This window comes from Cololabis saira, chromosome 21, assembly GCF_033807715.1.
Source record: "Cololabis saira isolate AMF1-May2022 chromosome 21, fColSai1.1, whole genome shotgun sequence".
Classification (NCBI taxonomy): Eukaryota; Metazoa; Chordata; class Actinopteri; order Beloniformes; family Belonidae; genus Cololabis; species Cololabis saira.
Genome location: NC_084607.1, coordinates 2241065 through 2313153, shown reverse-complemented (window position 1 = coordinate 2313153; position 72089 = coordinate 2241065). Strand labels below are relative to the sequence as shown.

At 42.1% G+C, this 72089-nt stretch overlaps 2 protein-coding genes and 1 long non-coding RNA gene across 4 annotated transcripts; 2 read left to right on the top strand and 1 right to left on the bottom strand.

Annotated features, from left to right (window-relative positions):
• Positions 1–7546: 7546 nt before the first annotated feature.
• Positions 7547–10690, top strand: LOC133421862 (uncharacterized). Its single transcript, XR_009770703.1, has 3 exons — positions 7547–7670; positions 9463–9601; positions 10287–10690. It is a non-coding gene; the product is annotated as an uncharacterized LOC133421862 (long non-coding RNA).
• Positions 10691–25256: 14566 nt separating this feature from the next.
• LOC133422536 (zinc finger protein 239-like) lies at positions 25257–27082 on the top strand. The gene is made up of 2 exons (XM_061712559.1): positions 25257–25326; positions 25954–27082. The coding sequence occupies exons 1-2, from the start codon at positions 25257–25259 to the stop codon at positions 26874–26876; spliced, it is 993 nt and encodes a 330-aa protein (XP_061568543.1). The 3' UTR covers positions 26877–27082.
• Positions 27083–32959: 5877 nt separating this feature from the next.
• Positions 32960–53439, bottom strand: LOC133421854 (zinc finger protein 239-like). 2 transcript variants are annotated; one of them, XM_061711642.1, is made up of 2 exons: positions 53174–53439; positions 32960–33982 (listed from the first exon to the last, which is right to left on the bottom strand). In XM_061711642.1, the coding sequence occupies exons 1-2, from the start codon at positions 53294–53296 to the stop codon at positions 33200–33202; spliced, it is 906 nt and encodes a 301-aa protein (XP_061567626.1). In that variant the 5' UTR covers positions 53297–53439; the 3' UTR covers positions 32960–33199. The 2 variants fall into 2 exon arrangements, 1 of the variants encoding a protein (XP_061567626.1); XR_009770701.1 differs by lacking the exon at positions 32960–33982 and adding an exon at positions 51278–51425.
• Positions 53440–72089: the final 18650 nt, after the last annotated feature.

Genomic DNA, 72089 nt, shown 5'->3' with positions numbered 1-72089 from the left:
AGGGTGTGATTGTATTCCTGACAGTGAACTTTTTTAATGGTGCATGTTTTTCCACCAGTGGAACCAGTTTTCCACCCAGTATAACAATAAATGTTTTTGAATACGATCACAGACTATTCCTTTAAGAAGACTGTCTGCGAGTAGATCTGTTCTGGGTCTCTGGAAAGCGCTAGAGACAACTTTTGTTGAATTTATTTGAATCTGGAGCAGACATGTCCGAACACGACTACTCTTTAACTGCTCTCCAGGAGGCGTGTGGGGAAAGCGATATCGAGGACATTGAGGTCGACGTAAACTCCTCTAAAAGAGGCAAACTTAATTTGAGTCATAAGTCTAATAAAAGTCCACACGCAGAGAAGATGAAAAATAGGGGGAAACAGGACGGTGAGGAAGAGGAGGCGACCAGCGCTGCTATTCTCCATGCAGTTATGGCTCTGACTGGAAAAGTGGATACGCAGACTGAACTGCTGAAAAGTTTTGAAAAACGCCTTGAAGCAAATAAAACGGCCACAAGAGAAAACAAGGAAGAAACCGCTACGCTCCGGAAGAAGGTTGACGAGCTTCACAAAGAAAAATACGAGCTTAAAAAAGCATGTGAGGAGCAGGCTCGATACAAGAGGACTTTTCATGTTCAGTTATTTTGAGGGTTGTTACAAAAAAAAAAGGTTGAATGTTGAAAAATGTTAAGGGACACATGAGACACTTATTCCTGCGCATCATTTTCTTTGCGCATGCTTGACATTTGTCGAATGTTATCTTTTTTTTTCTTTAAATGCAAGGGGATTAAAAAACAATGTGAATCGCAAGGCAACTTTTCTTTTTTGTAAGGAGCAGAAGATCAATTTTATTTTTTTACAAGAAACTCATTCTTTGGAGACTGATTCTAATTTCTGGAAGCAACAATGGGGGGACAGTCATGGGACATCTCATTCCACTGGAGTAATGATCCTGTTTAATAGGTTTTCTGGGAATGTAACTAATCACACATGTGATATCAATGGACATTTGGTTAATGGTTGCAATTGAATGTAATGGTGTTAACTTAGGGCTGGGCGATATGGCAAAAAAAGTGATCACGATTTTTTTTCCCATATTGAACGATCTCGATCTGCACCGCGACCAAATGGAGAGACAGAGAAGTCTGAACAGTTCGTGACGGATTCACGGGTGCGCCGTGTGCTCTGCGTGTGTGTGACGCAGAACCATACTCAGCCCTTGAGTATGGTTCTGCGTCACACACACGCAGAGCACACGGCGCACCCGTGGTGCCGTCACGAATCGTTCAGAGTTCTCCGTCTCTCCGTTTGGTCGCGGTGCAGTACCCCCCGCGGCCACTAGTTAGCGATCTTTTTCTGAATGGTTTATCCGACTTTTTCCGGTCACAGTAAATCAAAGAAATAAGGACAACTATTGTGCAAAAAACAAAAACAAAAAAAATCACATATAAACGAAGAAAAAAGCCCTGGAAGTTCACTACTGATTCAAACCGGAAACCGGAAATGCTTCGCTTTCAAACGAACCAATCACAGCCCTCTCGGTCTGCGTGTGGACGGCGTCTCCTCGACGCGTAGTTACAATTTTCGGGAGGTGCACGTCACTGACGGCGCATGTGACGGCGTGTCCTCTGCGTGTCCAAAAACCACACGCCGTAGACACGGCGTCGTTTTGACGCAGAAGTATAATTCAGCCTTTAAGGAGTTAAAACTCACTCGCCACTTACAGGACTCAGTAGCCAGCAGAAACGGCAGTTTTGTTACATTTATTAACTGTAGTACCGCTATTATGAGAGGTTATTTCTCACAGTATTAGCCTAAAGGGACTTAAGGCTGATTTATGGTCCCGCGTTACACCAACGCAGAGCTTACGGCGTCATCTAGTGAGCTCTGCTTGTTGCCTCCGCGCTCCGACACATTCACTCCGCTGAGCGCACACACACACCCATGTCGGGGCCGCGGAGTTTCTGAAGTCGGCGGTGATGAGTAATTTGTGGTACAAGCAGAGCGAATCACAACTTTAATGAGTGCGGTTCGAATACACAATACATCCATCACGAAGGGCATTTTGTGAATCCATCACACCCTCCTCCTGTACGCTCGGAAGAAGTTGTCCGGCGAAATAAATAAATAAATAACCGCTAACCGTGAGTCCCGGTCGGCTCGAAGCTAAGCTAACGCTAGCCTGCGGTTGTTTTGTAGTTTTATTCTCTCTGGTCACGCTTGCTCCCACCAGTACAGGGGAGGCAGATGTGACTACTTTACTGCCTATGGTCATGCAACTTGCCGCGGCATGTCATGCATGATCAATTAATGCAGACAGCGCGGTGCCAGGAAAGCGGGTAGTGATTGGTTGTCGTGCACTTTGCTGCAGCATGTTTTGCACGTGATCGAGAAAGTAGACCCACAGCTGATCACCGTGATCGAGCTTAATTTGATCGCGATCACAAATCGAGATCGTATAATCGCCCAGCCCTATGTTAACTATATTCTTTTATGTGTCTATGGTTACAACAACAGGACACAGTTTTATTTTTCATTGAGTGGGCTGCTGGAGAGTTGGAAAGTAACTTATAATACTGTAGGGTAGTGCTGGGCGGTATGACCAAAAATTTATATCACGGTATTTTTCAAAATTATTTCGGTTTCACGTATATCACGGTATTTTTTTTTTTCATGCACAACTGGGTGTTAACCACATTTTCTAATGATTTGGAAAGGAATTGCTGCAGTAAATTGGCTTCGGATGGCCTATTTTACTGTCATGAGGAGGAAATATTGTAGAAAAACATTAATGTCCACACTTAAATACAGGTTTGCATGGGCTCACAAAATTATGCCGTTTACAATGAGGTGGCGGCACTTATAATAAAGCAGATATATATATATATATATATATATATATATATATATATATATATACACATATATATATGTATATATATATGTATATATATATATAAAATCTTTTACACAACAAAATTACAAGGTAGAAAATATTTATTGAACATAAAAAACTGAACATTTTTTTATTTCCCAGCATTATGTTGTTTTGGTTCCACCTCCTCGCGAATGTTAGGTAAAATTCTTATGTGGTTACTTTTTTTTTTCCCGGTACAGGAGCGGAGCGGAGTCTATTTCCTTATATTACAACGCCGTTATTAATTGTTCGTTTTTTTCCCACTTATTACACCGAAGACCAAAAGTGTTTTTTTGCCATTTTCGGCCAAACAATTTCGGTTACCGAACAATCGGTGCATCACTACTGCTAAACAGTCCCCTCACAAACAGTGTCCAGCGGCGCTACGTTCCCAACGTTGTGTGGGCTACTGTACATACTCACCGGTATTACGGTGTATGAAAAATTCATATCATAAGCAAAATAAACACCGGTATTCGGTATGAACCGGTATACCGCCCAGCACTACTGTAGGGCTGCAACGATTCGTCGACGTTGACGACAAAAAACGATAATCAAAATTGTCGACAATAAATTCCATTGTCGGCAATTGTCACCAGGCGTGTTTTTCCAACGGAATGCGGCATCTCACTTCAATACCATCTCTGCGTCTGTGCTGAGCGGATATGGCGAATAAGAAGATGACTTGCAAGGTTTGCCAAGTAGACCTTGCTTATCACGGGAGCACGTCGGTAATGCATGAGCATTTGAAGAGAAATCCCGTCGGACAGTTGAACGAAACGGACTCGCCTTGGTAAGATATTAAGCGTATTTTGGCTTTAAAAGAGAGCTTTAATGTTATGCCTGACTGTGCCTGACAAAAGTATTTTAAATTAAATGCATGCAGTCCGAAGAAGAGCCACCATGGACCCAGACGTGTAGCGACTTCCCTCACTGAGTCAATACTGATCTGTGATATGAGGCTCTCCATGGTTGATGGTGACGGTTTCAACAAATGATACACCAGTTCAACCCAGAGAACGTCCTGCCATCCAGAACCCATTTTATCATCTTGATGGAGAAAAAATATGAGACGTTTTCTTTATTTTATAATTTTTTTTTTTTATATAACACAATTGCCTGTGCTTAAAGGAGCATGAGGCAGGATTGAGGCAGGATTTATGAAAAAAAAAAATCGTATACGTTTTAAGTTTTCTAGTAATAATGTCAGATGAAGCGTTCCAAACCAAAAAGAATGTTTCCTCTAGTGTATCTCTCCGTTGCCTTGAACAGGCTGTGTGCTGCAAAATGTGCTGCAATGCTGGGGCCAAATTTCCTGCACTGTCCTGCGGATGTGACGTCACATGACGCTGCATGCGCGTTCTCCCCGTTCTCCCGTGCCGGCTTCGCTGTTGGCTGTTGGCAGTACCCCCGGCGGCCGTCGTGGCGAAGGGTGGCGCTATTGAGTCTCATTTCTTAAAAGGAGCCTCATGCTCCTTTAAAAAATGAAAAATAATTGGAAAGAGGTTTATTTATTCATGGATTTATGTCTATACTGACTGATCACTGTGCCTGTCCAGGGTTTTAGATTTAGGACATTTTATTTACTTTTTGTATGAACAGCAGCAAAATTGAATAAAATATCTATGTTTCATTGAAGTACCCATCTTTCTCAGGTTTATTATCATTTGCCACATAATTAAAGCAACCTCATACTAAATTTAAGAAGAAATTACTAATTATCCGATTAGTCGACTAATCGTTCCAATAGTCGGTGACTAGTTGACTATTAAAATAGTCGTTGGTTGCAGCCCTATAATACTGATAGAGTCATAGTGGGAGGAGACTTTAATCTGGTTCCAGATCGCTGGTTGGATAAGCTTCCTCCAAGTGGACAATGTTACAATAATGAGGAAATCCTAGTTGACTTTACTTCTAAGGGGAGTCTAATTGATTGCTGGAGAATGAGAAACACTCATACTAAACAGTATACTTGGTTTAATTGACCTAACAATGGGCAATGCTCAAGATTAGATTATTGGTTAATTTCTACCAACATATTTAATGAGGTCCATAAATGTGAAATATCAGCATCACCTGTCACTGACGACTGTGCAATATCAATGTCTCTTCGGTTGGGTGGGCTTGAGTCTTTTTCTACAGCGTAGCTGTGGCAACAGAGCCTGCAGCGCACCGCCAGCCGCTCTCCGCTCTCTGCTCTCTGCTCTCCACTCTCGCCGGGATGGAGACGCCGGTGGGCAGGATGCACGTTTGGGTGGGCACCACCCACCCCTGCCCCCCCCTAAAACCGGCCTCGCTTACAGGTGAATGAGACATGGGGTAGTTTTGTTGAAAATGTGCTGTCCAAAATGTCCTGGAAAACTCGACTCCTGCAAATGTGCGTTCCCCAAAGTTTGTGGGGGCGTGGCTTTGGACGGAGCGCTGACAGGAGGGGGAGGACGGGGCGGGGCTTAGAGGAGGTGCCACTTTCAAATCTGGCTAGCTCTCCAAAATCATGGATAATACCTTTAAAAGCAGCACTGTGGCAGGGTGGAGGAGCTGCAGCCACTCAGGCTGACGGGTCACAGGTGTGGCCCGTCAGCCTCTCCACCCTGCCAGCCTTATAAGGGAGAGACAGAGAAGGTCTTGGGGGCTGTGAAGGAGCTGGAAGCACGTAAAAGGTAAGTAGAATTATGAATAAGATCTATCCTGTGACAGAATTTCTTAAAAAAGATTTAAATTTGAGGTAGATCAATGTTCCTTCTGCAAAAAGGATGAAGAAACACTGGATCATTTGTTTTATGAATGTCCTTTGTCTCATTGTTTCTGGACAGACACACAATTGGATTTCTCTTAAAATTAATAATGTTCCACCTTTTGAATTAAGCCAAATTATTTTCTTCATGGATGATTTGGAATTTTCTATTTCTGATATTATTAATATAATTTTGTTACTGGGTAAGTACCATATTCATTGTGCCAAATGGAGAAATTGTAAACCCTCCTTTCGGGGTTTTATTGATGATTTTAAGATTTTTTTCTCATGTCTCAAAAGAGTAGAAAACAAAAATGCAAGTAAGATAAGTCTAAACATTGCTCATTATTTGTTATTCTAATTTAATATTCCATCTCCTTTTCTATGCTCCATTATGTGAATTTAAATTCTTAATTTATTTTGTTATTCATATTCACCTTTTAATTCTTAGAGCGCCTAGAGGCAGCTCCACAAATCACTTTCAGCCCAGGGTAAACTCCAAGAAAGGTTCAAATTCGTTTGCATCCTATTCTACCAACATGTGGAATTCCTGACCGACAGCAATAAAAGAGAGAAAATCCCTAATCTCCTTCAAGTCTGCCCTAAAAAGCCCCTACAGGAGGCTGCTACTCATAACTGGGAATAATCAAAGCCTCTATTGCACATCCCGCTGTTTCCTTCTGATTATTGTTTCTTGTTTTTGTTTTTTTGTTTTTTTTTGTTTTGTTTTCTGCTTTTGTTTTGTATTACCTAGCTTATTCTATTTGTCTCATCACCTTTTTAGTCTCTCTCGGGGCAAAATAACAGTAAATTTAATTACCCCCTTTTCTTTTTTTTTAACAATCATCCCTACCAAGTACTGCTTCTTAGCTGTATGTCATTCAATGTTATGAGTTAAAAAGGTCTCCAATGTAAACAAGTGTAATGCTTTCTTGGAATAATGCCTTTTAGTTGACTTTGTATCAGCAAATCTATACTGTCATGAAACTGTACCTGATCCTATGCAATTCTCCTAATAAATTCTTCAATCAATCAATCAATCAAAGCCTTTTTATTTTTTGTATTCCTTACAAGAATACCCATTTTTTATTTTTATTTTCCTTTCTTTTCATATTGCATTTAAATTGATATTTGTCCATTATTCTCTTTGAGAGTTTGTATATTTTCAATAAAGTTTTGTTCCAAAAAGAAAAGAAAGAAAAAGCTACTGACAATGAACTAAAGTGTTTGGATGATCAGCAGCAACAGAAAGAGCGAGGAGGAGCGGGAACGTGGACCTGAACACTGACCTGCAGACCAGCGGAGGAAGAGTCCGCTTTGGTCCTGCTGCTGGACTCCTGGTCCTGGTTCTGACCCCGGTCCTGGATCTGGTCCTGGATCTGGTCCTGGTCCTGGTCCTGGTTCTGGATCTGGTCCTGGTCCTGGTCCTGGATCTGACCCCGGTCCTGGATCTGGTCCTGGTCCTGGTCCTGGTTCTGGATCTGGTCCTGGTCCTGGATCTGACCCCGGTCCTGGATCTGGTCCTGGTCCTGGATCTGACCCCGGTCCTGGATCTGGTCCTGGATCTGGTCCCGGTTCTGGTCCTGGTTCTGTTTCCGGTCCATCTCCTCCAAACTCGTGTCCACCACTCGAGTGTTTCCTGCTGGTAAATGTAGATTGTCGTCCCGGAGACTAGAATGTTGTATTTAGAGGGAAATGTTCTCCCCCCGACAGCGCTGGATTCACTCTAGTGTCTAATAGAGTCCAACACAAACTCACCTCTTGGTAGCGACATTCATTTGTCAGAGAACCTCCCGCGGGGCTACTGCGCATGCTCCTGACTACTGTGGCATGCTGGGAAATGTGGTTTCCATGTCACATTCGTCTAGCAACGCGCATCCTATTGGAGCAGCGGGATCACGTGACGACCGCGCCTCGACCCGCCGACCAAAATCTTCCTCCGCTCAGAAGAAACTAGTCCCGTTTTGCGGCCCCTATCACGGGACTCTTGGGGGGTTTTGAGCTCTGGACTTTTACTGATAAGGTGAGCAGGAATCAATCTTTTTGATCATACAGACTGTGTCGTCTCCAAAGGTGGGAGCGGGATGAAACGATAACGGGGTTCTAGGCTAACGGCTAACGGCTAGGCTAACGGCTAGGCTAACGCTAGGCTGGATCAAGCTGAGAGAGTTTGGTTTCTGTTCATTCCACGTGAGCAGATCGTGCTAAACTCAAGTTTGACTCCACAGTGTGACTTTTGAGGTGGTTCATCCGTTGTTTTGTCCTGGAGGACACAAAGAGGAGACCAGTATAGAGCTGCATCAGTCAGAGCTGCACTGATGCAGCTCTAGAACAATAGAAATAGAAGAGAAATAGAAAGCCTTTATTATCATTAGACTGCTACAATGAGATTAGGCAGCAGCTCCGTAAAAGTGCACACATGCAAAGACTCTGGAAACAAAGACTGGAAACAACAACATGACAAACAGGAAACATAAATATAGAAACACTATGAAAATGAGAGAATAATGATGCACATGAATGGATGAAGAATATTGCACATGAATGAGTGAAGAATATTGCACATGAATGAGTGAAGATTATTGCACATGAATGAGTGAAGAATATTGCACATGAATGGGTGAAGATTATTGCACATGAATGAGTGAAGAATATTGCACATGAATGAGTGAAGATTATTGCACATGAATGAGTGAAGAATATTGCACATGAATGAGTGAAGAATATTGCACATGAATGAGTGAAGAATATTGCACATGAATGAGTGAAGATTATCGCACATGAATGAGTGAAGAATATTGCACATGAATGAGTGAAGATTATTGCACATGAATGAGTAAAGAATATTGCACATGAATGAGTGAAGAATATTGCACATGAATGAGTAAAGAATATTGCACATGAATGGATGAAGAATATTGCACATAATGGATGAAGAATATTGCACATGAATGAGTGAAGAATATTGCACATGAATGAGTGAAGAATATTGCACATGAATGAGTGAAGAATATTGCACATGAATGAGTGAAGAATATTGCACATGAATGAGTGAAGAATATTGCACATAATGAGTAAAGAATATTGCACATGAATGGGTGAAGAATATTGCACATGAATGAGTAAAGAATATTGCACATGAATGGATGAAGAATATTGCACATGAATGAGTAAAGAATATTGCACATGAATGAGTGAAGAATATTGCACATGAATGAGTGAAGAATATTGCACATGAATGGGTGAAGAATATTGCACATGAATGAGTAAAGAATATTGCACATGAATGAGTGAAGAATATTGCACATAATGGATGAAGAATATTGCGCATGAATGGGTGAAGAATATTGCACATGAATGAGTGAAGAATATTGCACATGAATGAGTGAAGAATATTGCACATGAATGAGTGAAGAATATTGCACATGAATGAGTGAAGAATATTGCACATGAATGAGTGAAGAATATTGCACATGAATGAGTGAAGAATATTGCACATGAATGAGTGAAGAATATTGCACATGAATGAGTGAAGAATATTGCTCAGTGTGAGGAGCTTATGAGTGTAGAAAGTTCCAGCTTGGGGAAAGAATGTGTCCCTGAGTGTTTGTTGGTCCGTAAGGACCTGAAATCCTCCCAGAGGAAACAGGTCAACGTGGGACGAGAGGACAGAGAGAGACTTTCAGGATTTTTATTCCTACCTCTGTTTTGAGTCGCCGTCTTGTTTATTTAAAAGAAAGAAAGAAAATTGTTGACACGATTCTAAGTTGTTGTTTTGAATAATTGAAGTTTGCACTTTAATATTTTCCCACCAGGAAACACTCGTGTTTGGAGGAGATGGACCGGGATCAGAACCAGGACCAGATCCAGGACCAGATCCAGGACCGGGGTCAGAACCAGGACCAGGAGTCCAGCAGCAGGACCAAAGCGGACTCTTCCTCCGCTGGTCTGCAGGTCAGTGTTCAGGTCCACGTTCCCGCTCCTCCTCGCTCTTTCTGTTGCTGCTGATCATCCAAACACTTTAGTTCATTGTCAGTAGCTTTTTCTTTCTTTTCTTTTTGGAACAAAACTTTATTGAAAATATACAAACTCTCAAAGAGGATAATGGACAAATATCAATTTAAATGCATTATGAAAAGAGAGGCAAAAATTAAATTAAGCATTTAAATTCACATAATGGAGCATAGAAAAGGAGATGGATTATTAGATTAGAATAACAAATAATGAGCAATGTGTAGACTTATTGTACTTGCATTTTTGTTTTCTACTCTTTTAGACATGTGAAAAAAATCTTAAAATCGTTAATAAAACCTAGAAAGGAGGATTTACAATTTCTCCATTTGGCACAATGAATATGGTACTTACCCAGTAACAAAATTATATTAATAATATCAGAAACAGAAAATTCCAAATCATCCGTGAAGAAAATGATATGGCTTAATTCAAAAGGTGGAACATTATTAATTTTAAGAGATATCCGATTGTGTACAGTATGTGTAACCGAGTTGGAAAACCCACTTTAATCATTTTTGTTTTCAAATTGCGTTTAAAACTGCGTTTAAAAGTATTAAACCCATCCATATTTACTTTCGCTGCTGTTATCAATCAGCGTTGTTTTTTTTGTTTTTTTTTCCCACAGAAACAGTTAACACAGAAAACAAAGTCACAAATGCAAAAAAATAAATAAATAAATATGATCATGGGACTACGCCAAAATCTACAGTCCATCAAAACCTGACCATCCAATAATCCTGAAACACAGATCAGGACAGCAGCACAGCATCCGCGGCGATGAGCATCAAGCTGATCTGAAGATCCAAAGGGTCACGGCACCAGTGGGACCGGTTTGGATCCGTTGCGACAAATGACGAGTCATAGGTTTGTTTTGCTACATTTATTTCTGCAGAAGACGGGAAAGCGTTGACTATAAAGGATGGTGTATTTATCATTGTGTGTGTGTGTAAGCGGTAAGTCGGTGAACTTCGCTCAGCGCTGCTCCTCAGCCAATGTCCTTGATGTTATCAGGCGGCTCGGTCAGTTCTGAAACAGGTCCACAGATGTTCCTAGGAGAGGGGAGGGCTAGTGGGGGCAGGGCCACTTGTTTACATTCCACCAGGGAGATTGTGACTGGAGCGGTCGGCCAAACCGCTCGGTCAAGGCCAGATTATAGAATCAACAATTAAATTGCAAAGAACAGACAGACTCAGTAATTTTCCGTTTGCCTTAAAGGAGCATGAGGCTCCTTTTAAGAAATGAGAGTCATTAGCGCCACCCTTCGCCACGACGGCCGTCGGGGGTACTGCAGCCAACAGCGAAGCCGGCACGGGAGAACGGGGAGAACGCGCATGCAGCGTCATGTGACGTCACATCCGCAGAACTGCGCGGGGAATTCGGCCCCAGCATTGCAGCACATTTTGCAGCACACAGCCTGTTCAAGGCAACGGAGAGATACGCTAGAGGGCTCATTCGTTTTGGTTTGGAACGCTTCATACCAGAAAACTTAAAACGTATACACATTTTTTTCATAAATCCTGCCTCATGCTCCTTTTAAGTCTCTGGTTCATCAATGGCGACTCCAAACAGACGAATTTGTGATCGATTCCCGCCAAGCCGAGCTTCCAACCTCCAAGGTCTTATCCATCTTGCCAATGAGCTCAAAGACCGCCGCCAGCCTGTGATTCTGTTCAAGAATCGCATCCAGCGGAATACATTTGACAACGACATTTCGTTCAGGGGGGGGGGTGTGGTCGGTGTCAAATTGATACTTGGTCCTCCCCATCCCTGTTTTTATGGCATTAATCACACTCAACACCAGGGTCGGGAGGGAGGCCCACATCACCCGTGTTCCCTCGCCGGCCTGGGATAGGTGGGTCGTGATTCCGGGGCCTGGCAAGGCTCGCCGTGCAGCCTGGGGTGCCTTCTGTCGGTGCTGGACCCCCCCGGGGAGGGGGAATTGGTGCGTGATTGGTCGTCTGTGTCGGTGAGAATGCGGTGTGGAAGGGTCCTGCCATGGAGGATCTGGGCCTCCATTAGCAGGACAACAGAATTTAATAATTTATCAATATTATATTATACAAAGATGGTTATTATTATTATTATTTTTATTATTATTGTGTATAGTATATCATATTATTATTAGTATAGATATCGGATAGGTGAATGGATGAATGAATGGGATGCCTGGGTCTGGGGCCCTCCGTTGTCGGGCCTGCGCGGGTGTCGTCCTGTTGGGGGGTTCCCTCTCTCCGGGCCCGTCTCCGGTCCCACCCGCTGCCTCCGTGGCGGGGCGACCCTCTGGTCTTGGAGGGCCACTTTCGTGGGGGCGGCCTCTGTCTCTCCGGGCAGGCTGGCCCGGTTCAATGAGGAGTCCAATTTTTATGCAAATCACAGACACAACTTAAGTTTGAAAGTAATGATTTGTATTTGAAATTCACACAATAAATAAAACAAAATTAAAGTAAACACACAAGTCTCAACGTCTGAGATTTGGAAGGTTCTCTTCCTTAGAGGTCCTTTTTTTTTTAAAGTCCTTTGTCCAGGGAATCAAGGAACAAGAGTAATCTTCATTCAGTTCAAAAAAAAGGTTGATCCTACCACCAGTTGTGGAGGTTTAATTGAGTCCAAGGTAGTTTGCCATCAAGGATTGTAGAGGGATTCTTTGTCCAAATCCATTCAAAGGTTTAAACTAAAAAAAACTGACCGCTGATAGCTGCATATTTAGCATTTTAAAGTACCTTCAAAGTGCCATTAAGGTCACCGTCTGCCCACGTTGCACCAGCCCAGTGTTGATCACCAAGTGGATGGAGGAAGAGGAAGTGAACCCAGGCTGACCCGGATACACACACACACACACACACACACACACACACACACACACACACACACACACACACGCATGATCATATACATACACGCACACACACACATAGACACATACACATTGGCTTGTTCACCTGCACGCTTGCTATGTAGTTTTTGGGGTCAGTTAGCGGTAGCTTAGCTCAGACTGTGATCAGATCTCGAGATTTGGGTCGATTGCTGTTCATGTTTTCGGCTCCGTGCCGGTTTTGTGTTTTGTTTGTGGTTTTTGTTGCAGATTTCCCGTGCTTGACGTGTCTCCGTGTGTTCCTGCTTCCTGGATTGGCAGTGGATGTGGATGAACATCCACAAAAAGCATATTAATCACCAAAACAACACAGAACAGCCACGTAATGTCAGTGGCATTTAAAGTATACAACATGGATTAAAAGAGGGTCCAGAAGACTTATTAATGTGTTTTTGTGTCTTCTGCAGAAATAAATGTAGAAAACCAACCTATGACTCGTCATTTGTCGCAACGGATCCAAACCTGTTCCATATGTCTGTCCAGAAACAATGAGACAAAGGACATTCATAAAACAAATGATCCAGTGTTTCTTCATCCGTTTTGCAGAAGGAACATTGATCTACCTCAAATTTAAATATTTTTTTAAGAAATTTTGCCACAGAATAGACCTTACACATAATTTTAAAATGTACTTCTTTAACTTTAGGCAAAATAGCCCATTTAATAAATTGGAAATGCGCTTTGTTTAATGTGTTTATATTTACCATGCAAGAATCCTGTCGAATTATCCTTCTGCAAAAATCATGGAACAATCTGGATTTAAAAACATTAAAAATAAACTTGGTACCACACTTTTTATCAGTCAGAGTACATCCTTCCATTAATAGATTTGGTAATATATTTGAAGCTGTATTATACACCAAAAGTTCTGAATTAGGTGAATTAATGGTAGAGGAATAACGCTACATATTTTGTTGTATTCTCTGAGAACAATTTATTTAATTTTTTTTGGCAATCTGTCTAACTTAAAATAATCTCTTCACTATCCATTAAAGGAGCTTGAGGCTCCTTTTAAGAAATGAGACTCTCTAGCGCCACCCTTCACCACGATGGCCGTCGGGGGTACTGCAGCCAACAGTGAAGCCGGCACAGGAGAACGGGGAGAACGTGCATGCAGCGTCATGTGACGTCACATCCGCAGCCCAGCGCGGGAAAATCGGGACCGAATTGCAGCACATTTTGCAGGACACAGCCTGTTCAAGGCAACGGAGAGATATACTAGAGGAAACATTCTTTTTGGTTTGGAACGCTTCATCTGAAATTGTTACTAGAATAATTAAAACGTATACGAATTTTTTTCATAAATTCTGCCTCAATCCGGCCTCAAGCTCCTTTAAGTCAGTTACATATATAATGCCTTTATCAAACCAATTAATTTTAAATACTGATTTTCTACTAATTGTAATTACTCTATTGTTCCATAAAGTTGACTTATGAGGAAAGAAGTTGTGCACAAATACCATTTACCAAGTATTTGTTTGTGAAAATTAGACAACTTAATGGGGATCCTGTTCACATCAAAATCACATTTCAAAACCAAATCTAGACATCCTATCTTTTTTTTTTACCTTGTCTGCACACATATTAATGGTTAATACCATGCTGGTAAAAACCTAACCTACTAGGCTACTTGTTACTATATTTAGTATATATACAGGGTTTTTCCTGGCTCTAATTGAGGCAGAGGTGGCACCATCCTGATCACATGCGTGCGGGTAAACTGTGCCTTCAACTGGCTCAAGCAAACACTTTTTACAAGATATTTTGTATTTTGGGAGTTCTAATATGATTAGAAATATATTTCTTTATTCTGTATTTCATGAATTGATAAAATAAAACAAACTATTTAAAATAAACACAAACGTTTCTAAATTCTGAATGAAAGGGAGCAGAAAGAAGAAGAATCTTATTTAATCTGCCCCTTTCTCCCAAGAAATCAATTTACAAAGAATGTAAATTATATGAAAATGATGTAAAAAGTACGACAATTATCATGTTAAAGCATTATTCTATTAACATAAAAATATAAATACAAATATAAGAACTCAATCTTACCAAAAATAAAAAGTAAAAAAAAAAAAATGATATGCTCCTAATGACTTGGAAACCGACTAAAGGCCAACGACCCCCAGACCAACGACCCCCACCCGGTGAGGGGCCAGCCTGCCCGGAGAGACAGCCGCCCCGGCCGCCGACGCGGGCAGACACACCCGCCCCCACAAAAGCGTCCCTCCAGGACCAGAGGGGTGCCCCGCCGTGGAGGCAGCGGGGGGGAACGGAGACGGGCCCGGAGAGAAGGAACCCCCCAACAAGGCGACACCCGCGCGGGCCCGACAACGGAGGGCCCCAGACCCAGGCATCCCATTCATCCATCCGATTCCTATAATATAATATACTAATTACAATAATGATGATAATAATAATAATATATATAACCATCTTTGTATCGTAATAATATTAATAAATTATTAAATTTTGTTGTCCTCGGGGGGGGGTCCAGCACCGTTTCCTCCACCTCGGGGAGGTCCAGCACCGTTTCCCCCTCCCAGGGGGGTCCAGCACTGTTTCCCCCTCCCCGGGGGGATCCAGCACCGTTTCCCCCTCCCGGGGGGGTCCAGCACCGCCAGAAGGCACCCCAGGCTGCCTGGCGGCAAGTCCCGCCAGGCCCGGGCACCGCGACCCGCCTGTCCCAGCGCAGCTGGTGTGGGCCCCTCTCCCGCCCCTGGTGTTTAGTGCATGTAATTAATGCAATAAAAACAGGGAGGGTGAGGTCAGGGTATCATACTGACAATGACCCTCCCCTCCAAACGCTAAGGGCCAAATCAACAAAAGGATTGCGCGGCTTTTGCGGCCGCTAAACCGGTGCAAATGACACAAAAAGAGAGCGTCTAATTCACAAAGCACCCGCAAAGGGCGAATTGCACCACAAACTGCGCTGCCAAGCAAATAGTGGCACTGTGCGCCTGTGCCATTTGCATGCATGTAAATTAGGTAATATTCATACATTCGGTGCAAAATTGCCCCCTTTCTATGCAAATAAGCCTCATTGCAAAAACCGTCTAATTCACAAAGGCCAGCGCTATTTGCCACACGCAAAAATAGTGGAGCAAATACCGTCTTTTCGAAGCGTGTATTAACTGCGCAAACTCACTCCTCACTCCCACTCTGTTTCTGTTTCTCTCTCTCGTCAATATCATTCAAGCCTGTGTGATTCAGTCAGACATGACTGTACACAGTCAGATCAAGTGGGGTTGTGGACTTATCTCGGATTTAAAAATAAAAATAACATGACGGAGTTCAGGATTCATCCATGTAGGGGCTGCTTTATTACAAACAATTCCACCATATAAACATATAAATCTAGAATGTGTGTGTTTAACAGCTGACCTGTAGGTGTGTGTAGCAAAACACAGAACATGAATTACCGTCAGATCCTGATCTGGGACCTCATCTATAAAGCTTGCTTGCGCACAAAAAGGGCCTGAAAGATGCGGCGACGCGCACTGTACGGTGCGCGGGCCGCGTAACCTATGCCGTATGCTCTGCGTCGATTTAACGCAGAACCATAAATCATACTTGAGCAGCACTGAGGGAGGAGGGAGGAGGGGGAGCGGGGCTCCCGTCCCGTCTTCGCACAGTGTCTTGAGGATTTACAGGCTGAGCCTACCGTTAGTTCTTAAACTTTAAAAAAAAGGGGCGGGGGGGGGACAAAAGCATGAGTTTGAAAAGTGGGGGGGCATGTCCCCCCTGTTCCCAGTGGAAATTGCGCCCTTGCGCCTCACGGCGTTTCATTTTCACTCGCTTTATTTTTTATTTCTGCAGTTTTCATTATGGACCAATCTGTATGATGAAATATGAAAAACACTGGAAACAGCTCCGCTCACTTACTCAGACAAGGGAAAACTGCACTCAGCTCCAAAACTTTATGGCAAGTTTGCGCCGATATATCATTAGAGCAAAATCTTCTATCTATTTGCGGGCGCAATCTATTCTTTGTGGATTTGGCCCTAAGTATCCTTGGCTGACCCCACTGCCCCCCAGGGGCCACCAGAGGCCCCCAACCCCAAGGGCTACGGGATCACCACCCCCCGCCCCCAATAGGTAATGAAGCCTATAATCGGGGACCAGAGAGAATGCAGTTCGGCTGAATGTTGTTCAGTGGAGGCAGACATTATCTCACTACTAATATGAACTGACAGAAGATTGCTAAAGTGGTTAATGCATAAGCTGGACCGAAGAGACTTTTCAGCAGTTCAGTCTGCGTATCCACTTTTCCAGTCAGAGCCATAACTGCATGGAGAATAGCAGCGCTGGTCGCCTCCTCTTCCTCACCGTCCTGTTTCCCCCTATTTTTCATCTTCTCTGCGTGTGGACTTTTATTAGGCGTATGACTCAAATTAAGTTTGCCTCCTTTAGAGGAGTTTACGTCGACCTCAATGTCCTCGATATCTCTGTCCCCACACGCCTCCTGGAGAGCAGTTAGAGTAGTCGTGTTCGGACATGTCTGCTCCAGATTCAATTCAATTGTATTTATACAGTGTCTAATACAACAAAAGTTGTCTTTAGGCGCTTTCCAGAGACCCAGAACAGATCTACTCGCAGACAGTCTTCTTAAGTGTCCAAAGAGAAAGCTTTAAGAAGTGTGCTTTTTTTTTTTTGGTAAATTTAAGTGAGCAACAATGTCCAAGTGAAAAAGTTTGGGTTGTTGCCAAAAAAAAATAAATATATTTTCAAGGACTAATTAGTGCCTCTTAACGGAGCCTGCAAAAATGCTGCCACTCACTCCGCCATCTTAGATCCTCTTCATTTTCAGTAGCTTTGAACTGAGCAGCAGAAAACACAAACACGTGACCTTCGCAAGAGACTTTTAAACTTGTCTACGTCCAAATATATAATATAGATGTAGACTGTAGGCAGGGCATTAGTGAATGGGATTCAAATTCAAAAGTATTTTTATTCATGTAATGAGAGAACCTCTGAATAAACATTTCCATTTGGAGATTAATAACTTTATTCTCATGTTAATGTATTGAATGCAACACAATACTTTTAACGATCAAGGAATGAACAATAGTAATAACTTAGGCTCATCAGTAGTAGTAATAATGAATATATAATTTTAAATTAACATGAAACACCTTAAATTGGCTTCAAATCAGATAAAAGCAAATAAACTTCACCTCAATAAATGAAAGTTCCCAAGGTACAAAATATCCATGCTGGGTTCACTGAGTTAAGCCTGAATTATGGTTCTGTGTCAACCCAACGTAGAGCACACGCCGTCACCGTGACGCCGTCGTGAACCCTTCGGTCTTCTCCGTCATTCCATTTCTCCACGGTGCAGTACCCCCCGTGACCGCTAATTCGCGATCTTTTCCTGAATGGTTTATCCGACTTTTTCCGGTCACAGTGAATCAAAGAGATAAGGACAACTATTGTGCCAAACCAAAACAAAAAAAAATCACACATAGACGAAGAAAAGAGCGCTGAAAGTTCACGACTGCTTCAAACCGGAAACCGGAAATGCGTTGCTTCCAAGCGAACCAATCACAGCCCTCTCCGTCTGCGTTTGGTCTGCGTCGCCTCGACGCGTAGTTACAATTTTCGGGAGGTGACGTCAGTGATGGCGTGTGGTACGCGTCGATGCGAGCGTCGTTTTGACGCAGAACCATAACTCAAGCTTTAGTCCACAAGCACTGAACAAAGGATGCAACACTTAAAGGGGTCATATTATGGCATTTAATGTATATTTTAAACAGGCCTTGAATGTCTTAAAAACAATCTAAAGCTTGTTTTTTCTACATAAATCAGAAATTCAGTCTCTGGGCCATGTTTTTATTTTTTCCGCTTCTAAAGCCTTTTTCTGTGCTTCATTCTAAGGGCGGGGGGGGCTATGATAAAGAGGCTCTGCGCTGATTGGCTGCTTGAATGACGTGTAGGAGGGGAGGAGAATAAGCCTCGCTCCGGCCAGAGCAGCCGGCTGCGGCGTACACAAAACGTGTCCCATGCGAGAAGCTTCTGCGACAAAATCAATTCCATGGCTTTATTATTTTTGTATTAGACTGTCCTAACTGGCCGCGAGTTTAACGGTTTCAGTGTGGACAGAGAGCGTCCGATGTCACGCAGCTTGACGTGATAGTCGGACGCTCTCATTCAGTTACACGAATCTTAAAGCCTGATTTACGGTTCTGCATTAAATCGACACGTACCCTACGTTGTAGGCTCTGCGTTGGTGTAATGCGGAACCATAAATCAGCCTTTAGTCACCTCGTCTTCACAGAGGAAGATTTCTCATTATTTATGTTACAAGACAGATGAATCATGTTAACTGTAAATAAATCACAACACTGAATTTTCACAAATGGCAACTTTATTGTTAAAAAAATAAAATATGAGTTGTATATAAATAACATGTATGCACTATTGCTGGCTCAAGGAAGGGCCGTGCGTTTTCTGAAGGTGTCGTTGAAGCTTCAGGTGCTTGGAAGATCTGAAACCAGACAGAAAAAATGTATTAATAATTTAGAAATTCATGGGATTTTGTCTCCCCTCTGCTGGCAGGGTGAGGGGAGACCACTTTATATATGTTAAAACAAGAAAAAACGTGTTTAAAAAAAAAAAAAAAAAAAACATTGTTTAAAATTTAAATTGTATTACTAATTTACCTAACGAGTGAGTGGCTCCGTTAGGGAACACCGGAGCCGGGCCGGTCCGTGAGCAGCTCCGGCAGCCCCGTATGCGGCGCCGGGGCTCCGGAGCTAAGCTAAATGCTTATCCCATGCAAAGATCATACAAATATAAATAACATAAAAAAAAGGAACTTACCGCTAACTCGTGTGCAGTTGCCGGGTCCGTGCTGTGGGAACTGATCCTTTTATGAGGGTAAATGTCGATGCAAATCTCATCTCTACTCTCCCTCGCTGTTCAAACAGCCACCGCTTCTAAATAATGGCGGTGGCTGCAGCGGAGGCCGAACCTCTGCGCCTCGGGTGACGTCACCGTAGGCGCAGATTCTAATCGTCTCAAAAAAAATCACGTGACACTGGGGGATTCTGTCGGGGATCACAGACCTTGCAGAAATTTAAGTCCCGGTGAGAGCGACGCAGACGCACCGACAACTCTGGTGTGAGGACTCGTCAATGTCATCAATGAACCTCTCTCTCTCTCACACACACACACACACTCACACACGCACACACACACTCACACACGCACACGCACACGCACGCACGCACGCACGCACGCACGCACGCACGCACGCACGCACGCACGCACGCACGCACGCACGCACGCACGCACGCACACCACCGCAGGGTGATTTGAGGAGAGGGTATCGTCCGTTGCCATGGAAACTGGCTCTCTGTCCCAGGGAGGCAGACGTAAACAGGGGGTCGCCATGGCAACCCCCTTTTGTTGCCGCGTCCCCTCCTCAAGTTTTCCCACACCGGAGCCGGCGACGGCGAGAGACGTCACGTCTCAGACGAGCTGGTGTGTGACATCATCAGGCGGAGGCTCCGCCCCCTCGTCGTTAACGAGCCTCGTTTACTTTTACTGCAGACAAGCCGTTTTTTACACAACGATTTCAGGTCCTGAAACTTTCATTTCACCCCCAGAAACAGGTAATTTTAACCTGGAAGGTTAAAATTAGTAGTGACCTGAGCAGCTGTCGTCCATCGCCATGACGACGGACGGAGCAGCCGCATCACACACACACACTATGTTCCTGCTGTTTGCATGAACACACACAGTAAACATTTCAGCATTTCTGTTGCCCAAATCACACTGACTCTATTTCTCTCTCACACACACATAAATAGACACACACTCTTACTCACACACACACACACACACACACACACACACACACACACACACACACACACACACACACACACACACACACACACACACACACATACATAAATAGACACACACTCTCACACACACACACACACACACACATACATAAATAGACACACACTCTCTCACACACACACACACACACACACACACACACACACACACACACACACACACACATACATAAATAGACACACACTCTCACACACACACACACACACAGCCTGCAGTGACGCGCTGCAGCGCGGCAGCAGCAGAACCGTCGGGCCATTCGAGCTGAACGAACGCAGCCGAGGGAGGATGCAGTCACGCTGCCAATGTATCAATAATACACGCACGCACGATTAGTGTTTTTCATAATATGTCCCCTTTAAGCGTCAGTTACAGTTGCCGTTCAGAACGCGTACGCGTGACGTCACACGTATCCTGCGTTCATTTGTCGCGTCGACAGGCACGTTCTCAAAAAGACACTGAACGCGTACGCGACCTGCAGTTCTCACTCTGGCCGCTAGTATCGCTGTTCCCGGTCTGATCCCAGCTGGCACTGCTGCTCTCAGCTGGAGAAAGTTCCCCATGCAGGTTAACTTCCCCCTTGCTAACTCACTTTAACTTCACTTTAATTTTACACCAGAATGTCTTTTTTTTTTGAAAGATAGATACAAACAAACAAAGTACATAAAAGTCATATCAGAATTACAAACTTTCGCCTTGGGTTGAGCAACATCAGTATTACAAAATATACACTGAGAATCTAATTATTGTACAACATAAAATAAAAAAATAAAAAATAACTCACAAGGGCCATCTTATATTTAATCATATCTTTCAAGTAAAGAAAAATATACTTTCTTTTCCTTAACAAGACTCAAGGACTTACTCAAGAGCTTTAGCTCATTTCTCCAATGGGTCAAACATGGTTTGGTATTAAAAAAATCTACATTTGTGAATGAAGAACTTTCCCAATAACACCAAATTATTAAGGACAAAGTCCAAATTCTTGTCTTCAACAAAATAATATTATTCTAGTCTATTCCACCCATTTTTTGGAAAATCATATTAGGAACAATAAACCAGATGGAATGTCTATTTGTAAGGAAAGATTTTAACTATTTCAGTTTCAAGACACCATTCATAATATTGAAATCGATCACATTCACACACACGTACGAACACACACACACACACACACACACACACACACACACACACACACACACACACACACACACACACACACACGCATGATCATATACATACACACACACACACATAGACATACACACTGGCTTGTTCACCTGCATGCTGGCTCTCTAGTTTTTGGGTTTAGGTAGCGGTAGCGGTAGCTTAGCTCAGACTGCGATCAGATCTCAACATTTAGGTCGATTGCTGTTCGTGCTTTGGTCGGCTCCGTGCCGGTTTCGTGTTTTGTTTGTGGTTTTTTGTTGCAGATTTCCAGTGCTTGACGTGTGTCTCCGTGTGTTCCCGCTTCCTGGATTGGCAGTGGATGTCGTCACCCCCCCCCCAAAAAAAATAAAAAATAAATAACTGGGTTTGTATGTTTATATTTATGTATGTGTACGCATATGTATGCGTATATATATATGTATATATATTAAATATAGTAATAATGCACATATATATACCTTTGGTTTCTACCGTCATGGTATCAATCATTAATATGTGTGCAGACAAGGTAAACAAAAGAAAAAAGAAATCGATCACATTCAACATCATCATAGTTTTGTCACCATGTCGATCTTTCTTATATATTGACATCTATTTCCCCATATGAACTTAAAAGTAACTGTATTTATTGTTTCGTCATTCTTGTTGAGATGGGTAAGGAGAATGCCGGATAAATTAGTCTGGACAGACTATCCATTTTTGATAATAAGACTATCCCTAAATATCCCTTTGCAGCCACCTGAATTGACTTACACTTGTCCACATTGTTCCAAATATTCATCTTTTCAATTGCTGTTTTGTCCTTAGAAATCCCCAAATATATGACCTTCTGTTTTATCTTTATATTATACAGGGATTATAACCAAAGCAATAATAATAAGATAAGATAAAATAGTCCTTTATTACTCACTTAATGGGGAAACTCACGTAGCAGCAGTACACACACACACACACACACACACACACACACACACACACACACACACACACACATACGGGGAAGGGGGTAAAAAAGTAATAATAAATAAGTAATAAAAATGAATATAGAGTAATAATAATAATGATAATAATAATAACAATGCTGTGGTTTTATATAGCTTCCTTGAAGGCACCCAGAGCTTTACAGAGATCATTATTCATTCATCCACATTCTCCCCGGTGGTGGTAGCTTTTTGATTTGATTTGATTTGTTTATTTGCACAACATAAAAAAACGGTACAAAACTTTAAATGAACATAAAAAACATGAAAATATGTGCAGGTGAGAAAGGAAGCCCTAAATGGGCTTATTCAAAGTTCTCACCAGGAAAAATACATTGTATTGAAATAATAGCAAGAACAAAAAAACAAAAAAAAAACAGCGTTCAAAAAAGATGGATATAAACAGACAATTTCTCGGTGTGCACGTGCAGAAGTGAGTCCACATTAAGTGGAAGCACTTCTAGACGCTTGGTCAATAAGGCTGGTCTTCAATCTCTGTTTATAACTACTAATAGACAGTGAAGATTTTGCAATACGTATATGAGAATTCCAGAGTGAGGCACCTCTGTCTTTGATGGAGAACTGACTGCTATTGGTACGACTGAATGAAGAATGGAGATCCTCAAATTGTCTGGTATTATAGTTATGAATTTGCGAATTGGTCTTAAAAAAATCTTTGAAAGTACTTGGAAGCATATTTGCAAGATAAGTGCATTTGTAAATGAAAGCACATGATTGGAGTATGTTAATATCATAGATGGATAATAAATTTTATTTTTTAAACAAAGGGGCAGATGGGGCCAAATAGGAGGCAGAAGTAGCTATTCTTACAAATTTATTTTGAGTAATGAGTAATTTGTGTAGATTTGATGAATATGTGCTTGCCCAAACAATGTTGCCATAAATGAGATAAGGATAAATTAAACTGTAATAAAGAGTAACGAGACAAGCCTGATGGACCAAACCTCTGATTCTTCTGATGATACCAAGGGATCTAGAGATTTTGTTAGTTACAGAATGTATATGCTCTTTCCAGGACAAATTCTCATCCACAAAGACACCTAGAAATTTGGTGGATGAAACCTGATTGATTGTAATACCACCAATAGAAATCTTAGCTTTTTGCGGACAATATTTTTTGTTTTTACTTGCAAATACAACTTATTTGCAAAGAACCACTTTGAAAGCATTGCTATACCAGAATTAGCTTGCTCAATAAGTGAATCAAAATTTCTGTGAGTTAGTATCAAATTGGTATCATCAGCAAATAAGATTGGTGTAAAGGATGAAGATACAGTAGCCAGGTCATTTACATAAATGAGAAAATAAAAGGGGTCCTAGTATTGATCCCTGAGGGACTCCACATGACATCTTAACATTGGAAGAAAAACAACCGTTGGCATGCACATGTTGTTCGCGGTTATGAACATAACTAGACAACCATTTCAAAGTAATATCATGGAAACCATAATGATGTAATTTGTCAAGTAAAATAGTATAATCCACAGTATCAAAGGCTTTGGAAAGATCTATGAAAATGCCAAGAGCAAATTCTTTATTATTAATAGCAGTATAGATTCTTTCCACCAGTTGTAAAAGGGCCATATCTGTGGAGTGATTTTTTCTAAAACCATATTGATGCTCGTATAAGATATTGTGTTTGTTTAGATGGTGCAACATTCTGTTATAAACCAGTTTTTCCAATATTTTTGAGAAACATGGTAAAATTGATATGGGGCGATAATTATTAAAGATTCTTGGATCTCCAGATTTGTGCAGGGGAATACCTTTGGCAATTTTTAAGTCTTGAGGAACCTCCCCAAATTGCAGAGATAAATTGAAAATATGCATAAGGGGTTTACTAATTGAGAAAGACACTGATTTAACCAATGAAGCAGCAATATCATCGTGACCAGCTGCTGATATCTTCAAATTAGAAATTAAATCTAAGACCTCTGTTTCGTTAGTATCTTCAAACTGTAAAATAGTAGGGAAATTGCCCTTAATGTAGTCTTAATGATTACTACTTGAAACTCCCATATCCTTTGAGAGAGAGGAACCCACATTTGCAAAGAAACTGTTAAATTCATTTGCTATATCGGTAGGGTTATCATGTATCTTTTTACCATTCTTAAACTGAGATGGGAGAGGGGCAGTACACTTTTTTTTGTTGAAAAGTTCGTTGACAACCTTCCAGGTGGACCTAATGTCTGACGATTCTCTGAATTTATTTGAAAAGTACAGTTTCTTAGACATCCGCAATAGATGGATGTATTTATTTTTATATTTTTTATAGATTGCAGAATTCAGTGGAGTAGGATTAGTAAGACATTTTTTATACAATTTGTTTTTTATCATAGAGGATCTTTTGAGACCTGTTGTTCAATTTATTTATTTATTAACAGGAGTTTAGAAAAGATTTAAGGGGTCTTAAATCTTTTCAGATTTAAGACCCCTGTGTAGCTGTGGCTACATTTGTAGCCACAGCTGCCCTGCAGACTGACGGAAGCGTGGCTGCCATATCGCGCCAAACGGCCCCTCCGACCACCACCAACATTCATACACACTCAAACACATTCACACGATGTTATAATCTCCTACATCATCCAATATTGTCCTGTAAAAGTGTTTGTTGTTCTAATCTTCTACCGCTGCTGCTGCTACTACTTCTGTTACTTAATATAAATAGCTTTTCCAAATGTTGCTCTGCTTACTGCCCCCTATCGATCACCACCGGTATGACGGGCTGTCCTGGCCAACTACGCGAGGTACGCTGGGAGCCGAACAGACGTGTACGCAGGCACCAACTGCAACTGTAACTGCGCCCTTAAGACAGCCCAGTTTTCAGGCCGTGTCCTTGTGGTGCTGCAGTGGTTCCCAAACTTTTTTGCCAGGTCTTTTGTACATAACAGAACTTTTGAGCCCCGACACACACACACACACACACACACACACACACACAAACACACACACACACACACACACACACACATCTGCAATTTATTTCATATATTGAACATATGTGCTAAAAAAAAAAGTTCATCTCTGTAAAAATAGATTTTCAACCTGACCAGCTCACAGAGATTGAAACAACAACAATACAAACAACGGCCAAAATCTGAACATTCGCTCCGCAAAAATTACACCATTAATCCCCACATCTTTTCAGTGGAATTTCTATAAACAATTTATGATTTTGTTCTGAGGGTGGGTAGTTTTACCCCTTCACACTTTTGTTTTGACATATTGAGATGTTTTATCTGAATATTTCTGGCTGTCAAGAGCCATTGATAACAGAACAAGCTTAAGCACTTGATTTGAACTGAAAAAGGATTTGTAAGGTCAACCAACAACAGGATCTAAGTCTTTTTCTCTTTCCTTACAGAAACATAAAGCCAAAGAGAGAAAAAATAGGAGGGATAAAGTCCTCACCACTTCACCAGGTCTGAAGGTCCGAAAGAGGATTCATACTGAAGAGAAGCCGTACACCTGTGATCAGTGTGGGACAGCTTTTACCCACCAGGGTAATCTAAGGCGTCATCAGCGTATCCACACTGGAGAAAAGCCGTACAAATGTGATCAGTGTGGGGCAGCTTTTACCCAACAAGGTCATCTAAGGCGTCATCAGCGTATTCACACTGGAGAAAAGCCGTACAAATGTGATCAGTGTGGGCGAGCTTTTACCACGTCAAGTATTTTAAGGTGTCATCGGCGTATCCACACAGGAGAAAAGCCGTACAAATGTGATCAGTGTGGGGCAGCTTTTACCGAACAAGGTAGTCTAAGGAGTCATCAGCGTATCCACACTGGAGAAAAGCCGTACAAATGTGATCAGTGTGGGGCAGCTTTTACCCAACAAGGTCATCTAAGGCGTCATCAGCATAGTCACACTGGATTCAAGCCTTACAGATGTGATCAGTGTGGGGCAGATTTTACCCAACAAGGTCATCTAAGGAGTCATCAGCGTATTCACACTGGATTTAAGCCTTACAGATGTGATCAGTGTGAGGCAGCTTTTACCTTGTCAGGTGATCTAAGGCGTCATCAGCGTATTCACACTGGATTTAAGCCTTACAGATGTGATCAGTGTGGGGCAGCTTTTACCTTGTCAGGTGATCTAAGGAGTCATCAGCGTATTCACACTGGAGAGAAGCCTTACAGATGTGATCAGTGTGGGGCAGCTTTTACCAGACAAGGTCATCTAAGGAGTCATCAGCGTATTCACACTGGATTTAAGCCTTACAGATGTGATCAGTGTGGGGCAGCTTTTACTCAACAAGGTCATCTAAGGCGTCATCAGCGTATTCACACTAGATAAAAAAATATGTCTGTGATCAGTGTGGGGCAGCTTTTACTTGGAGAGCTCAGTTAAACCAATTTAGTACCAATTTAGACATGTTATGTTGTTCTGAAAAAAAGAACTGGAGTTTTGTTTTCAGTTTCAACTGAAAAATGTGTTTAAATTTGATTTTTCACCAGTTTATGTTCCATTGTTCCATTTAAATAAAAAAGTTTGTTTGCCTGCTTGATTTCAGCTTCCTGCTCACTGCAAACTCACAACAAGACATCAGTGTCAGAATATTAGAAAAGAGTCACACAGTAGTGCGTTTGTCATGTGGTTTTTATCACCATGTACTATTCATGCTGGATTTAAATTACCTCTGGACCTGCAATAATTCTAAAATGACCATGACATCTGTATTTTGTTCAGCTGATTCACACTAGATAAGTGAAGTCTGTGTTGTACTGCCCTCATTCTGTTGAACAATTCCCTTTATTTAACACTACATTTTAATATTGAGTCAAAAGCAACTGAGCAGACACTTAAGCATTAGATTTCAGTGACTACCATGTCACATTCTGAAAAGGGACCAAATCAAGAAAAAAGCGTTGGCATACAGTATGTTTTACGTTGCTATGCTAACGGTAAACTTAATGGTAAATGTAATCAGAGCTTTACTGCATGATGCGGCCACATGTGTCCTCTTGTTATTCTGCTGATCTGGATTTCTTCAAAGACTCTGTGTGAAGCTTTATGTTGGTTAATTTCTGTATGATTATCATCTAAAAATATCAGATCACTACACTATATGGAGTGCATATAGACTAATGTGGTGTTCATCTGACATGTACATAACATGTAGATATGAAGATATGTGAATGATGTATGCAGATGAGTATGTATGCATGATTTAAATGTAGCATGAGATATGAGTATGCGGGCATGACTGTGGTGTGACAGAGAATCATTTAATAAGGTCAAAATACATTTTCCCTTATTCCATTCCACCCTTTCGATCATTATACTATCACTCAAAAGAATAGACTAATCACACTGCAGCAATCACACCAGAATATCTGCAAATGAAAAATCATCAGTCTTCTCCTAGCTGTGATTGGGTCACGGGACCTGGGACGGTTGCTGCTCGTGTGTCTACCGGTTCCGTGCTTGTTTCATGTCTGTTTTGTTTTTTTTACAGATTTCCAGTGCTCGATGTGCGCCTCATCATATATATAATCATATATATTTTGTATTAACAATGCACATATACATGCCTTAGGTTCTTACCAGCATGATATTAACCATTAATATGTGTGCAGAAAAAAAAGCATGTATTTGCCCTCTAGTGGACATATAAATTACTGCATTAAGATTACTTATTTGCTCCATACTCGACATAATAATTACTGCATTTAAATGCATTTATTTGCCCTCTAGTGGACATATTAATTTCTGCATTAGAATGACTTATTTGCCCTTTAGTGGACATAAAAGTTACTACATTTAAATGCATTTTTTGCCCTCTAGTGGACATATTAATTTCTGCATTAGAATGACTTATTTGCCCTTTAGTGGACATATTAATTACTGCATTAGAATGACTTATTTGCCCTTTAGTGGACATAAAAGTTACTACATTTAAATGCATTTTTTGCCCTCTAGCTGACATATAAGTTACTGCATTAAATTGAAGTATTTGCCCTCTAGTGGACATATAAATTACTGCATTTAAATGTACGGTATTTATTTGCCCTCTAGTGGACACCTAAATTACTGCATCAAAATTACTTATTTGCTCCATAATCAACAGATTAATTGCTGCATTTAAATGCGTTTATTAGCCCTCTAGCGGAGATATATATTACTGCATTTTAATGCATTTATTTGCCGTCTACTGGACATATTAATCACTGCATTTAAATGCATTTATTTGCCCTCTTGTGGACACATTAATTCCTGCATTAAAATGACTAATTTGCCCTCTAGTGGACATATACATTACTGCATTTAAATGCATGTATTTGCACTCTAGTGGACACATATTTTTCTGCATTTAAATGCATTTATCTTCCCTCTCAAGCTGGCAGAAGCAGCCCAGCATTTGCGCAGGACGGATGACACACACATTTTGGGCCTCCACCGGCAGGACAAAAAAAAAAAAAAATTATTATTATTATTATAACAAGGATGGTTATTATAATTATTCTCGCCATGGGCTAAAGGAATATTTGCATTATTTGAAGAGGTTGGATTACAGTATATGTATAGTAATAACTTAACCTGTTCAATAACTTCAATTAGTGATAAGTTATTTGCTTTACTTGAGACAAAATGGTTAAATGATATTTTGTTTAAGGTCTTGACACACCAACCCGACTTCCCCCGCTCCCTGCCGACTGCTGTGTTGGCTCGCGTCGGGCTGTGTCGGGCTGTGTGGGGCTGTGTCGGGCTCTTTGAACACACTACAAAGACGACACCCGACGGCCTGACTAGCACGTACGTTCTGCGCATGCGTGAGAGGTAATTCCCCTCCATACCAGCAGGCAGCGGTAGTCTGGATTCACTCAAAAACAAGGGAAAACCGGAAGTTCTGGGAAGCGCTTTTTTTTCAAAGCTTTAATGTGAAAACACAAGTGCAATACAAAAGTAAGTAACGTTATTATATAACTTTTTTAATTCAATTTAGTGTAAGGACAACGATTAAAAAGTGTTATGACAACGTTATATATCGGGAGTTCGTTGTATTTTCATGAAATAACTACTTTTAATTGCTGTGTTTTGACAGAGAAGTTGTCCGGGAGGTGAAATAGGAGCTGCAGAGAGAGCGACTCGACAGAGAGGAGAAGAACTTTGTTAATTAATAATAAAATGAAATTCAACAGACTGATATGTTCATTTTAATACATTTATTAAAATTGTGACAGCTTTGATGTACCGACAGTGCAGCAGCGCAACAATCAATAATCTATATATATATATATATATATATATATATATATATATATATATATATATATAGAGGCGGAATTTCTAATTTATTTAGCAAAAACAATCAAAAACTTTTTTTTAAGACATTCAAGGCCTGTTTAAAATAGGTATTAGATGCCATAATAGGTCCCCTTTAAAACGTCTCCCCAAAGGAGAGCGAGAAGGGGTGTAGACCAGCCTTGAGACACTGCTGCAAACAGAATCCAAAAGTGCTACTCCAGAGCCGGAGGAGCCAGCAAAGAAGAAGAGACTCCTACTGTGTGCGTCAGACTCTGATTCTGATGATGATGTAGGGCCTAGCAGTGCCTTGATCCTCTACAGAGCAGAACCCACCATCAGCGAGACACCCTGCCCACTGCAGTGGTGGTCAACTCATGCAGGGGCCCATCCGCAACTGTCTGTCCTGGCCCGCAAATATTTGGCTAGCCCTGCCACAACTGTCCCTTGTGAGAGACTTTTCTCACTTGCAGGTAACATAGTTGGAAAGAAGAGGGCAGCCCTCAGCTCTGAAAATGCCAACATTCTTGTTTGTCTCAGCAACTGGCTGAAAAAGAGGGAGAAATAGGAGGAGAAGAAGTATTGTGATGCCAGGCCAATGGGTTGGTTGTTACTGTTAAGTCACACTAATGCTGATCAAACTGTTATGGCCTACTGTATGTTGCAAAGATATTTAGCTCAGGACAATGGCAGAATAGGAGGGGCTGTCATCAGTTGATGGGTCATTTTTGTTACTGTGGTTTTTTAAAACCATTTATGGTAGAAGGGACACTTTATGTTTAACTGTTGGTCTGTTTATTTCATGCCAAGGATTATTGCAAAACTATTTTGCAATGTTCAGTATCCACTTTTCTGGAATGTACTTGAAAGTGTAAAAGCTTGAATATAGCTAACTTGAATCTAAGTTTGTGCCTTGTGGACAATGCAATCATATTCCTATTATTCATATTGCACTTTATGTTAACACTCAGTTATCAAAATAAACACATTTGTTGTTTGAGCTCATTTATGTGTCAATTTAATGATTCAGTCATATACCAAAATCCATTTAAATTGAAAAATGTTGCTTCTCCTGTCAAATATTGATATTTGATTAATTCTGATTTAATAATTACAAAGCCTCTAATTAATTAGATATATTTTTTTAATAGAGTCCCACCATGACAAAAAACATAAAATACTTGTTGCTGCCATATCAACCATAGACATCATATAGAACACTAGACTGAGCAACGAACGTAACCGCTCATGGGCGGAACGTAACGCGGGGCCGCCATGTTGGAGTGGTGATTCGCTCCATTCAGTATAATGGACTTTAACCGGGTTAATTGGAGCAATGAACAGTCAGCACATTTAATTAACAATATGTCGCTAAATAACACTCGTTTTTATGTGTTTTTAATATCATCCGTGAAGCACTGATAAAAAAAAAAAAACATGGTTTGGCAGGATTTAATGTTTATTGTTCATACTTTGCAACTTTGCACAACGTAACACACTTAAACACTGGAGATATATATATATATATATATATATATATATATATATATATATATATATATATATACATACATACATACATACAGTGTGTATGTGTGTGTATATATATACATATACATACATACAGTGTGTATGTGTATATATATATATATATATATATATATATATATATACATACACACACACACACATATACATACCAGTGCTGGAGTTGAGGGGGCATAAGGGGGGACGGCATCCCCCCACTGAAATAAAAACGGTCCAAATCATCCCCCCTGTAAAACTGCCATCCCTCCTTTCCATCCCTTATATCATTTCATCAATGAATGTGGTTTTACTGCTATTTCAACATTTAGAGTCATCACCAGAAAAATAAATTTGACAATTTTCATCTGTTTCAAGTAAATTTTCACTTGAAATTAGTAGACAAATCTGCCAGTGGGACAAGATTTATCTTCTTATTACAAGCAAAAAAATCTACTTGAAACTGAACGTGAAAATTGTTGTTTTTTCCAGTGATGAGTCTTGTTTTAAGTGTAATGAGATTTTTTTTACTAAAAAAAGACATTTTAACTAGAAATAAGACAAATATTCTTGTTAAGATTTAGAGTTTTTGCAGTGATCCATTTTACTTATCCTGTGAAGGACAGAGTCATATTGATAAGTTCAGAAAAGTGTTTTTTATTGTTGTGTTTTGATGTATTTGATGTAAGCCCAGTGGATATTTAAAGCTTACAGAAGGCTGCATTTAACTGCTGCTATGTCATTCCTGCAGTATTTCTGCAGCTGTTTTGGTCACTGCTATTATTTGTAATATATTATATTATTTGTAATCAGCAACAATGGTCTGTCCCCATATGATAAAATCCACCATCCCCCCTGATGTTTTTTTTTTTTTTACAACTCGAGTACTGTGTGTCTGTGTCTGTGTGTGTGTATATATTATTATTATTTCGTTTATTTCGGCATGTTTATATAGACACATTTCATCTCCAGAACATTATACATTGCATACTCAGCACATGACGAAAAGGGTACGGGAGAAGCTGACGCTTATCAAAGTCCCGCCCCGTTCTATGTAAGATTCATGATCACATCAACAACAGAATTCAGTAAGATACATAGTTTACCACATAGCAATTTGTCTAATTTCATATATATATATATATATATATATATATATATATATATATATATATATATATATATATATATATATATATATATAAGCCCACACATCCATCAAGGTTAGCTAAATTAAATATGAAACTACACACTTATAATAGCAGTGGTGTTGTTGTAAGCTTGACGTTCACCACTCCAAGATGGCGGCGCTGTTTCTCGGATCCAGGAGCCAATGCTCAGTCTGGTGTTCTATATGATGTCTATGGATAACTCAGCTGGCTGGAGCTCCGCTTGTTTAGAAGCGGTGGCTGTTTGAGCAACGAGGGGACAGTAAAAATGAGGTTTTGCATCAACATTTACCCTCATAAAAGGATCAGTTCCAACAGTACAGACCCGGCAACTGCACACGAGTCAGCGGTAAGTGACGTTAAGTTTTCTATGTTATTTATATTTGTCTACAAGTATGATCTTTGCATGGGCTAAGTAATTGCCCATGCAAAGATCAGGCTGAATTTCTGATTTATGTAGAAAAAAACAAGCTTTAGATTGTTTTTAAGACATTCAAGGCCTGTTTAAAATATACATTAAATGCCATAATAGGTCCCCTTTAAGATAAACACATTTTTCAGTTGAAATTGAAAACAAAACTAAAGATTAATTTTTTTCTCAGAACATAACATGTCTAAATTGGTACCTTTAACGGAGCTTTCCGAGTAAAAGCTGCCCCCGCTGATACCAGACATAATTTTTTATCTTGTGTGAATAAGCTGATGACGGCTTAGACGCCGATGAGTCCTTAGATGATCTTGTCGGGTAAAAGCTGCCCCACACTGATCACATTTGTAAGACTTTTCTCCAGTGTGAATACGCTGATGACGCATTAGATTACCTGACATGTTAAAAGCTGCCCCACACTGATCACATCTGTAAGGTTTAAATCCAGTGTGAATACGCCGATGAGTCCTTAGATGATCTTGTCGGGTAAAAGCTGCCCCACACTGATCACATGTGTAAGGCTTATCCCCAGTGTGGATACGCTGATGACTCCTTAGATGACCTTGTTGGGTAAAAGCTGCCCCACACTGATCACATCTGTAAGGCTTATCCCCAGTGTGAATACGCTGATGACTCCTTAGACTACCTTGTTGGGTAAAAGCTGCCCCACACTGATCACATTTGTACGGCTTTTCTCCGGTGTGAATATGCTGATGACTCCTTAGATGACCTGACATGGTAAAAGCTGCCCCACACTGATCACATCTGTACGGCTTAAATCCAGTGTGAATACGCTGATGACTCCTTAGACTACTTTGTTCTGTAAAAGCTGCCCCACACTGATCACACTTGTGCGGCTTTTCTCCAGTGTGGATACACTGATGACGCCTTAAAATACTTGATGTGGTAAAAGCTTGCCCACACTGGTCACAGGTGTACGGCTTCCCTTCAGTATGAATCCTCTTTCGGACCTTCAGACCTGGTGAAGTGGTGATGACTTTATCCCTCCTATTTTTTCTCTCTTTGGCTTTATGTTTCTGTAAGGAAAGAGAAAAAGACTTAGATCCGGTTGTTGGTTGACCTTACAAATCCTTTTTCAGTTCAAATCAAGTGCTTTCTGTCATGATCGCAGTGAAACAATGAAGAGTTTTATGTCTGAGTGCTATGTTAAGCATGTTCTGTTATCAATGGCTCTTGACAGCCAGAAACATTCACATAAAAAATCTCAATATGTCAAAACAAAAGTGTGAAGGGGTAAAGCTACCCATCCTCAAAACAAAATCATACATTTTTTATAGAAATTCCACTGAAAAGATGTGGAGATTAATGGTGTAATTTTTGTAGAGCAAATGTTCAGATTTTGGCCGTTGTTTGTATTGTTGTTGTTTCAATCTCTGTGAGCTGGTCAGGTTGAAAATCTATTTTTACAGAGCTGGACAATTTTTTAGCACATATGTTCAATATATAAAATAAATTGCAGGTGTGTGTGTGTGTGTGTGTCGGGGCTCGAAAATTCTGTTGTGTACAAAAGACCTGGCAAAAAAGTTTGTGAACCATTGCAGCACCACAAAGACACGGCCTGAAAACTGGGCTGTCTTAAGTGTTGCATCCTTTGTTCAGGGCTTGTGGACTAACTCAGTGAACCCAGCATGGATAATTTGTACCTTTGGATCTTTCATTTATTGAGGTGAAGTTTATTTGGTTTTGTCCGATTTGAAGCCAATTTAAGGTGTTTCATGTTCATTTAAAATTATATGTTCATTGTCACTACTACTGATGAGCCTAAGTTATTATTATTGTTAATTCCTTGACCGTTAAAAGTATTGTGTTGCATTCAATATATTAACATAAGAATAAAGTTATTAATCTCCAAATGGAAATGTTTATTCAGAGGTTGTCATTACATGAATAAAAATACTTTTGAATTTGAATCCCATTCACTAATGCCCTGCCAACAGTCTACATCTATATTATATATTCGGGCGTAGACAAGTTTAAAAGTCTCTTGGGAAGGTCAAGTGTTTTCTGTCCGGGGATCGGGCCTCCCCTGACCGGGGGGTGCACGGGCGGGCGCGGCGGCGGGGTGGCACCATTCCCACGTGTCTATGTCTTATGTTGTCAGTATGAATGGGGGGGATGTTGGACCGTTTCCCCCTCCGTCTGGGGGCTCCGGGGGCGCCCGTGGAGGTACGGTGGGGCCCTGGCCCGGCTCGGAGGGCCGGCCCCCGTCTACTGGATGGCCGGTGGGGGAACGTGGGTGTCCTACCAGGGCCGGCTTTGCTACATTTACATTTCAAATACATTTGACAAGGACACGTAGTTCGGGAGGGGGGGGGGGTGTCAAATCGATACTTGGCCCTCCCCCTCCCTGTTTTTATGGCATTAATCACATGCACTCAACACCAGGGGCGGGAGGGGGTCCCACATCACCCGCGTTCCCTCGCCGGCCTGGGATAGGTTGTAGTGGATATTTTTATATAATCATCTTTATATAATCATTTTTATATAACCATTTTTATATATATAATCATTTTTATATATATTCATTTAATCATTTAGACTAGTAAAAAATAAGGAGGAAAAGGGTGCTGGGAAAATGCTCTGTGCCTCAAAGGAAAGACAAAGGAGGGTATGACCTTGAGTGAACTGCAAGCGAAGCAAGTGAGAGGCGAAATAATGAAGATGATTGTAAATGAGCACCAAAGCTTCAGGTTCCTATGTGGCAGTTATCTAAGCGATGATAAAGGGAACATAAACAAGAACTTCAAAGTAGTAGGAACAGATGGGTATGGTGAAAATAATGCATTTATTGTCATATGTCTCTTATCTTCCTATAAAAGCCGTGGTTTCGGAGATAAAATTTCAGAGTGTTTTGGGACCGTGAGCAGACCACTCTCCTGTGAGGATTGTTTTTGGATTGTACTTTTTTACAATAAAGAACCTTCACAGTATTTTTGTGGACGGATACCAGCCAAAACTTTGACTTGTGTTTTTTTCTTTGAACCTTGGACCAAGGGATTAAACACTTAGAAAAACTTGGACGTAGGTCTATTGGATTATCAATTATTTTTATATTCTACATTTTGGCGAGCCACATACAGGAGGAGGAGGATAATTGTCAACCGGTTTTACGGTCTGATACGCAGAGAAAGGTAGGAAAAAAATATTAATATCAAGTTTTCTTCCTTCTTTTTTCTTTTCTTTCTCTCTCATTCTCTCGGGGAGGCGAGCTGGAGGAGGGAGCGCAGCGCCCCGCCTTTTTTAGACACAGAGACGGGGTTTAGAAAAAATAATAATTAAAGAAAAAGAAAAAAAGGGCAGGATATCTTCCGCCCCGCTCCGCGGCGAAGCGATCACACGCCCCGCGGTGTTAAAAAACAAATAAAGGGAATTTGGAAAAAAAAAAAAAAAATATATAAGGAACTTTTTCCTTGGAAAAATATATATATAGTGGCGTTGACCCGAGGCGGGGGCTGTCCTCCGCGGAGAAAGCGCGCCTCTGCGGAGGAGCGGGTTCCGCGCCGGGCCGGGCTAAGAAACCGGGCTGAAGAATTATTCAGTAAAGCCGCGGCGTGCGCTCACTGAAAGTCTCCTCGCCCCGTGAGTCTGGGGGATGAGAGAACGGTCAGAAACGGTCGGCTTTTTTCCCCTCCCAAAGAACCTATAAGAAATTAATAAATTTTAATAGACAGTGTTGGCTGGTGTTTTTCCACAAAATTAGAATATATGGATGAATGAATATGGCCAATAGATATTAGTAGTTGATTTAATGTTATTTACGGAAGCAGCTGTTAAAGTGTTTAAAAAAGTTTTCGGTCTTATTTTTTCTCTTTTCTCCATGGTACGGAGATTTTAATTGTGGATATTAAAGAGATGAGTTTTTGTTTTAATGTTGGAAAAAGTTTTTGGGATTCGGAATACAAAGTTTTTGGCATTTGAAGCTATAAAATTATGATTTAAGTTTTTGGGATTCAGAATGCAAAGTTTTTGGGATTTGAAGTTATAAAATTATGATTTAAGTTTTTGGGATTCGGAATGCAAAGTTTTTGGGATTTGAAGTTATAAAATTATGATTTAAGTTTTTGGGATTCGGAATACAAAGTTTTTGGCATTTGAAGCTATAAAATTATGATTTAAGTTTTTGGGATTCGGAATACAAAGTTTTTGGGATTTGAAGTTATAAAATTATGATTTAAGTTTTTGGGATTCGGAATACAAAGTTTTTGGGATTTGAAGTTATAAAATTATGATTTAAGTTTTAGGGATTCGGAATACAAAGTTTTTGGCATTTGAAGCTATAAAATTATGATTTAAGTTTTTGGGATTCGGAGTACAAAGTTTTTTGGATTTGAAGTTATACAAATTATGATTTACGTTTTTGGGATTTGATGTTCAAAGTTTTTGGGATTTGAAGTTATGAAAAAGTTTTCGAGTTTATTTGTTTTTTTTCTTTTCTTGGTGTGGCACGGATTTTTAATTTTAGTTATCGGCTGTGTGTATAATTCTAACAGAACGGGAAAGAAGTACCTGCCCAGAATCAGTTCCGAGTACCTGCTCTGAGGTTTGGGTCTGTGGAAAAAAGTACCACTGGGAATGTATACAACAGATTATGATTTAAACAATAGTGGTTGATTTAATGTGTTTATACGGAAGTTGCTGTTTAAGTGTTTGAAAAAGTTTTTGGGATTCGAAGTTATAAAAAATTATTATTTAAGTTTTTGGGATTTGAAGTACAAAGTTTTTGGGATTCGAAGTTATAAAAAATTATTATTTAAGTTTTTGGGATTTGAAGTACAAAGTTTTTGGGATTCGAAGTTATAAAAAATTATTATTTAAGTTTTTGGGATTCGAAGTTATAAAAAATTATTATTTAAGTTTTTGGGATTTGAAGTTCAAAGTTTTTGGGATTTGAAGTTATCGAAATTATGATTTAAAAGAGTTTTTGTTTTAGTGTTGGACAAAGTTTTTGTATTTGAAGTTGTGAAGAGATGAGTTTTTGTTTTAGTGTTGGGAAAAGTTTTTGGTATTTAAAGTTGTGAAGAAGATTATGATTTAAAAGAGTTGCTATTTAGTGTTTGAAAAGTGGTTTTATTTTTTCCTTCTCTCTCCGGGGTGCGGAGAGTTGAGGAGCGTTTGAAGATTTTTTTTTATATATAGTTTCACATGTTTCTCACCGGCCGGAGAAATCTGTGAAAACCGCTGATGGCATATAATAATGTATAATACGTTTGAAAGAACATAACTAGGATTGGACGGAAAGACTGTGGAATCCTGCTATAGATAGTGTGATTAGATAACTAAATAATAGAAATATAAATATTAGCACAGAGGATCTGTGTGAATACATGGAATTATATATATATATATAAATGGAATGAATTGAGAGGGTAGAACATAGACGAATATTAATGGAACAATTAGGGATGCAATACAAAGCAAAATAAATTAATTAAAGGATAGAAGCGAAATAAATTCTTGACGCCAAACATTAAGTATAGAATCGCTGATAAAATAAGAAGGTCTGCATTGATTAAGAGCAAGGCAGAGTGGACAATATACACATATATTATTGTCGGTGAAAATAAAGGAGATAATAGAAAAAATAAATAAATAAATAAAAAGAAGGGAAGTTTGGGTTTTTGACAGGGTGGGTACAGACCTAAAAGGATACTGTGAACTGTGCAGTCATGGGGACAACTGCGACTAAACACGGTGACAAGCCCTCTCCAAAGGATATAGTAATGATAACGCACCCATCTAACAAACGAACGATTTCACAATGCATGAAAAAATGGCATAAGATGACCGCCGGGCAGAATCGCTGGCCACTAGAAGGCAGTTTCAGCGCAAAATGCTGTGATGAGGTGGACGTGGAGTTGCGTAATAAAAGGAAAAAACACGAACTGACTCATATTAACCGAAAGCTGAGGGACGCTGATCAATATGACGTGTTACAATACTTCAAGATCGAAGCGAATAAGAAACCCATCAATAACACAGACTATCGACCCCCACCGTACAATCGAGATGAATCAGGACAGTTCGTACTAAGTGATTTAGACGGCATAGAAAAAACAGGAGGATTAATTACTGGGAAATTAAAAATCACAACGAATAGCGGGGTGGATGAGTTGGATGAGGAGCTGGGAGAAGTACGGGCTGCGGTGCCCAGGCGTGTTAGTAAAGTAAAAGCGGAGCCATATAAACCAACACACACCAACCAGGGAGAGAGGTGGAGAGAAATGACAGCTCTGGACAAGGAAGAGTTGCTGCAGGTTGAAAGATTGAAGAATGACAGCAGGAAAGGCAAACCCTTGCTGCAGGCAGAAACCACAGGCAGACAGAAAGATGAAGAGGAGGAGTCAGAACAACCGAATGACAGTACTACTGATGAATCAGACAAAGAGTGCAGCGATTCAAAGGAAAAAAAGTTAATCAAACATCCAGACAGACGGAAGACGGGTCCAATCACGAGAAGAAGAGGCTCAGATGACTCAGAGCATGAGAGCGGCAGACGGAAGACGGGTCCAATCACGAGAGGAAGAGGCTCAGATGACTCAGAGCATGAGAGCGGGTGTGACAGCCAGAGACGTCAGACTCAGCGCCAGAACAGGAACAAGGATGGAGTTTATCCAAAGGTGACGTCAAGCTGCACATATGATGTAGAAGTACATGTGGATGGAGAGCAGACGGAGCACCCTATGACTCTGCGAACGAGATCAGATCCACATCAGACGACATCATCAATTAGCGGAGCCTTTCCCCTGTTGGCAAAAGGACCCAACAATGACTTTCGTTACGAACCTTGGAATTTTATGGATCTAATTACGCTTGCAGGTAAATTAACCCCATTGACAGATGGTGCAGGCAAATGGATCGAACGGTTGGAAGAACTGACAGGAGGCATCAAACTGGCAGGCGGAGACATCAAAGCGCTGCTGGTCAAGACTGCAGGCCATGCTGCAACAACGGACGTATTCAGGATGGCTGGTTATGACGGCATGATGAACACCCACGCTCATGACAGAGTGTCGTTCGACCGAATACGGACCAATGTATGGCGTGCTCTTAGAATTAAGTTCCCTTCAACCATGGATCCAGCTAACCTGGAGAAGATGCAGCTGAAAGATGATGACAGTCCGGCCCAGTTCTTACACTCTTTCCAGAGGAAATGGAAAGATGAGACTGGGAGTGAATGGGATAACAATAAATCATCAAAAGCTTTGTTTATGCTGTATGTGAAGAATGCTATGCCAAAAGATGTGCAGAACAAATTAAATGGAGTGGTGGGGTTAATGAAGATGGAATGGCAGATGTTTGCAGAGCATGTTATTCATTTCATAAACTTGTACCGGGCTGAAAAACAGGCTGTTGAGGAAGAAGGAAGGATGCTGGCGAATAAGCTGACACACCTACAGATTGGTGAGTTGGCAAGAAACAAGAAGGAACGAGAGAAGCCTAAGCCTCAGGCGGCCGTCAGTATAGCGGCCCCGGAAGCAGGAGGAGGACCTACTGGTGGAAGCATTACGCAAGCACCCATGATCACGCCCACTATGGTGGTGCCTCCCACTCGACAAACACCAGCAGGGTCCAACACTACACCTGCAGTATCCTCTACTGGTCAGGTCCAGACCCAGATGGTACCTCCACTCCAAGTGTACTTTAATCAAGGGGGCGGATACCGACCACCTGCAGGCGGAAGAGGACGGGACAACAGATGGAGCCTGCCTGCAGGACAGCCTAGAGGGCCTCCAACAGGGCGACAAATACCACCACCACAAGCGGCCTCGTCTGCACCTCAATTCCACCCAAGACTCCAATGTTGGGGATGTGGACAACAGGGACATATGCAGAGAAATTGCCCTACCAACCCATGGATGGGAACCCAAAATGTTGAAATCAGATCTCCCATTCCCGAGCCGGGCCCTAATCCCCAGATGACTGGACCATGGATGGGCCCGGCGACTTACTGGCAATAGGGAGGCCCAGAGAAACCCAGAGGGGAGGAAATGTTACCCATGTTAACACAACGTCCGCAAAACGAACCCACCATAAATGTGACTATATATAACCAAAAGCACCTGTTCATGATAGATACAGGGGCGACGTTTACGTGTATTGGGCGTGATGGAGCCGACCTTCCCCTCTCGGCCTCGAAAGTTAGGACCGTAGGTTTCTCTGGGAAAACACAAATAATACCCATAACTAAACCGGTTCCATTGAAAATAGGAGAAAAAACAATTCACACTTCTCTATTATACTCGGCAGATACGCCCATTAACCTGTTGGGACGTGATGTGCTGTGCCATCTCAACGCAAAAATCAAATGTACACCAGATGGAATATTTTTCGAAGTGGCAGAAGATCAACCTGAAAATATGTCTGTTCCCATGATGCCACTAATAGTTTCTGCAGAATGTCCACAGGAAACAACTGATGACCAGAAGGCCCAGGTGTTCTGGATGAAACTAACAACGCCAACGTCATTTCTTCATCAACAATGGGAAGCGTGGAGACCACTGGTAATGAATCACTACGACGCGTCTAGAGAACCAACTCTACCACTTCACTGTACCATGCTCTACGACCGGTACCTTGTACATGAGGAGTTTGAGAACAGTTGGGATGAGTGCGTGAACAATAAAGCAACAATAATCCGATATGAAGACATTATAATCGGACCCCAGGGGGCAGCTGCTGTTGTGAACTTTGAACAAGCAAACCTTACGGAATGGTTCCAAGTCCCCAACTCCACGCCCCATGTGACTTTGCTGATCGCTGACTCATTTGAATCACACGATTTAGGCACCATGATTACAGCCGCAAAACAGATTAAGGATTGGACACCCACAGATTGCCCCCAGATTAGTATATCCCCAGATGGACTATATTTCAAAATTACATTTGCATTAGCAGACGAAGTACTGGCAGAAAGGGTTATGGTGGCTAGACAGGACAGCACCCATATGGTACAGGCCGAGGGCCACGGGGCGTTATTAGAACAGGTCCCATTGCAAGTGTGGTCCCAGCATAAAACAGATGTGGGGTTGGTAAAATCAGCGGAACCACAAAAGTTCCATTTAAAACCCGGGGTTAGATTACCATGCCAAAAACAGTATCCCCTAAGAGCAGATGCAATAGACGGCATAGACCCCATTATAACAGGATTAGTGGATGCAGGAGTTCTGGTAAGAACAAAAAGTGCATGCAATACCCCAATCTTCCCCATTAAGAAACCGGGTGGGAACGAATATAGGCTAGTGCATGATTTAAGGCTAATCAATAATGTTGTGGCTGAAGAAATGCCAATAGTACCGGACCCACACACGTTGTTATCTAATATACCACCAGGAACAAAGTGGTTTACGGTAATAGATCTGTGCTCAGCATTTTTCAGCGTTCCGGTTCATCCAGAGTCTCAGCACTTATTTGCTTTCACTTATAAAGGCCAACAATACACATATACCCGCCTACCACAAGGGTTTGTGCACTCTCCGTCCATTTTCAATCGAGTACTTGCGGCTGATCTTAGCCATCTGGATGTGCAGTCGACCACTTTAATGTACGTGGACGACATCCTGATTTGTTCAGACTCCAAAGAGCAATGTGAGAAAGATTCTCTCATTGTATTAACAGCCTTGGCAGAGGGAGGTCACAAAGTGAGCAAGAAAAAGTTACAATTTTGTCAGACAACAGTAGAATATTTAGGCAGACAGCTAACCGGGGACAAGAGGCAAATTGCACCGTCCCAGCTGGAAGCCATAAGTGAAATACCAAAACCTCAAACTGTTGGTCACATGTTGTCTTTCCTTGGGATGACAGGATACAGTAGACCTTGGGTGTGTGATTACGCGATTAAAGCTGCCCCATTAAGAGCTTTGATCCGAGCAGCGGGTCAGGGACAGCAGTCGGCTCGGTTGCAGTGGACTGACGAGGCAGAGGGAGCATTTTTTATGCTAAAACAAGATCTCCAAGCTGCCCCGGCTCTAGCCAATCCAGACTATGGCAAACCATTCCATTTGTATGTGGCAGAAAAACAAGGGTATGCATGTGCAGTTTTAATGCAGGAGACTCCAATCGGTAAACAACCAATTTCCTATTATAGCACTAAGCTAGATGGTGTGGAGGAGGGGCTGCCTCCCTGTTATCAAGGGTTGGCTGCTGCCGCTTTTGCATATAAAAAGGCTTCTGTGATTACAATGGGTCATCCTGTGTTTTTGTACACGTCTCATCAGCTGCATGCTATGCTTACGAGCCCACGCTTTGTGCTAACCCAAGCCCGTCGTACAGGTTATGAGATCCTGCTTTCAGGACCAGACCTGACTGTGCTAAGATGTACTACAATTAATCCAGCTACCAGAATGGTGTTGCCAATGGAAGGTGAGCCACATGATTGTCTCAGGGAGACGGACACCTTCATGAAAGTAAGAGACGATTTGTATAATCACCCAATTCCGTCAGATGTGACCCTATTCGTTGATGGGTCATGCATCAGGGGTGTGGCGGGGAACCAGGCTGGATATGGTGTGGTCCAACTAAATCCTGATGGCACTTTTACAAAGGTGCTATCGGTAAGTGTGGACCAACCATGTTCCGCCCAACTAGCAGAACTAAAGGCACTGATAGCAGCGTGTAAGTTGGCGGCTAACAAGAAGGCCACAATCTATACGGATAGCAGTTATGGCTATGGAGTCTGTCATGTAAATGCCAGCATTTGGAAACAGAGAGGGTTTGTACGGACAGATGGCACCCCGGTTGTCCATGGACGAGCATTGGTTGAATTAATAGAGGCTATGCAGCTTCCGACCGCGTTAGCCATAGTCAAGTGTGCAGCTCATCAGGGTGACACATCATTGATTACGAGAGGTAACAACTTAGCTGATGAAGCAGCAAAGGAAGCAACGGGCCAGGTAGTACAGGGACTGATGGTGGTTGAGGAAGATTGTGCGCCAATAACTAACCTGACATCATTAATACAGGCACAAGACAAGGTCTCAGAGGCGGAGAAGCGCTTATGGGTGCAGAGGGGGGCAGTCCAGACCACACACCAGTATCCGGGATTGTGGCGGGATTGTCAAGGTCGTTTTGTGCTTCCACAGTCGTTACTGCCTGTAGCCATTAAAATCATGCATGAGCCCGATCACTGTTCAAAGAGTCAGGTTATCAGGAAACTGCGTGATGTGTGGTGGTCACCATATATGACAGCTATGGTTGACAGGGAACTCGCTAGGTGCCCTCACTGTTCAAAGTACAATGTCCGTAAGAGCTTCACTCGACCGCTAGCTCACATTCCTGTGCCGGAGGGTCCGTTTCGACACCTTGTTATAGATTATGTGGACATGATTGACCGGGTGCAACGAAAAAGGTATATGCTCGTTGTTGTCTGCAGATTTAGCAGGTGGATTGAGGCTTGTCCCACTTCCAATGCCGGCCATCGGGAGGCGGCTGGGTTTTTGTGTAGGGAGGTATTTCCTAGGTTTGGTATGCCTGATACAATATCATCAGATAACGGCCCTCATTTTGTGTCGAAGGTGATACGGGAGATGTTCAAGGTTTTGGGCATCAAGCAGAAGTTTGGGTGTGTTTATCACCCGCAGTCGCAGGGGTCTGTGGAAAGGGCCAATGGTGTATTGAAGAACAAAATCGCCAAAATAATGGCTGGTTGTCAAGAGAGATTGACTTGGGTAGATGCTCTACCCTTGGCTTTGATGGCAATGCGGTCTCAGACCAACCGACTAACCCACCTCACGCCTCATGAGATGCTCACAGGTCGTCCCATGCCCCTCCCACAGACCCGGGGACCCATGGAAGGGCCTGCGATTGCACAACTGGAACGGGAAATGGGTGACTATTTACGTGCTTTGACTCAAATCCACAGACTTGTGTTTCAACAGGTGAAAGAGGCCCTCGGCACGGACGAGACGCAGATTCCGGTTGACATTCGGGACGTCGACGTTGGTGACCACGTGTTTATACGCGTGTTTAGACGACAGTGGAACGAACCACGCAGGGAAGGACCCTTTAAAGTTGTGCTTACTACCCCCACAGCGTTGAAAGTAGAAGGTAGGCCCTTCTGGTTCCATAAAAACCACTGCACCCGACATAGACCTCCTGACACACCTGGACGCCTCCCAGGACCGTCGGAGTCTGAGCATGTTGAAAGGGCGGCGCAGAACCGCCCTTTGGCCACCGGCTCCAGCACCTCTTCCGCCGCCTCGAGCACCAAATCCTCGCATGAACGGAGAAAGTCTGCCCGGCTGTCGGCCCGCCGACAGCAGGACCTGCAGACCGGGGGGTTGGCGGGTTCTGCTGCTGCCGTTACGCCTGTTGGGTTGGGTGACCCTGATACTGATGCAGGGGATCCTGCGACTCGGGGGTCACCTGAAGAGGGCCTATTGGCAGCTGAAGAACACGGTCCGCTACGCATTAACACTGTGGCAGGTCCAGCAGAGGGCCTGCCCCGTGCATAACCCTCATCTTGTGCGCCTTGGGAAGCGGCCCCGGGCTCGTTGGGGCCGCAAGCGTCTCTTTGTCCGCCCTGTCCAAGGCGGGATTGGTTTCCCCCAGTTTTGGACTAATTGCATGTTGATGTTAACCCTGTGTGGATTAACAAGGGGGGAAATTATGATAATGGACAATACTAACCATAACACACGTAACTCACAATACACTCTGGACACATGTGCACTAGCAATGACTACTTTAGCTATGCATGAAGGAATAATAGAAAAAGACAATGGGGAAATTAAGCATGTAATGTACGTTAAAGCAGATATTTATGACTATGTATTAGCAGAAGAAATAGTAACAAAGGCTGAATCAGTAGGAAAGCATTGGCTGGGGTATCCCCAAAGCATGGAGTGTCGTGAGGAGGGGTCAGCAATCATACGCGTGAAATGTACTAAAACAATATGCAAAAACATCCAAACAGGACAAAAAATGACCAATGGGGAAGCTAGAAGTAAAATAGATTTAATGAACAAAAGACAGAAGAGGGATTTGAATACATTAAAAACTTCACAATGGAACACCAATTTGTTTCATCAATGGGTAAACTATTCGATAAAAACTATGTATACGGCTAAAAAACAGAAGAAACGAGATTGCATTGCCTGCTATAATGCAAAGAAATTACCCCAACTCCAGATATTACCAGGAAGTAGGATAGGGGAGTGTGGTGACGTGAATAAATGTTTTACTAAATGTGTGATGTCTATGGCAGCAGGACGGAGAAAATGGTCAGAAGATAGGGAAATTTGTCCTAGAAAACTCTCCCAAGAGGATCATGAAATGATTCAGATGCTTCCTCCAGTAGTACATAAACCTAAGGCTCTAGTGTTTCCCTTCTGCATAGTACGGGGAAAAGAATTGGAAAACGTTGTTCGAGAGTCGCCAATAATGACGGATGCAGAAGGGTTGATAAATTGCAGTCTAGCAACAATAGGGTGGGGGGCGTACGCATTCAAAGTCTGCTCCACTAGCCCTAAAGCCCGACTTCAATGTAAACAAGTAGTACCACACAACGGGGAAGTAATACATCGATTAGATGAAACAACAGTAGGTCGATATACACTGTCAAGTTATGATAACGGAACAACACCCTTAGGGGATATTTTTTGGACTTGCGAGAATAATGACACAGTGATGGCACAATTACCGGCAAACTGGACAGGTATATGTGCTCCAGTAATGTTAACAGGACAGTTATCCCTAATTACACCACAATCAGTTGCCAGTCCAAATCGCCGCATAACTAAACGGGACACTCAGAACTCCGATCAAGGAGGAGGATGGGATTGGAAAAAGTCAGGGGAGGTCTATATCTCATGGGACCAGGTCCCGTTAGGAGTACCAGAGGACCAAACAGCAATAGCATCCTCTTGGATATCGACTGGAAGGGTAATGGGATCGGTTCTAATAATAGGAACAATCACAAATGCCCAATATATAGCTCGAAATAGTCGATGGATTAATCTCCTCTGGTATAATCAGCAAAGGTTTATGAATTTCACTATAAAAGCGATGTCGTTAGTACAGGAACAGTTACAAGCAACATCAATGATGACTCTGCAAAACCGGTTCGTGATAGAAACACGTATGGCAGGGGATCAGGGGGTCTGTGATATAATTGGGGAAGAATGTTGCACCCTAATCCCGATGCACACCGACTCCAATGGTAGCCTGACAGGAGTCCTAAAAGAAATGAAACGGTTAAGAGATGAACATGTAAAAAATTCCAATTGGAACACACAAATTACAGGTATTTGGGACTGGTTCGGAAAGTTAGGATGGCTGAGATATCTGAAAATGGCAGGAATGATAATAGGAGGAATTGTACTGGTGGTGTTGCTGGTAATTTGCTGCGTAATACCTCTGCTCCGCTTCCTGATATCCCGTGTTTTTATAAGTATGACAGGGCAATTCCCGGTACTACAGGTACAATTTCAGTCCGGGTCAGAAGTATTTTAGCCACACAGGCTGGGGGGGGGAAGATGGGCTAAGTAGAAAGATTGCTGTCTGCTCCTCACGAAGTTAGGGTTGTAAATAAGTAGGGAGTAATAGATAACACCAAATTAAGATAAGAAATAAGTATATAGATGTATATATATATGCATGTGTAAAAATAAGAAGTAATAATCACACTAAAACCACCATGTCTCCATCACAGACTTTGGGAATGGCTGAAGAGTACTTTACCTCCGAGGAGGATAGGAGGAGACAACAGTCTAGCAGAAGGGACAACAAGCATGCACCCGTAGGAACACACCTGTCTGTGGATGCAAGCCCTCTCGTCCCATATAGGTACCAAGGCGAGTCGGAGCCAGACGTGGGTACGAGCATGCAGCTGTTGGACGGGAGAAGCTTGGAGCAGCAGGAGTGGGGATCGGAGTGGAGATCGGCATGGGGACCGGAGTGGTACGGTGTACCACCATCACCGACGAGGGAGCTGCTGGGGCTGTTGGCTGACCCACCCGCTGTCCCGAGACCAGCTTCCATCCCGAGGCCCAGCCCAGTGAGTCCAGAGGACCCAGCGGATCGAGGACTACTACCGGAAATCCACGCCATGCCAGCTGCAGCAGACCAGTCGGAGATCCTTCCAGCTTACCTCCCTACCAACTTGGGGGACAGGGATCGTCTTGGAAAGTATCTGCCCTATCGTCTTGAACATTATGTGGACCCTGTAGACTTCCGCGATGATATATGCAAACTGAGCACAGAATCTTATTCGATTCTGATAGCGGGTTTGACGCCTGCGACCCGTATGCAGGTCCAGAAGATCAGGACCCATGCTTACAGCCTGAAACGCAAGCAACGTGCCACTGTCAACCAAAAAGAACGTGAAAAGATGGCTCGGGAGTTAGATCAGAATCGATATAGGGCCAACGTGATGAAAGAAGACAAAGACAAGTTGCAGGCTGCTCATGATAAACTACAGACTCTTCATTATCAGGTACAGGCTGAGCACCGTCGGGTCGATCGGGAACATGTAGACATACTGAGAGGGGTACATGAGGAGTGCAGACAAGAAAAACGGTTTATGCAAAACGAGAAGATAGAGATGTTGGCGGCTCAAGATATGGAGCGGCATAATACGCAGAGAGAATTCGACAGGCTGAATGCTGTACATGAGCAGGAACGACAGGTCAAGCAGAGAGAGACTGATCAACTGCGAATCGACCTCCAACTCTATCGACAGGACTTGGCTCAACTGCGGATGTTCCACAACTCCCATCTCGCGACCTGTCAGGTCAGGGGGCAACAGCTGCCTCCGGCTGGGACAAGTAAGGAGAATGATACGGAGAAGGAGGGGGATACCGACCCACCCCAGTTGGACAAAGTTAAGGACAAAGGGGGGCGGGATTTGGATATGAACTAATGAAATGTATAATGGAACATGGATGGTGATGATTGATGTCAGGTGGAGAGTGGGATAAGTGATTAAAAAATAACTGATAATTACCTATAAATAATGATTAAAAGGTTATGAAAAAGACCAGACTAGGTGTCTGGTCATGTGATGTATTCACTTGTTCATAAGAACTGTGAATTAGTGTATTGTTATATAACAATATGACTGTTGGAGTAATAGGGGAGTTAACCCCAGAGTGCGGTAGATGGCCTATTAGAAATATGGGCGTGATAAGGATGCCTGTAAGGGCAGATTATTAATTTTTTTAGAGGCTGGCCTTGCCTGACGGGCAAGGCAGCTGGAGTAACAAAGAAAAAACACACAAAAAAAAAAGGAGAAGGGCGAAAATAATGAAGTGGGAAGAATACTCTTCGTTAGAATACCAGGGACTTTTCCCTAGAACAAACCAATAGTAACTAGCTGTGAACACAGAATAGACATGGTTTGGTGTGTGCCGATATAATCAATTATTCACTAAAGGTTTGAATTGCATGCTCACTATGTTGTTATGAATTGTGTGTTACTCATAAACTGTTGTAATAAGTTATGCTGACGTTGCCACCTGGCAAGGGTTTACCACTCAACACTGTGGTGTTGAGGGCAAGTTTCCCTGGCTATGTCTGCAAGGGTCGGCTGATGAAGAGGCCCACAGTGACTGGTCATCGTACCATTGGGATGGTTTAGTCCTGGGATGGTTCAGAGTTATGGTCTCGCCGCCACTTTGGCAGCCAGGGAAGTGTTTTGTATGGTGACCATCACTGTGAGATGTACTTATTGGTATATTAATGTTGAAAACACTTTTACCTTATAATGTTGTTGTGTTGTGTTAGTGGACCCCTAGTGGGAGGACTGTGTAAGGTCAAATAGGTGGGATAGTTATGATCCTTTTAGGTTCATAGGGGGGATTGTAGTGGATATTTTTATATAATCATCTTTATATAATCATTTTTATATAACCATTTTTATATATATAATCATTTTTATATATATTCATTTAATCATTTAGACTAGTAAAAAATAAGGAGGAAAAGGGTGCTGGGAAAATGCTCTGTGCCTCAAAGGAAAGACAAAGGAGGGTATGACCTTGAGTGAACTGCAAGCGAAGCAAGTGAGAGGCGAAATAATGAAGATGATTGTAAATGAGCACCAAAGCTTCAGGTTCCTATGTGGCAGTTATCTAAGCGATGATAAAGGGAACATAAACAAGAACTTCAAAGTAGTAGGAACAGATGGGTATGGTGAAAATAATGCATTTATTGTCATATGTCTCTTATCTTCCTATAAAAGCCGTGGTTTCGGAGATAAAATTTCAGAGTGTTTTGGGACCGTGAGCAGACCACTCTCCTGTGAGGATTGTTTTTGGATTGTACTTTTTTACAATAAAGAACCTTCACAGTATTTTTGTGGACGGATACCAGCCAAAACTTTGACTTGTGTTTTTTTCTTTGAACCTTGGACCAAGGGATTAAACACTTAGAAAAACTTGGACGTAGGTCTATTGGATTATCAATTATTTTTATATTCTACAAGGTGGGTCGGGATACCCGGGCCTGGCGGGGCCCGCCGTGCAGCCTGGGGTGCCTTCTGGCGGTGCTGGACCCCCCCGGGGAGGGGGAAACGGTGCGTGATTGTATGTCTGTGTCGGTGAGAATGCGGTATGGAAGGGTCCTGCCATGGAGGATTTGAGCCTCCATTGGCAGGACAACAAAACTTAATAATTTATCAATATTATATTATACAAAGATGGTTATTAATTACTAATTATTATTATTATTATTATTATTATTATTATTATTATTATTAATGCCTCTCACCTAAAATGAGCTGGGATAGGCTCCAGCAGACCCCCGTGACACCGCAAGGGATAAAGCGGGTATAGATAATGGATGGATGGATGGATATTATTATTGTTATAATTATTAGTAGTAGTAGTAGTAGTAGTATTATTATTATTAGTATTATTGTTAGTATTATTATTATGTATAGTATATCTTATTATTAGTATAGGTATCGGATAGGTGAATGGATGAATGAATGGGATGCCTGGGTCTGGGGCCCTCCGTTGTCGGGCCTGCGCGGGTGTCGCCCTGTTGGGGGGTTCCCTCTCTCCGGGCCCGTCTCCGGTCCCCCCCGCTGCCTCCGCGGCGGGGCGCCCCTCTGGTCTTGGAGGGCCACTTTCGTGGGGGCTGGGGCGGCTCTGTCTCTCTGGGCAGGCTGGCCCCCTGCCGGGTGGGGGTCGTTGGCCCTGGAGGGTGAGGGCCTCCTGGCCACGTGTCCGGCCCGCGGGGGGCGGGGGTGCTCCCCCCCCTCCCCCACTATAGATACACTTCAGGTGGAGCTTTGTTTGGTTTATTACACACACACACGCACACGCACACATAGACATATACACTGGCTTGTTCACCTGCATGCTTGCTCTGTAGTTTTTGGGGTTAGTTAGCGGTAGCTTATTAGCTCAGACTGTGATTTGGGTCGATTGTTGCTTGTGTTTTGGTCGGCTCCGTGTTGGTTTTGTGGTTTTTGTTGCAGATTTCCAGTGCTTGACGTGTGCCTCCGTGTGTTCCTGCTTCCTGGATTGGCAGTGGATGTCACCCCCCCACCCCCCCCCCCCCCCCCCCCAAAAAAAAAAAAAAATGAATGGGTTTGTATGTGTATATTTATGTATGTGTGCGTATATATATTAAATATAGCAATAATGGACATATATATGCCTTTGGTTTTTACCTGCATGGTATCAATCATGTGTGCAGACAAGGTAAACAAAAAGAAGAAGAAAAAGAAAGTGATTCCATTCCTTTTTTAATAAATGTTGATTTCTTTAACTTTGTACCTTTGATTAAAACGTACTAAAAACAGAAGTAATTTCCAGGTTTGATAAATCACAGCGCAAATTTACATTTTCTTCCTTCCAGTATTGTGCAAAATAGTGTGTAAACGCCATATCTTGCATATTCCTTGAGACAAACTTATTAACTAATAAGGGCTATTTTGCATATTTGAAAGACAGTCCTCATTGCAAATCTGTGAATAAATCGGGTTGTACATTTACAGTATTTGCGTGTCATTACTGTGCTATGAGGTTTGTACACACTACAGGACTGTCTCATAAAATTGGAATATTGTGATAAAGTTCTTTATTTTCTGTAATGCAATTAAAAAAACAAAAATGTCATACATTCTGGATTCATTACAAATCAACTGAAATATTGCAAGCCTTTTATGATTTTAATATTGCTGATTATGGCTTACAGTTTAAGATTCCCAGAATATTCAAATCTTTTGAGATAGGATATTTGAGTTTTCTTAAGCTGTAAGCCATGATCAGCAATATTAAAATAATAAAAGGCTTTTTCAGTTGATTTGTAATGAATCCAGAATGTATGACGTTTTTGTTTTTGTAATTGCATTACAGAAAATCACAATATTCTAATTTTCAGAGACAGTCCTGTACATGCAATGCTTTAGTAGATCCAGCCCAAACACTGCATCCAAATGCTCCTGGCCCGGCCCGGACCCATTTTGCCTAAAGTTAAAGAAGTACATTTTAAAATTATGAATAAGGTCTATTCTGTGGCAGAATTTCTTAAAAAAAGATTTAAATTTGAGGTAGATCAATGTTCCTTCTGCAAAAAGGATGAAGAAACACTGGATCATTTGTTTTATGAATGTCCTTTGTCTCATTGTTTCTGGACAGACATACAATTGGATTTCTCTTAAAATTAATAATGTTCCACCTTTTGAATTAAGCCATATTATTTTCTTCATGGGTGATTTGGAATTTTCTGTTTCTGTTATTATTAATATAATTTTGTTAGTGGGTAAGTACCATATTCATTAAGCCAAATGGAGAAATTGTAAATCCTCCTTTCGGGGTTTTATTGATGAGTTTAAGATTTTTTTCACATGTCTCAAAAAAGTAGAGTAAAAAATGCAGGTAAAATAAGTCTAGACATTGCTCGTTATTTGTTATTCTAATTTAATAACTCCTCTCCTTTTCTATGCTCCATTATGTGAATTTAAATGCTTAATTCATTTTTTTTTATTCATATGCACCTTTTAATTCTTAGAGCGCCTTGTTTTTTTGTTTTTTTATTCCTTACAAGAATCCCCATTTTTTAATTTTATTTTCCTTTCTTTTCATATTGCATTTAAATTGATATTTGTCCATTATCCTCTTTGAGAGTTTGTATATTTTCAATAAAGTTTTGTTCCAAAAAGAAAAGAAAGAAAAAGCTACTGACAATGAACTAAAGTGTTTGGATGATCAGCAGCAACAGAAAGAGCGAGGAGGAGCGGGAACGTGGACCTGAACACTGACCTGCAGACCAGCGGAGGAAGAGTCCGCTTTGGTCCTGCTGCTGGACTCCTGGTCCTGGTTCTGACCCCGGTCCTGGATCTGGTCCTGGATCTGGTCCTGGATCTGGTCCTGGTCCTGGTCCATCTCCTCCAAACTCGTGTCCACCACTCGAGTGTTTCCTGCTGGTAAATGTAGATTGTCGTCCCGGAGACTAGAATGTTGTATTTAGAGGGAAATGTTCTCCCCCCGACAGCGCTGGATTCACTCTAGTGTCTAATAGAGTCCAACACAAAGGGCCAATCCCAATTCTCCTTCACTCGCCCTTCTTTTCTCCACTCGCACTTCTTTTCTTCCCTAAGCCCTAAAAAAGAAGGGGGAGATTTTAGGGCACTTGGCCCGGGTGCCTGTCCCAATTCTCCCCCTACCCCTCGTTTCCATCCCTACCCTGATCAGGAAGCTGAGAGCCAAAAGCTGTTTTAATTTCAGCTGTATCTCTGTTAATATGGCACTTATATTCCATATAAAAAAATGTGCACAGAAATATTTACAAAAAAAAAAAGTTTGCAGTGTATGTGCTGCTACTGCTGATGAGGTGTCCTGTCCACCATTTTCTCTAAAAGGTTTAGGAACCTGTCCATGTGTTCTTCATATAGTTTTGTACTTATGTGGTTTTACTCACTTGGAAATACTTTTAAATTGTCTAATAAAACTTGTTTCACAACAGTTTTCTCTTCTGGGGTTTCTCAAAGTAAGGTAATGTCTCAAATTATAAACTGTACAACAAGATCAATAGTAAAATAAGGATAGTGAGAGAATCCGCAGTAAAAAAGGCTTTATTTGCTATATTCAAATAACATTTTTAAAAAGAAAAAAGTAAAAATTGCACGCAGAACAAAGAAAGGTGCTGTTCCATATAAAAAAATTTGCACAGAAATATGTACAAAAAAAAAATTGCAGTGTATGTGCTGCTACTGCTGATGAGGTGTCTGGTCCACCATTTTCTCTAAAAGGTTCAGGAACCTGTCCATGTGTTCTTCATTCTTTTGACATCTTCTGTCTTCTTTGGCGGCCTCAGCTTGAAGGAAGTCCTGCATGGAGAGTTTCTTTTTTTGGGGGGATCGGGGGGAAAGTGGACCTGATGCCTGAAGCTTCCAGCTTCCTCTTCCAGCTGGTGAGGCAGAGCTTGAGGCCGATGTGCTGGTATCTTCCAAAGTGTTCTGAGATAAAAAAAAGATGGATACACATGTTGATTACACACATGACTGGACTATCATACACACCCACAACATCATACCAGGTTCATTATCACTGTATAAATAAAAATTACCTCTGTGCTTTCCTCTGAATTTGTCAGAGAGGACACCAGTGAGGATGGAGGGTCGATTATGTTCTGAAAATGAGTTTGATGAGTTTCCTGTAACAGAAAACAGTGATGAATAGTAGTTATACCATGGTTAAGGACCCCATCACAGATATTCTGCAAGCAGATAGCTAGATCACTCACTCCCACAGTGGTTTAGCAGCATATTTCTTCTTAGTAAAATTCTCCTCGTTGCTAGTCCTAAAGCTTATTAGGTGTCGGACCTGATCCGGAGTCTCTGGAATGAAATGTGATTACTGCAATGCACAAACGTCCTCGTAAAAAAAACAAACAAACAACAAAAAAAAAAAAGTTTGAACTATGATAACAGGCAGCAAGCAACGTTATTACTTCGTAACCCCCCCCCCCCCCCCAAATAACGTTGCTGCCTTATAGTAATGTGAAATATCCAACAAATTTGTAGAAAATATGAGAGTTAACGAGTAGTTAACAGGACACGTCAATGTTATCTACCCGACTCGTCATCAACAGCCACATATTATCTTACGTTAACTCAGAATCAGAATCAGCTTTATTGGCCAGGTTCTAACATTGTCCAACAAGTAATTTGACTCCGGTAATTTCACTCTTTGGTATTAAAAATAAACAATAAACAATGTGGTATTTCTATGTACTGTTCAAACTGTTAAAACATACAAAAGCACTGTGATTTTTTTAATTCCATGGGACATTATACTTACATTTGTGGGTTCAATATCCTCCTGCTCTTTGCGGTTCGCCATTTGACTCAAAAAAATGAAAAAATGCTTGCTTGCAAGTCTGTAAAGCATGTTTTCCTCGGTCGGCGAGCTAGACGCAGCCTACGGCGTAGCTTACGTAACCTACGGCGTAGCTTACGTAGCTTACGTAACCATATTCCGGCGCGATCTTAGCGAACAACGGACAAAAAAAGGGATGATGTACATTCACTGAGTGAATATTATGAAAGTAAAATATCGGTTTGCGCCGAGAAATGTAATCAAAATGCATTTTTATGCAGAAACTAACTCAAAATATTGATTTTACTCCCAAAAAAACCTGAAATGTCCTCCATGTTTTTTTTTTTGATTCAGTCCGCAAATGACGACGAAAAGCATTCTGGGAAATCTTCATACCCCCTCGCTCGCCAAGTCAGCATCTGAAATCCCTCGATTTGAAGGGGCTATTCTCAGCCCCTAGCCCTCGTTATGCCCCCTCCCCCTTGGTGAAAAGAGGAATTGGGACACCACTACCTTCACGGGAACGCGCAAAAGTTAGGGTTAGGGAAGAAAAGGAGGGCGAGGGGGAGTATTGGGACGCACCCAAACTCACCTCTTGGTAGCGACATTCATTTGTCAGAGAACCTCCCGTGGGGCTATTGCGCATGCTCCTGACTACTGTGGCATGCTGGGAAATGTGGTTTCCATGTCACATTCGTCTAGCAACGCGCATCCTATTGGAGCAGCGGGATCACGTGACGACCGCGCCTCGACCCGCCGACCAAAATCTTCCTCCGCTCAGAAGAAACTAGTCCCGTTTTGCGGCCCCGATCACGGGACTCTTGGGGGTTTTGAGCTCTGGACTTTTACTGATAAGGTGAGCAGGAATCAATCTTTTTGATCATACAGACTGTGTCGTCTCCAAAGGTGGGAGCGGGATGAAACGATAACGGGGTTCTAGGCTAACGGCTAGGCTAACGGCTAGGCTAATGCTAGGCTGGATCAAGCTGAGAGAGTTTGGTTTATTGTAACCCTTGTTAAGGTATAATAACAGAGCACAGGTAGGTAATAATAAATAATAATAGTTGGACCAATAACAGAAGACTTAAGGTTTTAAAGAGCCCTTATTTTTGTTTAATAATAATAAAAGCAACAATAGTTTGCTGATATTTTACCTTGTTTTTGTTTTGTGGCACTTGCTACTACAAACAGACAACACAATGAAAATATAACAATTTATTCCAAAAAGAACATTCAATGAAAATAACAAACTAAAATAATAAAGCCGGCAAAAACAAACAAAAACCCTCTTTTCCCAAAGTTAGTGTTAGGGCCCTTGTTTTCTTCTCTCAGTGTATCAGTGTGGATGCTTATCCTACCACACAGTCCGACAGAAAGGGGGATTCGGGAAATCCTGGAAATTCAACACCAGTGGTTCGATGCGGCTCGCCACCCAGTTTACACTGGGACTCTTATCGGATCTGGAAGCAATCTCTGGATCTGGGAATCAGGAACCTCACACACACCCAGCCGGGGGTGTTCCAGGGGATGGTTGGAAGTAGTTTCAACCTCTTAAAACGATGTCACCAAAAAACCTGACCTATGGCAGGTCAGATGAGATCCAAATAACATATTACATTCACAGCTTGTTCGAATAAATCATATTCTCACAAGCTAAAGTTGTACAACTAAAATCTAAATTCAAGTGTTAACAGTTGTGAAACTATACGTACATTCAAAGTACTTCTTAAAATTATGTTCAAGTACTCAATAAATTGGGATTACATTAATAACCATTTTTCAAAACTGAAATGACCGTGGTTACATTGGTAACTATCCAAAAATCATTTTACAAAAATAAAAGTAATAATTCCCTTTAATCTGGTGGAAATTTATATTAAATGCTGTAAACATTCAAAGTAAAAAAGTAAAGTAGAGGCATTAAAGTTTAACGTGCTTAGCTGTCCCTCCTTGTACCGGTAACAGTGAGAGACTGCACTGAAAATTTACCTCTATATATCACAAACACAAAATAAACATATGTAGCAAACTAAAATCTAGGAAAATAACATCCTCCTTTTATAAACAAAAAAACACCATAGAGCATGAATATCAGCTGCAAGACGACAGGCCAAAGAGTGTTTTCACTCACCATTGAGTCAAGGCATAAATGCACTTTAATTCAGGTCGCCAGATGGGCAAAATCATCCAGTCTCTCTCGCTGCTCTAAAAGGTTTAAATATAACAGTACAGCGATCAGCAGCTGTTAAACATCACTGAGAATTTATAAAACTTAGTTTAAAGGATCATTTTCGTGTCTTACCTAGTTGATTGCAAAAGATTTTATCACAAAATCTCTCAACCTTACACGAGGCAGCAGCGTGAAAAAATGTCCGCGAAACCGGAAGTAGTGACAGGAAATAGAATTACGTGGCCAATCAACCAAATATATTTTTCCTTCACCATTATAAACACGTTTTTAACCCCATTTTAATCACTTTTGGTGCATATAAATAATTATTTATTTATTTCAAAATAAAAATTAATTGTTTTAACGATTTTAATGAATTCTTTAATTCAAAATTAAACCAAATTATTTGACAAGGAAAATCTTCATATTAAAGGGATGTCACTTAAGGACCTGGGCTACACCCTCCCCTCCTGAATTCATGTACGTCCCTGTACATGGCAGCAGTCAAATAGAATTTATCTGAGTGGGAAGGTCAGGGGGGTATAGGAAGTTCTCTTCCTCACTCAAAGCATCTGCCAGTGCTGTGGTCAGTCCATGAAAAAATGACTTAACCGCTGTGACTAAGGGTTTTCCAAAATCAACATAGTCAAGTCGCTTTGATGGTTGACGTGCCCTCTCCGACCTCCGGAGAAGGGTATCCAATCCGGTCCCTCTCTCCATCTCCATTTCATCCGATTCATCCATTCTTTTCTCCTCAGACTCTTCATTCTCAGTTCCATCTATCTTCTCTTCACTCTGTGACACATCAGCACGCATTGGAAACGGTTCGTCCTGCATATCATTGACATTATCAGGTAAGTTTCCTCCTTCTACAGGGCATACATTTTCAGGTAGGTCGCTATCCTTTACAGGATTATCGATATCAGGTAAGTCATCTTCAGTCTGGTCTATTTCATGTACCTGTTTGGGTAGATTGACTGATTCAGGTAAGTTCTGCATGGATAGCTCATCTCTGTCCTCGGCAGGGAGCACGTCTGACCGAGAATCAGAGAGAACAGGAGCAGATGACACATCCGGTTCATTTGACTGTCTAATCATACTTGGAGGATTCCTCAACTCCTGAGTCTCATTTACTGTGACGAATACATCAGGCTCTGGTATTTGGAAAGGAGAAAATATCCGAGTTGGTACAATTTCCGAATCAGAGTTATCCTCTTCCTCACTGTCAGTGACGGGACATTGTCTTGTCCTGGGTCTCGTGACCCGAAGCTGTCTGACAGGCTCATTTGTTGTAGCAGCAGATAGAAAACCACAAGGGAGGAGCAGATCGCGATGTAGGGTGCGCACAGGCCTATCCTTACCCTCAGGCTTGACAGTGTAAACAGGTATGTCACAAGCCTTCTTGAGCACAACATAAACATCGTCCTCCCACTTGTTTGCTAGTTTATGCTTTCCACGCAGCTTGACATTGCGAACAAGGACTCTATCACCCACTTCCAAGTTTGAGTCTATGACTCGTTTGTCGAATCTGGTCTTATTGCGATCAGCATTCTTTTGTGCATTGGAGGTTGCAATCTTGTAACTCTCTTCCAAGCGACATTTTAAGTCACTGACATACTGGGAATGAGACAGCCCATTGGTGTTGGTGGGCAGCCCAAAGGCTAGGTCAACAGGAAGCCTGGGTTGTCTCCCAAACATCAATGTATAGGGGGAGAATCCGGTTGTCTCATTTTTTGTGCAATTATAGGCATGCACGAGGGGTTTCACAAAGTCTTTCCAATGCAGTTTGTCAGGCTGACTCAGTGTTCCAAGCATTTGGAGGAGAGTGCGGTTGAACCTCTCAACCGGATTTCCTCTAGGATGGTATGGGGTGGTATGCGTCTTTCTTACACCAGCAAGCTCACAGAGTTCTTTTATGGTCTTTGATTCAAAGTCAGGGCCCTGATCGCTGTGGAGTCGCTCTGGAAAGCCATAATGCACAATGAAATTATCCCAAAGGCATTTGGCTACAGTTCGGGCTCGCTGGTTTGGAGTTGGTATGGCTACCGCATACTTTGTGAAGTGATCGGTAATGACTAATATATCCTTTGTGTTGGACCGATCTGGCTCCAAAGACAAGAAGTCCATACACACGAGTTCGAGAGGCCGACAAGTCTTTATATTAACTAGTGGGGCAGCTCTCTCAGGAAGGGTTTTACGGCGAACACATCGCTCGCAGGTCCTGATCAGTTTTTCAATGGCCATATACATTTTTGGCCAGTAAAATCTGGCTCTCACCAGATCCACTGTCCGCTCGACTCCCATATGGCCCATGTCGTTATGGAGGCTCTGAAGGGCTATTGCTCTTAACTCCTCAGGGAGCACTAGCTGGAAGGTGGTATTGGGTCCATCTTGCCGCTGTCGATAGAGCACTCCATTACGCAGCTCCAACCGGTTTAGCTCACGCAGTAGTAAGGGAAGTTCAGGCAGCTCTGCTCTGAGGCTGGGAGGTGGGGTTTGACCAGTCTCCATTTGAACAATCACTTCATTGATTGCAGGATCTGACCTCTGCTTTTTTCTCAGTTCCTCTTCTGAAAATGAGGGGATAACAGGGAACCCATCCACTTGCTCTTCCTGAAAACAATCTGGGATGGCTGTGGATTGGTGAGAAAGGGATTCAACCATTGTTAACCCAGGGCTGGGGGTTTCCGCATCACGACCTCTGATACTGGTGACTATGTGTCGATCACAGATAGCCTGAATCACCTCTTGAGGAACAGTGTGTGGTGCGTCAGGATCACTCAGGTGGTACAGAGCAAATTGCCGAATTCTCTCACTTTCCCTTCGTGATGCAGGGTCATCCTCTGGTGGACCATGAGAACGTCGAGATAGAGCATCAGCGTCCAAATTTCACTTCCCAGCCCTGTATTGAAGTTGGAAGGAGAAAGTCGACAAGCTGGATAGCCACCGGTAACCTGTTGCGTCTAGCTTTGCTGAAGTTAAGAGGTAAGTCAGCGGGTTACTATCAGTAACCACAGTGAAGTCCGTGCCATATAAATAATCAGAGAATTTCTCGGTAACTGCCCACTTAAGGGCCAGAAATTCGAGCTTATGGGCAGGGTACTTCCTCTCGCTCTTTGAAAGCCCTCGGCTAGCAAACGCTATGACTCTTGGTTGGCCATCCTGAACCTGGTACAGCGCAGCCCCAACTCCGAGGGTGCTGGCATCTGTATGTAGAACATACGGGAGCTGGGGGTCTGCGAAACCCAAGACTGGAGCTGAAGTCAACTTTTGAATTATCAGGTTGAACGCTTCCTGACATTGAGGTGTCCACCTTTTATCAAAAGGATCTTTTGGGTTGTGATATTCTTGACTTGTGACTTTCTTAGATTTTTTGCTTCCTTTCCTGAGGGGGGGATAACCAGAGGTTAATTCAGTAAGGGGTTTGATGACATGAGAGTACCCCTGAATGAACCTTCGGTAATATCCAGCGAAACCTAAGAACGACTGGAGTTCCTTTAGGTTGGTGGGGACAGGCCAAGTTGTCAGAGCTTTTACTTTTTCCGGGTCAGTTTCCACACCCTTTTCAGAAACCACATGGCCAAGATACCTGACAGAAGTCTGGAAGAATTTACATTTCTCTGGTGCCAACTTCAGTCCGTACTCCCTCAGTCGCTGTTAGACACGCTTCAGACGCTGTTCATGCTCCTCCAAAGAAGATGAGAAGATAATCAGGTCGTCAATGAATACTAAAACCTCTTTTAGGTTCATCTCTCCAACACACTTCTCCATCAATCGTTGAAATGTTGACGGCGCATTTGTAATACCCTGGGGCATCCTATGGAATTCCCAAAATCCAAGTGGGCAAACAAATGCTGTCTTCTGTTTGTCTGATTCCTCCATTTCGATCTGGTAGTACCCTGATTTAAGGTCCAGAACAGAGAACCACTTTGAACCAGCAAGAGCAGAGAATGCCTCTTCGAGTTTTGGGAGGGCATACGCGTCTTTGATCGTCTGAAGGTTTAGCTTTCTGAAGTCTATGCAAAGACGAACAGAGCCATCCTTTTTCCTGACAACAACGATAGGAGAAGCAAATGGGGACTCGGACTCCCGTATAACCCCTGAATCAAGGAGCTCCTGAAGGTGTTTTCTCACTGCATCTACATCATGGGGATGTATCGGACGTGGTCTGTACTTAAAAGGCGTTTCGTCACTGAGCCTGATTCGGTGTTTGACTTTGTCTGTATGTCCAAAATCCAGGTCATGTTGGGAGAAGACATCTGGCATGGAGTTCAATATGTCTGTTACCCGTTCTTTCCATTCGGGGGGTAAGGGTGAGTCTCCAAAATCGAAGCTCAGCTTTGTCATTTTAGGGGACTCTCTTTGCATGTCGGGGGGTTTTGGTTCCTTTACGGTTTGTTCTTTGCGTAGCACTCGTACGACAGCATTAACATTTGCCAATATTGTCTTGGGCGGAATGATGATGTCATGTTGTGTTTCATTTTTCAACACAACAGGTAGGTGGCAAGGTTGTTTCCTTGGCAAGCTAACCAAACTAGCTGAGACCAGGAGGCCGTTAGGTAAGGAAGAGGCTGATGGCTGTTCAATAACGACATACTTCTCGGAATGAGTACCAGAGAGATTAGCCATTCCTTCAAGGATGACTGTCTGTCCTGCCGGGACAACCTCAGGTGTCTTCCCAACCATCTTCGCCCAGCCAAAGCTACTGCTGGTGGAGCTTTTCTGACGCATTTCAAGGATTTTGAGGACAGCCCTGTAGCCATTAGGCAACGGCTGGAAGGTGGAGCGGTTCGGGTCAGCTCGAAAGTCAGCATAAAGGGCATCAAGAGTATTGGTGCCTATAAGCACCTGTTCATAAGCTGCAGCGCGGAGGTGAGGAATGACCAAGGCCAAAGTGTGGACCTCAATGTCAGTCCCTATAAAGTCTTTAAGGAACGTAACAGAGAGCTCAATGTATCCTAAGTAGGGGACTGATTGGCCATTGGCACCCTCCACGTCAAGGAGATCATCTATTGGATGGATGGTCAGATCGGTAAGGTGTTGTTCATAAAAAGACTGGGGTACAGTGGTTACCTGCGAACCCGTATCTAAAAGACAACTAGTGTCTTTTCCCGCAATAATTACCTGAGCTGTGGTTTTAGTTCCCACAAGGCCACAAGGAAGTGTAATGGGTTTTCTTTTATTTTGAGCTCTCAAACCCGTATCTAAAAGACAACTAGTGTCTTTTCCCGCAATAATTACCTGAGCTGTGGTTTTAGTTCCCACAAGGCCACAAGGAAGTGTAATGGGTTTTCTTTTATTTTGAGCTCTCTTCAAGGCAGTTTTTTCAGTTTTGGGACTGGATTTGTCAGGTGTCACTCCCATGTGTCCCTCCATGGGAGCCGACATCAGTTTAAATGCACTCTATTGCCAAGGGAATTAGAGGCCTCCCATGCAGCATGTCTTTCTCTCAACTGTTTTTTCTTTGCTGCTACGAGGGAAGGATTTGGCTCATTGTCACAAGCTGAGACGATGTGACCATCCTCCCCACACTGGAAGCAGTACCAAGGGCGTGGTCTGTTTCTCATTTTCGCAGCGGGGCTCTGCTGAGTTGTTTCTTTCTTTTCTACAAAGTGGGCTTGGGCTTTTGCACTGGAACCAAAGGACTTTGCTTTCTGTTTAGGTTGTTTCTGTCTTTGGCCCTCAGCTGTCATTCTGCTAAGCTGGGTACTAATGTCTGCTAGCTGTTTCTTAAGCATGTCAACTTCAGTGCTATAATCAGAATCAGTTGTGGCATGTGCCATTTGTAGATGAGACATGACACGCTGTTTACTGGCACTATAGGCAGGCTTGGCGGTGCCCAAATGCTGCTTCATACGACTAATTTTCGCAGCCTGTCTATCCTCTTCTGTCCTTAGCAGTAGCAATAATTCTGCAAAGGATGGTGGGTTCCTCTTCTTTTGTTCAAGCTGTAGGTCAACTATTAGGGCATTTTCCCAGCAACCGCGGCAGAACTGCTTTAAAAGCTGCTGGTCAAAGTCATGAGAGGACACACCACCGCGTCTCATAGTCGTGCTCAGTGCTACATGCAACCTCTGCAGAAAAGTGGATGGCTTTTCCCCATCATTTTGCAGCGTACTCATGAACCTAGCATAGAGTTCATCGCCATCCTCAACTGTTCCATAGGCGGAGTCAAGTAGTTCAAGATAGGCCGAAGGTTTAGCCTGTGGGCTCAGATGCTTAGTCATCTCAGAAGCAGGAGGGAGGAGACTGTCAAGGATGCGGTGCGTGCAGTGTGAGTCGGAAACGGAGGGATCTTTTATGAGGACTTCAACACTAGTACGCCATGTGTCGTAATCTGCTTCGTTATTGGGACGTGGGTATTTCCCTGAGAAAGCTCGAAGTCTACCTGGTGTAGTAAGGTGTGATGGGCTTTCACTACTACGCACAACGTGTTCAACCACCACTCGTTGAATGTTGGGCGGATTTATGTCGACTGTGGTCTGGGTCGTACCACTAGCAACGACTAGTGGAGTCGGCGGCGAGGTTAAATCGGTCAGGTTTTTAGTGAAGTTCGAAGAGGTGTGAACTGCATCGTGAGTTTTCCAAGATGTGGGACCAGAAGGTTCCACAGAGTGAGGGCGCGGAGGGGGTGAGACACTTTCCTGGTCGAGTAGCTCTGTTTGGGAAAGTGGGCTCAGCTCTGGTGGAGGTTCTTGACAAGACTGACGAGAATGGGACATTTTGGTGGCTGTACTCAAAGGAATATTTCCCAATTCTTCTTTCAACATTTGCTCTACAGAAGTTCCACTCAGTCTGGCAATGTCAAACAGCTGTTCCATGTATGCTTTGGTAGCCCTGTTTCGGGCATCTAGTGTGTAAACATTAGCCAAACTCTTCACTTCATACACAATGTCAGCCTGGGTGGGGTTTTGAAACTTCAAAGGCAAAAGGGGCTCTATTGATTTCATGGCAGCACCATGTGTAAACTCAACAATGATGTGTCTGTGGAAATCTGATTCAGGATCATCTATGCGTATATAGCGTTTAATTGAACCATATTTCTGGAGGTACACAGATACTTCATCATCACTCTCTGTTTCAGTTAACCCACTAACCACGACTGAGCAGGGAATTTCAACTGATTCTTGCTTTACAATTTCCATTTTGCCGTACTTGGTTAACCTAATTTCAACTGTAGTAGCTTGCACACAAAAAACAAAAATTGGTAACAATTAGACACTCAACGGGCTCTCCTGGCTGGCTCGCCAAATCTGTAACCCTTGTTAAGGTATAATAACAGAGCACAGGTAGGTAATAATAAATAATAATAGTTGGACCAATAACAGAAGACTTAAGGTTTTAAAGAGCCCTTATTTTTGTTTAATAATAATAAAAGCAACAATAGTTTGCTGATATTTTACCTTGTTTTTGTTTTGTGGCACTTGCTACTACAAACAGACAACACAATGAAAATATAACAATTTATTCCAAAAAGAACATTCAATGAAAATAACAAACTAAAATAATAAAGCCGGCAAAAACAAACAAAAACCCTCTTTTCCCAAAGTTAGTGTTAGGGCCCTTGTTTTCTTCTCTCAGTGTATCAGTGTGGATGCTTATCCTACCACACAGTCCGACAGAAAGGGGGATTCGGGAAATCCTGGAAATTCAACACCAGTGGTTCGATGCGGCTCGCCACCCAGTTTACACTGGGACTCTTATCGGATCTGGAAGCAATCTCTGGATCTGGGAATCAGGAACCTCACACACACCCAGCCGGGGGTGTTCCAGGGGATGGTTGGAAGTAGTTTCAACCTCTTAAAACGATGTCACCAAAAAACCTGACCTATGGCAGGTCAGATGAGATCCAAATAACATATTACATTCACAGCTTGTTCGAATAAATCATATTCTCACAAGCTAAAGTTGTACAACTAAAATCTAAATTCAAGTGTTAACAGTTGTGAAACTATACGTACATTCAAAGTACTTCTTAAAATTATGTTCAAGTACTCAATAAATTGGGATTACATTAATAACCATTTTTCAAAACTGAAATGACCGTGGTTACATTGGTAACTATCCAAAAATCATTTTACAAAAATAAAAGTAATAATTCCCTTTAATCTGGTGGAAATTTATATTAAATGCTGTAAACATTCAAAGTAAAAAAGTAAAGTAGAGGCATTAAAGTTTAACGTGCTTAGCTGTCCCTCCTTGTACCGGTAACAGTGAGAGACTGCACTGAAAATTTACCTCTATATATCACAAACACAAAATAAACATATGTAGCAAACTAAAATCTAGGAAAATAACATCCTCCTTTTATAAACAAAAAAACACCATAGAGCATGAATATCAGCTGCAAGACGACAGGCCAAAGAGTGTTTTCACTCACCATTGAGTCAAGGCATAAATGCACTTTAATTCAGGTCGCCAGATGGGCAAAATCATCCAGTCTCTCTCGCTGCTCTAAAAGGTTTAAATATAACAGTACAGCGATCAGCAGCTGTTAAACATCACTGAGAATTTATAAAACTTAGTTTAAAGGATCATTTTCGTGTCTTACCTAGTTGATTGCAAAAGATTTTATCACAAAATCTCTCAACCTTACACGAGGCAGCAGCGTGAAAAAATGTCCGCGAAACCGGAAGTAGTGACAGGAAGTAGAATTACGTGGCCAATCAACCAAATATATTTTTCCTTCACCATTATAAACACGTTTTTAACCCCATTTTAATCACTTTTGGTGCATATAAATAATTATTTATTTATTTCAAAATAAAAATTAATTGTTTTAACGATTTTAATGAATTCTTTAATTCAAAATTAAACCAAATTATTTGACAAGGAAAATCTTCATATTAAAGGGATGTCACTTAAGGACCTGGGCTACATTATGTTCATTCCACGTGAGCAGATCGTGCTAAACTCAAGTTTGACTCCACAGTGTGACTTTTGAGGTGGTTCATCCGTTGTTTTGTCCTGGAGGACACAAAGAGGAGACCAGTATAGAGCTGCATCAGTCAGAGCTGCACTGATGCTTCTCTAGAACAATAGAAATAGAAGAGAAATAGAAAGCCTTTATTCTCATTAGACTGCTACAATGAGATTAGGCAGCAGCTCCGTAAAAGTGCACACATGCAAAGACTCTGGAAACAAAGACTGGAAACAACAACATGACAAACAGGAAACAGAAATATATAAACACTATGAAAATGAGAGAATAATGATGCACATGAATGAGTAAAGAATATTGCACATGAATGGATGAAGAATATTGCACATGAATGAGTACCTTTCACCAGTTTGACCCTGTGACTCTGTCGGGTTTACAGGGGATTGTTGGTCAGTTGAAGCCCTCTGGTTCTCCTAATGATGCTGTCCCTCCTCGACTATTTAAAGAGGTTTTCCCCACTGTTGGAACCTCTGTTCTTGCAGTTATAAATAGTAGTCTGTCTTCAGGTGTGGTCCCTGTACATTTTAAACATGCAGTTGTACAACCCCTGATTAAAAAACCTGGACTAGATCCTGCAGCTCTTGCCAATTTCAGGCCGATCTCCAAACTACCCTTTCTGTCAAAAATCCTCGAGAAGATAGTTTGCAGTCAGTTAATGGCCTTTTTGAAAGACCACAACATTCTTGAGGTATTCCAATCCGGTTTTAAATCTTTGCACAGCACCGAATCAGCCCTTTTAAGAGTTTTTAATGATATCTTTTTAGCCACAGATTCAGGTGACTGTGCTATTCTTGTGCTTTTAGATCTAACGGCAGCTTTTGACACAGTGGACCATAACATTTTAATTTCTCGCTTGGAGCAGTGGGTGGGCATCAGGGGCGTAGCACTGGAATGGTTCAGGTCATACTTGGCAGACCGAACCTTCTGTGTCAGCCTTGGCGACTCTGTGTCCTCCTCCGCTCCTCTCTCTTGTGGGGTTCCGCAGGGCTCGGTCCTCGGCCCTCTCCTGTTCTCCCTGTATCTGCTCCCGCTTGGCTCCATAATTAGGAAGCATGGGATTTTTTATCATTTTTATGCAGATGACAGTCAGATTTATGTTCCACTTAAAAAGAAAGACAATTACTCAGTTACTGCCCTACTTAAGTGTCTTGACGACATGAAGGCCTGGATGTCTCTGAACTTTTTAAACTTCAACGAGAAAAAGACTGAAGTGATGGTTTTTGGTGGCACCACTGGAACACCCATTCCAGATCTGGGGCCCTTGGCCCAGCATGTAAAGCCAACCATCACCAACCTAGGGGTCAAAGTGGATGCAGCTCTAAAGCTTGACAGCCAGATCAGGGCGGTTGTCAAATCCAGTTTTTATCACTTGCGGCAGCTGGCTAAAATAAAGCCAATTCTTTCAAGACGGCAGCTTGAAACAGTAACACATGCCTTTGTCACCACTAGACTGGACTACTGCAACGCCCTCTATGTGGGGGTTAGTGCTTCTTCCATCTCCCGTCTCCAGATGGTCCAAAATGCTGCAGCACGCCTTTTAACTGGCACTCGCAAATTTGAGCACATTTCCCCCATTTTAGCTTCCCTCCACTGGCTGCCCATACAGTCCCGGATTCATTTTAAAATTCTTTTATTTGCTTTTAAATCCTTGAATGGTCTTGCCCCGCCGTACCTCTCTGAGCTCCTACACCCTTATTCCCCAAGTCGCTCTCTCAGGTCAGCTGATCAGCTGCTCCTGAGAGAGCCTAAAACTAATAGAAAGCTCAGAGGGGACCGCGCCTTCGCTGTTGCAGCTCCAAAACTTTGGAACAACCTGCCTCAGCAAATAAAACAGGCCTCCTCTCTGTCTGTTTTTAAATCTCTTCTTAAAACCCACCTTTTCTCCTTGGCTTTTAACACCTAGCAAGACAGTTGTGCTTATTTTATCCTTTTTAGTATTTTATTCTTTTATCTTCTATTTTATCCTTTTTATTGACTTAACTTATCATGATTGTTTTATTTATGTGCCCTGTGTCATATGGTGTGTTGTCTTTTATTTGCCTGTCCAGCACTTTGGACCATGTTGGTGTTTTTAAAGTGCTTTATAAATAAAGTTGTATTGTATTGTATTGAGTAAAGAATATTGCACATGAATGAGTGAAGAATATTGCACATGAATGAGTGAAGAATATTGCACATGAATGGGTGAAGAATATTGCACATGAATGGGTGAAGAATATTGCACATGAATGAGTGAAGAATATTGCACATGAATGGGTGAAGAATATTGCACATGAATGGATGAAGAATATTGCACATGAATGAGTGAAGAATATTGCACATGAATGGGTGAAGAATATTGCACATGAATGAGTGAAGAATATTGCACATGAATGAGTGAAGAATATTGCACATGAATGATGAAGAATATTGCACATGAATGAGTGAAGAATATTGCTCAGTGTGAGGAGCTTATGAGTGTAGAAAGTTCCAGCTTGGGGAAAGAATGTGTCCCTGAGTGTTTGTTGGTCCGTAAGGACCTGAAATCCTCCCAGAGGAAACAGGTCAACGTGGGACGAGAGGACAGAGAGAGACTTTCAGGATTTTTATTCCTACCTCTGTTTTGAGTCGCCGTCTTGTTTATTTAAAAGAAAAAAATAAAATTGTTGACACGATTCTAAGTTGTTGTTTTGAATAATTGAAGTTTGCACTTTAATATTTTCCCACCAGGAAACACTCGTGTTTCCTGGTCCAGATCCAGGACCAGGACCAGGACCAGATCCAGGACCAGAACCAGGACCAGATCCAGGACCAGGACCAGGACCAGATCCAGGACCAGGACCAGATCCAGGACCGGGGTCAGATCCAGGACCAGATCCAGGACCAGATCCAGGACCGGGGTCAGAACCAGGACCAGGACCAGATCCAGGACCAGGACCAGATCCAAGACCAGATCCAGGACCAGGACCAGATCCAGGACCAGATCCAGGACCAGATCCAGGACCAGATCCAGGACCAGATCCAGGACCAGGTCCAGATCCAGGACCAGATCCAGGACCAGATCCAGGACCAGGACCAGATCCAGGACCAGATCCAGGACCGGGGTCAGAACCAGGACCAGGACCAGATCCAGGACCAGATCCAGGACCAGATCCAGGACCAGGACCAGATCCAGGACCAGATCCAGGACCAGGACCAGATCCAGAACCAGGACCAGGACCAGATCCAGGACCAGATCCAGGACCGGGGTCAGGACCGGGGTCAGAACCAGGACCAGGAGTCCAGCAGCAGGACCAAAGCGGACTCTTCCTCCGCTGGTCTGCAGGTCAGTGTTCAGGTCCACGTTCTCGCTCCTCCTCGTTCTTTCTGTTGCTGCTGATCATCCAAACACTTTAGTTCATTGTCAGTAGCTTTTTCTTTCTTTTCTTTTTGGAACAAAACTTTATTGAAAATATACAAACTCTCAAAGAGGATAATGGACAAATATCAATTTAAATGCAATATGAAAAGAAAGGAAAATAAAAATAAAAAATGGGGATTCTTGTAAGGCGCTCTAAGAATTAAAAGGTGAATATGAATAACAAAATAAATTAAGCATTTAAATTCACATAATGGAGCATAGAAAAGGAGATGAATTATTAAATTAGAATAACAAATAACGAGCAATGTGTAGACTTATTTTACTTGCATTTTTGTTTTCTACTCTTTTGAGACATGAGAAAAAAATCTTAAAATCATCAATAAAACCCTGAAAGGAGGGTTTACAATTTCTCCATTTGGCACAATGAATATGGTACTTACCCACTAACAAAATTATATTAATAATATCAGAAACAGAAAATTCCAAATCACCCATGAAGAAAATAATATGGCTTAATTCAAAAGGTGGAATTAATCATTATTAATTTTTAGAAATCCAATTGTGTGTCTGTCCAGAAACAATGAGACAAAGGACATTCATAAAACAAATGATCCAGTGTTTCTTCATTTCTGCAGAAGGAACATTGATCTACCTCAAATTTAAATCCTTTTTTAAGAAATTCTGTCACAGAATAGACCTTATTCATAATTTTAAAATGTACTTCTTTAACTTTAGGCAAAATAGGCCATTTAATAAATTGGGAATGCGCTTTGTTTAATGTGTTTATATTTACCATGCAAGAATCATGTCAAATTATCCTTCTGCAAAAATCATGGAACAATCTGGATTTAAAAACATTACAAATAAACTTGTTACCACACTTTTTATCAGTCAGAGTACATCCTTCCATTAATAGATTTGGTAATACATTTGAAGCTGTATTATACACCAGAAAGTTCTGAATTAGGTGAACGCCACCTAGTGGGCCGCAAAAAAAATTCTGTTTTGTACATGTGGGCCGCGAGGGCCGCGGGACTGCATAGCAACTCCCGACCAAATGAGGAGAAGACACTCAGCTAGCTTTACGTGTAATAGTAAGAGAAATTGTATGTATTTACAGAGTAAATCCTTCATTTTGTACAGAGTAGGTTTAGATCCACCAGGATACGGGATCGATTGCCCAGAGCGAGCGAGCGCGGCGTGATCATTTATCCCGACACGTCCCCGCGGCCGGGGAGGTCGGTGCCGCTCGGACTTGCGCGCTCCGTCGTTTACTGCTGAAGCAGTGGCGAAACTACCATATATGCAGACAATGCGACTGCATAGGGGCCCGCACGTGTCCAGGGCCCGCACGCGCAGGACCTGGGGACGTGCGGGCTTGGACTTTTTTATTTTTTTTATTTTTGTGTTTTCATCAATGTTATGGGCTGGTTATAAAGATATATCTAGTTTAAATAAAAAATTTAATTTATAGATGATCTCGGATGATGCCGGTGTAGTGCGCATGTGTAACCCATATTTGCGTAGAGGAAGAGTTGGCGAGTGAGGAGAGGAAAGGAGTTAAGGCTGATTTATGGTCCGCGTTACACCAACGCAGATTACGGCGTAGGGTACGCGGTGATGTGCTATATATATGGGATTTTTTTTTAAACATATCTATCTGCGCTGTGGTTGTGTTAAGAGTTAAAGCTGTCAATAGTGCCCGTTGTCATTTGAATGGTGATGCATCTGCTGTGAGATTGCGTCAATCACAGCATGTCTGTTTTACATTGTGATGGGCAGGGCCCGGTTTAATGATCTTGCATCGGGGCCCGGTGCTGAGTTGTTTCGCCACTGTGCTGAAGGATTGTACATGTAGATGCGTGGGTTGACGTGTCTGCTGGACTGGACTGTTGTTCGGGGTTTCTCAAAAGCATCGGGAAGACTCGGCTGCTCCGCAGCCAGAGAGCTGCAGGCCCCTGCCCTTCTCAGCTGATCAGGTTCGGATGAAACCTGACGCGCTGAGTCCTCTGACAACTGATTAATGTAATATCTTAAATAAAGTACAATCAAACTAAGTTTTGTTCACGCTCTATTTTTAAATATGCACACTTGTATGCTTGTGTGTGTGTTGTTGTAAGGCGGCGCTCCGTGTGTTGACGGGGCCTTTCCACACGTGTTTTACAGAAATGACACACAAAACTGAGGGTGCGTCTTTCCACACGGCGCCCGTATGGTCGTCAAAATACGGTAATTAGCTTGGCTCTATATACAGAGATGAGAAGCCTAACAGGTGGAAAGGGAAGTTCAACCCGGAATGGACAGATTCATCCTGGTTCAGTCTTCACACTGGGACAAAACCAGTGTCTCATACGTTCAGAGACCGTGGCGTTCAAAGTGCGAAAGTGAAACGCCACTGAAACAAAAC

Excerpts from the sequence above, each read along its gene's own strand:
- LOC133422536 (XM_061712559.1), top strand. The coding sequence starts at position 25,257 with ATGTTGCTCTGCTTACTGCCCCCTATCGATCACCACCGGTATGACGGG. Across the intron at positions 25,327-25,953 it reads GTCCTGGCCAACTACGCGAG|CCAAAGAGAGAAAAAATAGG; the intron begins GTACGCTGGGAG and ends AGAAACATAAAG.
- LOC133421854 (XM_061711642.1), bottom strand. The coding sequence starts at position 53,296 with ATGGACCAGGACCAGGACCAGATCCAGGACCAGATCCAGGACCAGATC. Across the intron at positions 33,983-53,173 it reads CTTCCTCCGCTGGTCTGCAG|AAACATAAAGCCAAAGAGAG; the intron begins GTCAGTGTTCAG and ends CTTTCCTTACAG.